Consider the following 72089-nt stretch of genomic DNA (forward strand, 5'->3'; position numbering starts at 1 on the left):
AAACTTTAATTTTACGTAACTCACTCGATTTAAATTATTTTTTCGTAAAAAATATATCAAATTAAAGGTAATTTTATAAGGATTCTAACGAAATCTCAATTGCATATGTTCCGACGACGTTTTTATGATGAAATTTGGTGATTTTTATTGCAGTTTTCGTACATGTTGATAAACATATTTTTTTTATTAACAAATATATCAAAAAATCTCAATGTAATGCATCTAAAATCTCAATAAAACTGTGTTGATATTTTCGTGTATTTGTGTTGAAATAATCAACCCATTGTGTTGATATTTGTAAAACACTATGTTGATATAAAGGAAATACAAAAATTATCATATGATAACAGAATAACAATCTTACCCTTTTGTTGATATTTTGTCTACTATTTATTGAAATTCGTAAGATTTAATCCCATCCACTCATTTTAAAATCGTAGGGTGGAGATTTGATCTTGATTTTGGATTATGATGCTATAAATAATATAAGAAGACCCCGCTTTAAATAATTTATAGTATATAAATAAAAATTGATTAAATCCATATATGCCCTCAAAATAAAGCAAAGATGACTCAACTTTCTAAATATCTATATAGGCAGGACCCATAGCAAAATATCTTTCAATTATACCGATTTTTGGACAATTGTCATTGGCCAATTTTCCATGTGATTTATTTACTATAAAAAAACGTTCCAAAATAATGTTAATACTTCTTCTGTTTATCTTGATCTATCTTCCTTGTTTTATTATTAACTTTTCTTCATTATTAAAGTTCATCTTTCACCTTTGTACAAGAAGGAAAAAACTAAAGAGAAGGAACATGTTCTATAAGTATATCCCTTAGTTGCCATGTGCTCGATGCCCGATGGGCTCACCCACGTATTTTCTTCATTTATAACATCTTTTATGATAATAAAAATGAAATAAAAACAAAAATATAAATACAAATAAATAGGGCTAATAAAAAAATGAAATAAAAAATCAGTGCCGTGTATATATTGATTTTTAATAATCTCTGTCTGATTTTGTGAGCCCAAGTTAGGAACTTATTACTTAGTACTTTTGGGTTAATATAAAGAAAAATGAAAACCTAAAAGTGATGATAAAGAAGAATCGATCAAAACAAAACTCAATCTTAAAATCAAACCATATAACCAAAACACGGAAGGCCAGTTTTAGATAACACAAAGATTATTTATAGATCGTTTTAGTTCATTTAGAGAATTCGAATTTGAAAAATACAGGGTCAATTCTAGATTATTTAGGTTAACTCCATGTTTTTAAAATCTGAATTTTCTAAACGATCTAAAAATGATCTTCGTATTATTTAAAACTAACCTCCATGTTTTATCTTGCCTATTGACATTAAGATTGAATTTTGTATATATCATAACTCTGAAATAAAGATATACAAGTCCATCTCATTAAAATTTAAACCAAATAAACATATACAAGTCTAGGGGTGCGTTATAATGCTAACTTTTCTTAAATTGCTAACTTATCAACATAGTGTATTAAATATTCATGTCAACATAATGTATTAAAATACCAACTTAAGTTTATGTTGACATTTAATTATCTTCGTGTTGATATTTTTAATGCACTACGTTGATGAGTTAGTAAGTTAACAACTTAAGAAAAGTTAGCAACAGATCACACCCTACAGGTCCATTTCTTTAAAATTTAAACCAAATCCGATTTAAACATCATGCGGTAACAATTAAGTGTATAGTTTGGCATTTGTTTCGTTGTCACTTAACTAAATAGTACTCCGTATATTTTATATATTCCATAGAATGCATGTTCATTATATAATTTGTTTTGCGTACGGTTAGTGTAGGGTCTATCAATTTAAAAAAAATTAAGTACTAGGTTGCGTTGGATGCCCTAACATAAGATTTGATAGGGTTGAAAATATGACAAAGTTAGGTCATTTTTTTGTCGGAAATTCAAAGCTGGTTATTGTTAGACTGTGCATCCTCATATCTAACACTCCCCCGCCCACTTTTTAAATGACATAGTTTACTTTTTGAAACAATGTCTCTTTAAATGATCTATATAATATTTCTTAAAATAAAAACAATCACTTTCCCTGCATCACTTTCCCTATTTTTCTTTTTTCTAACTTTATTTTATCTTCACTTATAATACAAAAAAAATTTATGTACTAGCACCGAATAAAAAATACTCTACTTGAGATGGAGAGAGTAATAGTTTGGTGAGAACATCATATATTTTAATGTAAATTGGATAAAAGTATACGAGAAATAGAGAGAAAAAAATTGATTCAAATATTTTAAATAGAGATTAAATTATATCATTAGAGAGTTAAATTTACCATGAACATTAGTGAACTAAATTTTGTGGAATAGCTACTAAAAATAGAAACTAATTTTATCTCTACTTTATTTCATCTCTCTTATTTTATTCTCTCCACCGAACATACAAAATAAAAATGGATAAAAGGAGTCATCATCCTTGGGACGGAGGGAGTATTAAACAATCAAGAATATTTCTTTATCAACTAGTACTCCCTTCGTTCCTTGTTAATAGATGTACTTCGTTTCGGCTGGAGATTAAGAATAGGGTTAGGTGAATAGCGTGTTAAGTGTGTGGTGAATAAAATAAAAAAGATGAAGAGAGAATAAATTAAAGAGAGTGTTACTTTTTACTAAAAATAGAAATGACTCATTATATTGAAACCTTCCAAAATGAAAAAAACAAAATACTCAGTTAACATGAAAAAGAGAAAGTACTACCTAACCCTAGGCTAGGATCATATATAAGAGCATCCATAATTGTAATAGGCCAGCCATAGGCTAGCCACAACTCCTCCTGTCACATCATCAGTACTAAAAACTCCTCCTGTCACATCATCAGGACAAGCAACTGGACAAGCAATAGGCTAGCCACAATAAACAAAATTATAAAATCAAATAATTAACAATCACACAAAATACGGAATTAAATTTACGACTCAGATACGGGAAAATTCAATAATAACAGTAGTAAAATTTTAAAAAGTACATTAATTACAAAAAAAATTACATTAATTTTAAAAAAACCCCTCTTCCACACACGAGCCTCCGCCTCACTCCTCGTGGCCCTCGCAGTCGCTGTCGTCGCCGCCGTTATTCGAGACCCCCACCCCTGCGGCATCTGAGCCCGCGTCTGAGCCGTCCAACAGTGCCGCGGCGGCATCCAAATCGACCCGCATACTCTCGAGCATTGAGTGAAGAAACCTCTTCTCCACGGGGTCAGTTGCCGCCCTCCATTCAGCTAAGATCTTGTGCATCTGAGCCCGCGTTTGTTGACGCGCGAAGAAGGCGAGCTCGGTTGGCGACGAGCCAACAGGGGGGGATGCCGACTGGACCTCCTGGGACCCCTAGGCGACCCCTCTCGCTACCCGTTGCGCTCGCCTTTGCCCAACTGGGCGAGTGCGGCGAGTAAACGATGGAGGGGACGGGAACTCCTGAACATCCTCGGGGAGGTCGTGGGAACCGCCGCTGCTGCCGCTGTAATCACCCGCATAGTTCAGTCGCTGCTTCTTCGGCCAGCCAACATCGACATTTGCCCGAAACTTCTCGGAGTCCATCAGGACCTCATAGCAGTTCCAGTAGGTGAACTCCTTATAAACCCCGGGCACGGGGAAGGCTTTCTCCGCTATCCTCCTGCAGTCCTCGCCAGTTTGGCCACTGGTCTGCATGCGAAGGGTGTTGGTGTACAAGCCTGAAAAATTGGGAGACCGCAGCCCTGATTCGGTCCCACCCCTTCCGGCACTCCTTCCCGCTGTGTGGCCTCCCTTCCGGGCAAAATGCCTTGTAGGTTGTTGATATTTTAGCCCACAAGTTGACGATCCTCTGATTGTTCGAATGGAGGGGATCATCGCAAACACTCACCCAAGCCTTGGACAGCGCGACGTTCTCCGCATCCGTCCACTTCCTCCGTGTCGGGCTGTCGTCATCAACCGGTTGCGACGACTCGCCGACCACCCTTTTGCCCTTCCCCTTTCCCTTCTTCTTCTTTGGTGTGCCCCGACCCCGCCCTACTCTTCCTGTTTGAACGGGAGTGTCCGCATCCTCGGGATCTATCCCCAACTCCTCTAAGGAGAAAGTCTCACACCCAGTTAACTGCGTCCCCGATGGGGTCGATGTGTATGAAGAAGCAGTCAAAAAATCAAAACTTGGGCGGTAGACATTGTCCCCCCCGGTGTCCCCTGCATCCCGGGCTGCATCCCCGGCTGCCACCCCGGCATCATCTGCATCCCGGCTGCCCACCCCGGTACCCCCTGCCCGCGCTGCATCCCTTGCCATCCCGGCATACTACCCCCGGCTGCCATCCCGGACATCATCTGCTGTCAAGGGTACATGTTGTAGTACCCGGCCATCGGACCCCATCCACCTCCCACGGGTACCGTGGGAGTTTGAGACCCGTTCGTCACTGGAAACCCCTCGTTGTTGTTCTCCATTTTGCTTTATTGCTCTTATACAAAAATTAAGTGAGAGATAAAACTCGTTAAAACAAGCGGTGTGAATGAAAATGACGTGCAAATCGCCTATATATAGTGTTTCGAAAAAAAAGTGTTGGTCGATCGCTCGCCGATCGCCCGCCTACAATGGCAGCCAGCCGATAGGGGAGCGCATCGGTGAGCGCCCGAGAATCGGCGTCCGCTGGCCGATTTTTTCACTGATTTGGTGCTAGCCGACTCTAATGGTTCGGCGAGCGAACCGCCTAGCGCCGGGAATCGGCTAGCCGGTCCGCTAGCCGCCATTGGAGATGCTCTAAGAATGTGAAACGATGGAATTCATAACGTTTACAAAAACTACGTAAAATTGGATAGGATGAGTCTTTTCTTCGGCGTGAATTGTTACGATGCCACTTGCACTGCTGGCATTTCCCCAAGTCAAAATGTATAAATACATGTAAATATAATAAAAGATATTCCCTCCGTTCTATAGTAATAGAGATAATAGAGACATTTCTTTCTAGCATGGAAATTAAGAAAATGAGGTGTGATGTATTAAATAAGAAGATAATAAAGTAAGAGAGAGAAAAAAAGTCGAGAAAATAAAGTAAGAAAGAGGGAAAAGTAAGTGAGAAGAAATGTGTTGACTTTTACTAAAAATGAAAATTACTCCATTACTATGGAAAGCAAAATGACTCCACTAGAGCACTACTATGGAACGGAGGGAGTAGGATCGCGCGTACTCAAATTAAGATCAAATCTCTTTTACCTTTTCTGAATTTTTTTACTACGTTTTACTTCCTACCGTTCAATAATAGTGGAATCATTTTGCCTTTTTAGTATGTTCCATAGTAGTTGAGTCATTTCCATTTGTAGTAAAAGTCAACACATTTCTTCTCACTTACTTTATTCTCTCTTCATCTCTCTACCTTTTTCATTTCTTATTTTATTCCTCCTTTACTTAACTCACTTAACACATTTTTTCTTAAATCGCGTGTGAAAATAAACGCCTCATCTAACGCAGAACGGAGGGAGTACATTATACACTGTTGCTATGAGAAATAAGACTGACGAATTGTGTGGATTGTGTCAACTCGATATTTTATCCAACCCAATAAGGTTAAATCCTAAACTAAATCAAAACCATCGGATTCTTATCGAGTTCCAATCTAAAAACTTCGTGCAGGTTATCGTGTCATGCAAAAAAAATGACAGTCCTACTGTTAATAATAGTGAGTAGTATTATACTCCCTATGTCCCATTAAATATGCAACGTTTGCTTTTGCGCACTTATTTTGAAAAAAATTATAATAAATAACTAAAGTGGAGGAAAAATAAAGTAAGAGAGAGAATAATGTAGAGGAGAGTCTCATTTACATTATTCTCTTTTTTTCTTTATTTTTCTCCATTTTAACTATTTATTACTCCCTCCGTCCCATAAAAATATGTGCACTTTCTATTTTCGTCCGTCCTACAAAAATATGTGCATTCCATTTTTAGAAAGTTATATCAATTTAATAATTTAGGTCCCACTGTCCATTAACTCTACTTTAACTATCATTCTCATTCTCATTCTCTCTCTTACTTACATTGTCATTCTCCTCTTCTCTCTTACTTTACCTATATGCCTTAGTTCTCGTGCTATCTCATCCGCCCATATTTTTATGGGACGGAGGGAGTATTAATTTTCCAAAACGTGTGATAAAGCAAATGTTTCATATTTAATGGGACAGAGAGAGTACAATTTAGTTTGACACGACACGATAACGACCACAATATGATATTACATGATTAAAACATGATATTACACAATAAAATATGAAATTACATAACTAAAACCGATTATAATGTGATTAAAATTTTGTCATGATTTAAATGCAAACGTTTATGGGACGAGAAAGTAAGTTTTTTCTAAAATTCAAAACTATTATATTTTATTTTTAAAAGTTCATGATTAACTATTAATGTTGACTATTCGTGCTAATCAATTTGAGCGCTTAATGCTAGGACGAAAACATGACAAAAAAACATGTACTTAGGGATGTCAATGCAGCCCGTAATCCATGGAATGACTCGAATAGCTCGTCAAATTTATAGGGTTATGGATGGAAATTTCTAACTCGATAAAATCAAAACTCGATTAGCCCGCACCCGATTAACTCGCAACCCTTTAGGGCCAGACCTGAAAATCCGATGGGCTGGCCCGAAAACCCGATAAAATTTCTATCATTCTATTTTTTATTCATAATTCGACACTTCATTATTTAATGTTATAATATAGATAAATAAAAAATAACTTTCAATTTTATATTAAATATACAAATTATATATTAAATTTTTATGAATATAATAATTGATAAATAAATTAAAAACTTCAAATTCACTAAAAAAATATTTAAATTTCTAAAACATGCATTAAAATTCCACGAAATATCTCAAATATTAGTATTTGATCATGCTTATGATTGAGTTTAGACATATATCTCAAATATATCATAATTAAATGTTTTGCATTGTATGAATACAACTAATTTTAATCATTATTTATTGGATTGATCCCATGTTAATATTATCGGCAGCAGCCCGATTAACCCGCTGGGCTAGCCCGAAACCCGAGCTTTTAGGGTTAGGGTCGAACTTTTATAACCCGAAAGAAATCACAACTCGATTAGCCCGCACCCGATTGACCCGCAACCCGAGTAGGGTTGGTCCGAAACCCGACGGGCCGGCCCGATTGACATCCCTACATGTACTCCTTTAGTCTCATTTTCTTTATGTCACATCTTTTTTCCCCTCATTTGAGCGCTTAAAATTGAGAGGGAATAAAAGAAGAGAGAACATTATAAAAGATGTTACTTTTTATTTATGTAAAAAGCTCTCCCTCACATGAATATAAATATGATATTTTATCCCTCCACCTAACACATAAAACACCTCCTAAAGTCCTATGTCGTTCCCCAAATATGCCATCAATTATGGGATGGAGGGAGTATCATTTTTCCAAAACGAGTGCAAAAAAGAAGTCTAGTAACGTGGGATGGGTGGAGTACGAATTACAAATAGATTAGTATCAGTGTTTATCGTGTTCGCGTCCTTGTCAGATCAATCGTATTAAGAAACAATTATTTTGGGTTTGAATTAGGCATGCACAAACTTAACCGAACCGGCGGTTAACCACCGATTCGTAAATTAGAACCGGAACCGGGGCGGAGGTTCGAACCGCCAGATGGTTCGGTTCAGGTTCAAGAATTTGAGTAACCGGATACATCTGTTCGTCGGTTGAAACCGGCGATTCAATGGTTCAAGTAGGTTTCCGGCTAGGTCATAGGATTTTCAGGCTTTTCAAGTGTAGTGTTGCAGAAAAGTGGTCAGAAACCATGGACTGAACCTCCGGTTCAGCCTTGAACCACCAGTTCCGGGGATAAACCGGCTGAAATTTCAAATTTCAATTTTGTTTTTTAATATGATTTTTCCCAATTTTTCTCCTATAAATACCCCATTTCTCATCATTTCTACTCACCTCATTCTTGTGTTGACAATGATTTCTCTTCTTAATCTCTATTTTATACTCTCATTCTCATACTTCAATTTCAATATGTATTCTTCTTGTGATGAGGACATGCATCCCCCTCCTCCACTTGTGTCCCAAAGTAGTAAAAAGTCTATGTTATCATCAACTATGTCTATATTTGTTAAACATTACAGGAAGGTCCAAATAATGTCTAGTAGTGTTGATCCGCTATCTCAAGAGATGACATCAGAGTTTAATGTTTGTTGTAACTATTGCAACAAAGTCTACAAATTTAATAAAGGTGGTGGATATTGTACTCTCATCCGTCATATGAAGACAATTCATCTGATCGAATATGGGCATGCCTCTACCACAAACTAGGTAAGTCAGGTAAAAGAACTACGTAGGCTTTGATTCCTCGATGCAATTGAGTATTAAGGATACGTAGGCACCTCAACTTAAATTTTAAATTTAAGTTGAATTCAACTCATTTTTCCTTTATTTCTTTTTTTCATTTGTTTCAACTTTAAAAATAGACAAATTCAATTATATACTCTACAAGACAATTAAAAATAGACTAAATACAAATAATTGTATTTGTAAATACTTTAGTCGGTGAAGGAGACTTCTCTATAAGACTAAATCCGGGAAACTTTAGGCAATTCTACCATGATTGTTGATTGTAGACTAAACTCGACATTTAAGGTTGAATTGCTAAATGTGTCCTTAATTTAGTTATGTAGAAACATCTCCTTCTCCGACCAAGAGTATATACTTATAAATTTATTGTTCAAAACTTCAAGTCTCTTTTGTAATTTGTAAATAGCTTTGTTGTAGTCTGTTGAAATTTATAAGTACATTTAAATTTATTGTTTAAGACATCAAGTCTTTTGTAAATTGTAATTGTTGTAACTTGTAGTCTCGTTTAAATTTATATCAATAAAATTGTAATTTTCATCGTTATTATTTGAATTTTATTTACGCACATTTCATAGATAAATAAAGACTAAAATGCAAAAAAAAAATAAATACACAAAAAATTTAAAGCGTCGAACCGGCCCTGAACCGTCGGTTTTTCTGAACCGTCGCCGGAATTGGTGATTTTTCAAACCGGAACCGGAACCGCCTAAACTCTTGCTGGGCCGATTCAGGTTCAACGATTTTCTAAACCGTGAATTGCCTGTTCCAAACCTGAACCGACAGCTTTTTGAACCGTGTGCATACTTAGTTTGAATTAAGATCCGGTTCATATGTGTGCAAATCATGTTTGGATTTGAATGTAATAGGTCGAGTTCATATTCTAATTTCAGATTTTCTTCAAAGGCCGTGTTTGTATCTGGCTTAATGGATTGGATCGTTAGCAGATCGACCCAATAACAACTCATAACAACTCAAGCCACAGCAAAAGTGAATCCTGCTTGATTCCAACGTGTCTACAGCTCAACAAATGAAAGGCAAAATAACGGTGGAAATTGCAAAACTACAAAAAAAACTGTCTATTTAAAGGAAACACAATCATGTATATCGATACCAATCAAATCACAATAACAAGAAAATGGAGCATCTCCGGCGAATGAGATCGGAAACACACCGGCCCGCCGCCAACACAAGCCTCTACGACGACCGGTTCACCGACGTCTTCGGGGGCGCTCCCCGCAGCATATTCTCCCACCAGCTTTCCGCCGCTGGTTGCTTCTACGACGACATATTTTGGCCGACTGAGAAGCCGGCAGCGGCGGCGGCGCAGCCGGTAGGGAGGAGGGGCCGGAATTTGCCCCTTTTCGATATTCCATCTTTGCAGCAGGTTAGTAATACTGATCGTAGCAGCCGCCAAAGGAGTGGCTTTTTCAGCGATATTTTCGGCTGGGATGCCGCGAAGATGATGGGCTGGAGGTCGAGGTCGAAGACTAATTCCTCGTCGGTGCTGAGCTCCGAGGAGCTCAGCCCAGTCCGCTTTCCCGTATACGACGATGTTTCCTTGTTAGCTTCCAAGCTCAGGTGTGTGCTCTTAAAAAAATACTCCCTTTGTCCGTGATTTAAAATCTCATTTTGCTAATTTGAGATATTTGTGATTTAAAGTTAAATTTGTTTTTTCCCATTTTAGGTAAATGGACTCACCATTCGATTAACTCATTATATTCACATTCTATTATAAAATAAATTGGGACTTGTTTTCTATTAACTCATTTTCTCATTTTTCTTTACAAAGTTAAACAATTTCTTAGAACTTTGCCGAGTCAAAATATGACTATAAATGACGGACGGAATAGTAAAAATTGTACTACGACTCTTTCTATTACATGAAATTAGTCCTTTTTTGAAAAATATTAATCCATTTGTCACAAGTTATTTGAGTAATATTCTGTTCCGGGATATCCGAATTATTTCTTTTTACGTAAAAAAAAACAAATGAACTCCGGAAGCATGTTGGATAATCAGTCTAAATTTTTTACTTTTTGGTCCCAAAAATTGCTTTACATATTTCAATTAGAGACAATTTATTAGAAAACACGTCGAATTAGTATAAACAAGATGTGTACACATATTCTTTTATTCAACCCTACTTTGACTTTATGATATATTTAGATTTAGATAAATGTATGATACTAACTTATGCCCATTTTAGGCCAACAAACATCAAGACTAAGTGGGATTCAGATCACAAAAAACAGCCACTGTTTTCCAATATTGACTGTGAAAATGAATTTCTAGAGAAATTATGGGGATCCAAACAAATCGAAGAAAATCTTGATATTGAGCAAATGAAATTCAGAGTGTCCGAAAACGACGACGTACAGTTCAATTCACCTTCATCTGCAATATCAAACGCAGAGAGCTGCGAAATAATGGATGAAGAAATGGAGATGGAAATAGATGAAGATGAGTTGATGAGCTCGTACGTGATCGAGCTCGATTCTGGCAGCAGAGACACTGCCTACGAATCCACCGATGTCGATGAAGCCATCGCGTGGGCCAAGGATAGGATTCACAAATATTCTTCTCAAGAGAAACCAATTACACAAGGTTTGTTAGTTAGTTAGTTAGTTAATTTACTGATTTTTCATGTTATTTTTTTATATCGGTTTAATTTTTTGGCTCTATATAATCTTGGTTTGAAAATGCAGAAGTGATGGATGAGTCTCACATTTTGTCGAATCGAGTTGAGGATAGCTCTCTATTAGAAGATGACACGAGCATACTCGATGAGAAGATAAGGCTTTGGTTGACTGGCAAGGAATCCGACATCCGGTTGCTATTATCTTCCCTACATCATGTGAGACCACAACAAATATGATCTTTAATTTTTTTTTTTTTACGTTACGATTAAAACCTGATATTACCATGTTGAGATCTTCAGATTCTATGGCCCAATAGCGGTTGGATTGCAATACCTCTAATGAAATTACTGGAGAGCTCACAGGTTAAGAAAGCGTATCAAAAATCCGTTTTGTGCCTGCATCCGGACAAGCTACAACAACGGGGAGCCTCACTCTTACACAAGTACATTGCGGAGAAGGCCTTTGTCGCTCTTCAGGTGAGTTGTTATAATCATTCTCTCTCCAACTTTTTCTATGTATGTCCTAATTATCTAGTTTTAAAGTTATATTGTCCTCTACCAAGGCTATTGTTTAATTATGTACACTGATACATTATTTTATTGCGAATATCTTGAGAATAATCTTCTGATGTTTTTATCTTAGGATGCTTGGACAACGTTCACCTCTATGGATGTCTCGTGCCGTTGAAAATATTTTGATGGCTTGAGTCGAATGTGGAGGCATGAAGAATGACATGTAGTGATCAATCATGAACGTCTGTAATATAGTGGAATGTAGAGTTCAAAATGTGATGGTTGAATTGTTGTAAGAAAATGTTGGTTGTAGTAGAGATGTTGTAATAATTAATGGCTGGTTTATGTATGATGGATTTTTTTATGTAGTGAAAGTCAATTTGTAGTAGATGTTCATATATCTTCATCACATTTTCCTGCACTAATATAGAAAGAGAAATTAAATATAGTAAATTTATTGTGCTGGTGCATTGCAGATCAAAATTTTCTTAAAACGTTCTACATTTTTACTAGAAAATGAACTTAAGCCTTAAAGTTGCCACTAATAATTAACTATTACAAAACGAAAAAAACAATGGCAGCTAAAAGATGAATTTGTCAACGGTGTGTTAAGATATTCAACTTAAATGATTGGAATTAATATGAAAACAATAGTAAAAATGATTGAAAAAACAACTTTATTTCGCGTGCCGAAAGTATATTACGACATAATATTAAGTTTTTTACTAAAGCCGACAAAATTATTAAGGCCACAACTGAAGCACAACCAGATAATTTAAAATAGTTTATTTGAAAATATTAATATGGCTTTTAATGTCGGTCAAAAAGTTCCGGAATAAAGTAACATAACTTTATTCATTATATTTGATATTTTTAAAGTTTGGTATGCTACATTCGGCGCAACAATTAATTATTAGCCATCCTAATTCAGAATAAAATTTACGTTTTATTAATATTTCTTTTCCTCTAAATTTATGTGAGTTCATAAATTTCTTAACAATTTAGATTAATAGTACGAAAATTCAAAATTGATAAGATTATGTCACAATTTCGTATTCACTTAACAAGCTAGTCCACTCTCTTATATTCCCTACGTCCCAAGTTACTTAGTCATATTCCATTTTGGAGTGTTCAAGTTATTTGTATCATTTTTCTTTTTTTAGCTAAAAACAAAACATTTGATATTACCTACTTTATTCTTTTTTTACTTTACTCTCACTTACCTTTTTTCTCTCCTCTACTTTATTTTATCTTTATTTAACTCACTAAACACCACTTTCTTAAATCCCCCACTAAAAAAAATGCCCCAGGTAATATGGGACGGAGGGAGTACTAATATTTGTTGGTCGACGTGTATAGATTATTCTCCAACAGGGCGAATTCAAAATTTTATTTTGATATATAAGCTATCACTTAAAAAAACTTGTTTGTAAAGGACACAAAAAATTGAGAGGCAATTACCTGCGTGAAAATTATAAAAAAAAATAACAACAATATAGGACGCAAACGAAAGCGCTCATAAATAAAGAACAAATTAACTTAATCTTTTGCTTTTATAGTACGCTTCCATTTGCATTATCTAATTTTAGTTAGGACACCAACAATAAAAATATTTTTTAAAGCATCGGTTGTATATTTAATAACATAAATTAACCTCCTTAATTTTAGTTGGGACACCAACCAATTCGTTTCTAAATAACTATAAGTAAAATAAATCAACGGATCTAACGGATAATGTATGAAGTCGGGCTGCTTTGTCACACTTTTGAAGCTTATAAATACCTAACCAATTCAACTTGAAATGGGCCGGGCCATCCATCACACCTCAAATATAACATGGATCAATTGCTTACTATATATGTGAAGGCCATATTATATATCATCTCATTTTTCTAACAAATTCCAGAATGAACACAGTTTATTTTTTTACGTTGGAAAATAGAAGCAATTGACACCTTTGTTTCTTGATTAACACCTGCTGTGTTGCTTGAAAATTGGCATATTTTTTCATTTTTATATTGACCAGCTTTGTATTGTTGTTTGTTCTCCACAATGGTCACAATAATACAATATTTACCTATATTTGTATGGTAAATTTTTACTTTTATGAATTGTTATAACTACAAACACCACTTCTTTTCTTTCAGTTATAAGAATATTAACGTAATCAAGTGAAATTAAATCGGAATTCCGCTGAAAATTGGGCAACAAGTCAATCAACCCAACCCTTATATATATCCCTCTAACGATGTTCAATTTGGATATTTAAAAATAGTTAAAACTTACAACCTACTTTTGTTATTTACAACAATTAATTCACTCTTTTAACGCTTAATTTGAGTACTATGTTGCCACGAAATATATATAGCTTTGGTGGTTGCAAGAGAAGAAACAATAAGAGCAGTCAAATTGTTGAACTATATTCAATTAATTCCATTACAAATACAAACCAAATTTCACATGCTGCAGATTTAAATCCATAATTCAACTTCCCATAGCCGGAAAATAAAGCAGCAACAAGACAAACCGAGTTAGATCCGAAATAAAATAGCCACTTAGCTATGATGCTCAGGCATATATACACATAAAGTGAGCGCGTGTACAAACACGCGCTCACTCATGGAATTGGGACAAAGATTTATGAACATTGTTGAGGAGTTGTTGAGCATGGACAGATGATGCAGAGTGAGAAGACGAGGGCAGAGATAGAGAGAGTTTGATTGTTGCTTCCCTCTCCTCCTCATGTATGGTGTCAAGCATCTTCGACGCCCTATTCCTCATAACGCTCACAAACTGCGGTGGCGCCACCTCAGTTATGAATCTCGCTAGACGGGCATTCGCCATTTTTAGGGTTTTTGAGAGAGAGAGGAAAAAGTTTAGATGATGATTGAATGATGAATAATGGGAAGAGCCTATGGTTGAAATTTATAGCACTTAGATGGATGATCAATAATGTCCACTATTTATTTATTACTAATAATTTTTTTATATGGATATAGATTGAGTCAATATTGTTATCCAATAGATTTTAGCACTTTGTGCCGATCTTGCTTTTGCAATTAAACTTGCGATGTGACCTCAAAGTGATGAGAGGTTGGCATGGTAGATATTGAATGGGAACCACCATAGATCTCATTTTTAACTGTATCGAAGATTTTAAACGCATACTTTTAAAGACCGGGTCGTAGTAGTAGTAGTAGTAGAGTGTGAGTTGAATTTGTATCGAGTTCTACTCGCTAGTGATTTGATTTTCGGATTTAAATGTCTGATTATAAAGAAAATATGAATTGTATCTAGCTAGCTGGTTCCATTTTGTGCAAATAGAAAATCAAGATATTGATCACTACCCAAATTATATCATTCATTTGACTATTATATTTGTTAAAGAAACTAAGTAGTTTTGTTTTGTTTAACCGATTTTACCTAAAAATAAATATAAAATCGCCGAATAAACTGATTAATTAGTTAACTTTAGAGAATTTTAAGACTGTCAAACGTAGGTGTATATGTTTTGTGGTACTAAGTATTAATAATGACAAGTCTACTAGCTCAATGTTAAAAACTGACTTTTAGTTATAAGTGGAATTTACAAAGCTAGAAATAGAATTAAATTGACAAAGACATACCTATTTAGCCTAGCACCAAGGTAGCCTACATGTGACAAGTGGGAGTTCCTTATCCAAGCATGAATTCTACAAATTTATTACAATATGTCTTTTCCATATGCGTACGCTAGCTACTATAAAATTTTCTTTGATTTATTTTGTTTAATTTTAGTAGAAACATCAATAAACAATTTCAGTATCATATAATATCCCATAAATATAAAAAATATCAAAATAAGATAAAGATAAGACACGAATTTTGGGCCATAATATAACTGAAAATATTATAAGTAGTTTCGACTTTCAACTAATTAAATATTAATAGCATCATATGTCTAACTAGATAAGGAATTTTTGGCCTTGGACAACTGAGCTCCAAATCGTACCCTAGCTAGGACGAAGTCTTGACCCTGAGGGCGAAGCTCGAGCACGATAGCTAGACGTGTGTCGCGATCTTTGCCTAAATTCCTTGTGTGCAAGTTACAAGATGAAAATGAAGTTATTAATTTTACGCCGTATGAGGTTGATGATCCTAAAAGAAACATGGAGGAAGGATTTAGTTGCCTACTATCGAGGGAAGAAGAAAATTAAAAAAAATGTCCTTTTAAAAGTCTATTATCTTCTAGAGTCTCAAAGTTTGGAAGAAATTTTAACTTTGAGAGTGAACTTAGTATATGCCCTTTCTAGTTATTTCTAGAAATGGCATATCGAATCGTTCTTCTGATGTCCGGGACCATAACCGTAATTTATATTTATAAATAATATAAGTTCCTTTATTTTCTATTTGGTTCCTTTATATACTTAGTGAACTTAGTATATGCTCAATCTCATTCATCCCCTTACAACTTGTTGTCGTAGCTGGATTATAAAATTGTAAATTGAACTCTATAAATTATGGGAAGAAAACAAAAAAGAACTTTTTGACTTTTTAGATCACCACAGCTAATATTAAGCACAAACATTTATTAGACGGTTTATCAGTCAATTGTATTCTTGCACAAAAAAGGCAATATTTGGAAATTCGATTTAATTATCCAGCTCAAATAAAATTCTTTAAACTATCATCAGCTGCAATTCATATATAAAAACACTACTACAAATTCTTTAAACCATCTTCCTTTTACAATTCCCTTGAAACATTGGGCAACCCAACCCTACTCATCATATTCAAATGAAAACAAATTAAAAATAGCGATTTTTTTCAGATTACAATTTATGAGATATACTAAACTTTATATACCGGTGCTAAAAAATTGGAGCATATAAATTCTTTCACAATTTAATGTTTGTTTTGTGGTGGCATGGTGCAACGCCTCTGAATTATTCTATAATATGTATGTACAATTTGTGTGAAATCACAATCAATTATATTTATTCAAAGAAAAGAGAGATATCGCAATCCCATGTATTCAAGATCACGAGCGCCGTGTAAGGCAGGGAAATTAAATTGAAATTAAGCAGAAAAGGTGATAATTAATATGTTGTGACATCGATCTTTATAAATGAGTATTTTGGAATTTAGCCGGAAAACGACGATACAAAATTGAAAGAGACTGCACAACGCCACCTTTTCCGACCAATTTCCACCGTTTCTTCCTCGAACCTCATCCACTTTCCAGAAATGCCTTTATCCTAAAATATTTATTATTCATATTAGTAAATATATTGTACTCCATATAAAATCAAATATATTTTTTATTCTTTAGGAAAATTTTATATTATTAAATTATTATCCGATTAAACAATGAAATTGACATAATCATTTTTGGAGTATAATCGAGTAATACTAGTAAATATAATCAAGAGTGTATACTAATATTTTCGTCATATCATTTGTGACGATACCTTCGAAAGTCAATAATAATGAACTTCTTGTTGACTCTGGTTTACATTAAATAATGACAAATAAACACTACTAACAAAAAAATTCATTAAGGATAACTTTTAATGCATATAATTTTAATTTGTATTTTTAAATATACCATTAACGCTTTAAAAGACGTCATTATTGTTGGTGTCCCAACTAAATTAGAGAATGCAAATAAAAGCGTCCTAAAAGGACAAAAGATTAAGTTAATTTGTTCCTAATTTAGGAATGCTTTCTTTGCGTACTAAATTATTGTTATTTTTAAAAAATTTCAATGCCAATTTTTATGTCTGTTAATTTTTTTTAGTGAAATCTTTAATATATATTCTTAAGTAACCAATTTAGAGCAAAAAAAGTCCATATTGTTTGCATAAAACTTATTTTAATCAATATATAGCTGCCATTAACAGCCAGGATGGCCTAATGTTTTCTTAGGAACAACCGAACAACAGAAATCACAGCCGTCATCTTGATATGCAGTTTTTGTAATAAAACAAGGGTGTCAAACGTTGTCCTAAGGATTTTTTTCGAACGTAATGTTATAATAATTGAGTGAACAATTACATAAGTATCTCTATGATGATTAACTAAGAACGACGGAGAAAGAGCATAAACTGTAAAGCGGAAACGTACCTTGATCCATCTAGAATAGAACAGTGGGATTGCTTTGCAGCAGCGGCTATCGTTCTTCCAAACGATCAGAGACGTTCTTCACAATAGTCTATAGAGGGAGTACAGAGATATCGAATCTTTCTTCTGACGTCTGGGGAACATAACCGTAATTTATATTTATAAATAATATAAGTTCCTTTATTTTTATTTGGTCCCTCAACAAATAGAAAATCACAAATGGGTATCTGCACTTATTTCCATAACAAAATAGATACACTTTAGCCCAAACTTTAATCTTTATAGGATCACTTTAATTGGGCAATTGAAAGATAGTCATATACATTAAATTAGTCATGTGGAAGCCAAATTTCCAATACTTAATTAAAGTGAAAAAGCCCTTATTTATTGATTTCATTCCCTCCAATATTGATCATGAATCCACCGCAAACTAGAAAGTGCTCCCTCCATCCTAGTTTAAGTGGACGTTTTTATTTTGACACATGAATTTAGATAGTGGTGTTTAGATAATTTCTAATCATACATAAAAATGAGTTTTGGTGTAGAAAACTTCTTCAATCATACACCAAACTCAAATCTATTTTTTGGTTTTTCCATGGAACAATACCAAATATAGTGCTACTGCAAAAATTTTGTGAGTCATATACTTAAAAATAGTGTAAAATTTGAATTTGGTGCAAATGATTGGAGTAAAGCTATTACGTGCCATATATTAATAAATAAATGATCAGTCTATGCCATAAAACACATCCTAAAATACTTGCCACAAATTTCCTACGTGGAAAGAAAAAGAAGATTCAATACTTTAAAGAAATTTAGCAACGCGTTTTCACCACGTTACCTTAATAAAGCCACCACTACACATTACACTTACTATATAAGTAGCATCAACCTTCTTAAAAACTAAACATATAAACTAGCCTTAAAGAAAAAACACATAAACTTGAACAAAAATCATGTCTTCCTCATCAATTCAAACAATCCCTCCCAAATCTCTCCACTCAAAACCACTAGCTCCATTTTCAGCAATTGCGCCACCTCAATATATTCAAGTGACCCGGCTTCGCCTCGACATGACCCTCGATGCCATAATTGAGGAGCCGTTGGTGATGCCGTCCGATGAGCTGCTCGAGGAGACATCCGAGTTGATGTTGGAAATGGCCAAGTGTTGTTACATGATGTGTTATGAAAGAAAAGGCCTTTCCTTCATTCGAATTTAGCTACTTTTTTTTTACTTTTTTTTAGTAGTTGTAAGGGTTAACTTAGTTGGTGTGTTGTTTGGAGAAAGTTTTTTTTGTTGTCTTCTTTGTTTCACTTGTGTTTTGACCTGTAGTTGTGTTAACTTGAGCTCTATTTTCAACACTAATATTATCAGTATCTTTCACGTATATATATTTGCAAAAATGTTGTGTTAGATATAGTGAAGTATTTGAAATTTGTTAGTACGAGCGTTGTCAATGGATCATGGCGACGAGACTTAATTTCTTAATTTTACGTCTCACTATAGTTAAGTCGTATCCGGATTGAGTCATTTTTTTAATAGTAAAAGGTAATACACTTAATTTATCTTATTTTACCCCCTCTAATTTAGTTATTTATGTTATTCTTTCTTCTATTTTATTGTCATTTTATTTAATTAATTAAAATTATTTATTAATTTTGTGTTTAAAGTAAACTCTAAACTACCTATAGAGGGACTGAGGAAGTAGTAATACTAATAAACATTATAATCTCTGAGACAATTCTAGGCATATTTATAATTACAAAAATTAACAAATTTACTAAAATAAACTAGACCACAATCACGACAGTTCTCAATGAGTGGATCTTCCAATTTTTTTGGAGTAATATTAATAATGAATTAATATTTATTAGCGACTTGCCGTGTGATGGATCCGCGAATTTCTGATGTTAGTAAATGCTGGTAGAGAATAAAGACTACGACACAAAGAATTTACGTGGTTCGATTTACTGAAGTAAATCTACGTCCACGGGAAGAAGGGAGGGCAAGATTGTATTGCTTGATCTGGGATTACAGCTTACAACACAGACTTGCTATATGATTTTTTATCTCTAGAGAGCTTAACCTTTTTCTATCTGATCTAAGTTCTATTTATACATTGAACTAAGATCGTGGCTTGCATCACCACTAATGATGGTTGTGGATGTCGTGGAGGTCATGGCCTAAGATCGTGGATGTAGCGTAGGTCATGGCCTACGATCGTGGCCTGAGTTGACACCACGTGGTAGTGGGTGTGTTGGAAGTTGTGGAAATCCTGTATGGGTCCACTAACTCCTTGTTCGGTCGAATACTGAGACCGAACTGCTTTGGTTGCCGATCTGAGAGTAGAGCTTGATGCCGACCTGAGAGCAGAGCTTGATTGGTTGGCTTTTACCGAGCTGTAGGCTGAGGCCGAACTCTTTGTTCGGTCGAATACTGAGACCGAACTGCTTTGGTTGCCGATCTGAGAGTAGAGCTTGATTGGTTGGCTTTTACCGAGCTGTAGGCTGAGGCCGAACTCTTTGGTAATGCCGAACTCATACTCTTCCTTGGGCTTTGGGCTGATGGGCCGTCATTGCTGTTGGGCTTGTTTAGTACGCACCCCATCACTACCCCCCCCGAAGGGCGAAGTGAATCACTTCGGCGAAGTGAGTCACTTCGGCATTCTGGATAAAGGCAAGGGGGAGGCTGATGTCAGGGGACGTGCCTTGCATTAAATGCGACAGTAAAATCCGGCCGTTGAATCCTGAAAAGGTGGGATTCGAAACGGTGCGACGATTTTGAAATCTTCGCCGAATCTGATAAATACCTCCTTTCTTCATCATTGAAGCACTTTTGCGACTGCTTCTTCTGCACACTCTCTTTTTTGCGAAAATTCTCTCTCCGCTTTCAAGAATTTCTTCAGACTTTCTTCACCTTCAAAAAGTAAGAAAAATGTCTTCTTCTTCTTCTTCGGAGTCGGGTAGCGGTAGGAGAGGCGGTAAGGGGTCTTCTGGCCGGAAAGAGTCCGGGGAGAAGACCGTAGAGTATTTCCATAGTATTTTGAGTAAGGATACTGTGATATCCCTACCCGAAAAATACTTTTTTCCTGGGGGGAAGGCGGTGGTACCTGACGGTGATCATAGGGCTGACTCCCCGCCGGAGGGTTACGCCACCGTGTACGAGGCCTGCTTAGAATGCGGGCTTCGTTTCCCCCTCCCTTCTGCCTTTATAGATTTACTAGATTTTTTTCAGCTTCCTTTAGGCCAGGTGACTCCGAACTCTTGGAGGCACTTGTCGGCCTTCGCTGCCGAACTCCGTAAGTTAGGAAGGGATTTGTCTTTGAAGGCGATCCTTAAATTCTTTCAATTTAAGAGGAAGGGGTCTTGGTTTTACTTGATCCCTGTACAGCCCTTTAGGGCCTTTTGTAAAACGAAGTGGCCGAAGTGGCAAAACCGCTTCTTCTACTATGATAGGACCGCGGCTCCTAGTTTTCCCTGGAGAGGGCCGAAGTCCGTTATCCGTCATCCTCGGCCTGAACCGTTGGACGAGCTCGATGGCGAGCTCAACAAGATTCCCATAGTTAGGAAACAATACACGGAGTCTGAGCTCGTCAAGGGCGACGTCGTGTTCGACATCTCGTCTTCGGACGAAGAGGCCGAGGGTGAGGATTTCTCTTTATCTTTATGCTCTACTGCTTTAACGAAGAAAACTAACCTGGCTTTCTTGCTTTTTGGCAGTGTACATGTTGAATAAGGCTATCCGAAAGTCCTCCGAGCTTGTGGAGCCGGAGAGGCAGAGAGCCCCTCGCTCGGCGTCTGAAGCCGAGAAGAATCCGAAGAGGCAAAAAACCTCTTCTTCGGATCCGAAAGAGCCGGAGCCGTGTTCGGCTAAAGGGAAGGGGAAATTTCATGAGTCCCCAAGAGTGCCGGGGAAAGACCTGGTCATCTCCGAGGTGGTTGCAGACATCCCGGAACACGTCCCTGAGCCTTTTCAATGGCCGACGAATTTTGTGGAGGTAAGCTTTCTGACTTGGCTTCTTTTCCACATTTTTTGATGGCCATTCTGTTGAGTTTTTTCCTTGTTCATCTTCAGAGAGCCAAGCTCGTCTCCGTGGAGCTCTCCAAAGCATCCCACGACTACGAGGAGATGCAGAAGAAGTTGCATCTTGCTCGTAGTCTGGCCGAACAGGCTGAGGCCAAATTTGAGAGGGCCCGAGCTGCTAGGATCTCGGCTCAGGATGAAGCCCGGTCAGCCAAAAACCAGCTCATCATCCTGCAAGAGCAGACGAAGCACCGGGAGGCTCAGAAGGAGGCTGCCGCCGTGGCTGCCCAGGGGGAGGCTCTCCGTGTTTACACGGAGAAACTCTTTTTGAGCAGCCAGTTCTCGGCCTTTGTCGGTAGTCTGGTAAGGCTAATTACCGATAAGGGCGAGCAGGGGGCCGACGTCGTGCTGCCTCTGTACAGCCGAGAGATAGCAGCTCGGCTTCAGAATCTGCCGCTCCTTGAGGAGCTCGCTTCATCCTCGGTCCTGCTTTCTGCAGACCGAGTCCGGAGTTGTCGAGCTGATCGGGACGAGAACCTGGAGGCTATCTTTGCCTCCGTGGGACCCGTTTCACCCGCTTCGACTTACAACGGAGAGGGTGAGGCCGAGCCGCTGGAGCGGGAGGCCGAAGTCGAGCGGGCCGGGCATCCGGAGAAGGAAGCCGATCAGGAGGCGGAGGCGAGGCCGGCAGGATGCGAGGCCGAGGCTGAGGTAGCTCAGGAGAAAGAAGCTGAACCAGACCGAGGAGCCGGAGACGAAGCTGGCGGAGTATGATTTCGTCTCCCTTCTCTTAGTCTAGTTTCTTCCTTGTAAAATGGCCTTGAAGCCCTCCTAGTGTAAAAAATTTTCCTTGTGAATGAAAAATTCTCTACACTTGTCTTCGTATAGCTTTTCGTACTCGCCTTTATTCCTGTTGTATTTTACTATCTGCTCGGTACAGCTGCCGAACTAATATAGCTGCTTTGTACTCAAGGAGATGGAGATACTTCACTGGAAACGGCTGTACTCTTCGGCTTTAGACGAAGCTGAGAAAAGAGCTATAGCCGATCAGACGAAGAATGACGAGCTTCTGGCTCGTTTAGTGAAGCTGGAGGCCGATAATAAGGACTTAGAGTCCGATAAGAAGGATCTGGAGGCCGAGCTGAATACGACCATTGCTGAGAGGACTGCGTACGAGGATTACATCCGTGTGCGCGGGGGAGTGACCATATCAGATGTTCAGAGTCGAGTTGACGAACTGTGGGAGGAATATCATGTACTCCGGAGGAACAATGCGCTGGAGAGCTCGGCTTGCCAACAAGTCGTGAAATCATTACGGCGCTGGGCTTCTCGGTACGACATCATTCTTTCCCGGCGTCCCTCAATCGAGAGATTCCTTAGGCATTTCCCGCCAACAGATGCTCGCACTCCAGATCAAGCCTCTGGTTCCCTTGTTCAAAATCCTACTCCAAGTCAACAACGAACTCCGGAACAGCCGGAAACGTCAAGACGAGAACGGGCTCAGGAGCAACCGGAATCGTCAAGACAGGGACGGACTGAAATTCGCCGAGGAGTTGTGACTATGAGCGAGCAAGATCAGCGGATGCTTATTGCAGAGACTCTTCATCGCCGAGGGGTTAGAGCTTCTGGGGCTCGCGGAAGAGGTGTTGGGTCGAGGATAGCATCTCGTCGACCTGCTTATTCTTCATCTGCTCGGAACAACCGAACTCGGCTTCCAGAGGATTTTGCAGATAGGTGGCTTAACTTTAGCAACCGAGGACAGTAGAATAGTCCTTTGTAATGGCGTAATGCCTTCTCGTAGGGGAGCTGAATTGTCTGCCGAACGAGATTTAATAAATGAAATTTTTTCCTTTCGCTTTTATCACTGCTTACTTACAGTTCAGCGAAACAATTTCATCGTGCTCGTCATCGGTCTTATGAAGTGAGCTTCTTTGATCGGACTCGTATTTGGACTTTGAAGTAAGCTTCTTTGACCGGACTCGTCTTTGATCTTATGAAGGAAACTTCTTTGACCGGACTTGGTTTGTGTTCTAATTTGGCGATTTTTGTCGCCGGGATCGAACTTTCCCTTGTCCTAATTCGGCGAGTTTTATCGCGTGGATCGGACTTTCCCAGTTAACCGAAGTGGTCTTATGCAGTAAACCTCTTTGACTAGACATGGTCGTCCTCGGTCTTATGAGGTAAACTTCTTTGACCGAACTTGGTCGTCCTAATTCGGCGAGGTTTATCGCGTGGATCGGACTTTCCCTTATTGCAGTTCGTTTCAGACGAAGTGCTTATTTCTTAAGCCGAATTGTGGTCTTGTATCTTCCTGAGAAGCTTGGACTCACAATCGTTGGCTTAATGCAGTTCGTTTCAGACGAAGTGCTTGTTAAGCTGAATTGTGGTCTTGTATCCTCCTTGGAAGCTTGGACTCACAATCGTTGGCTTATTGCAGTTCGTTTCAGACGGACTGCTTGTTAAGCTGAATTGTGGTCTTATATCCTCCTTAGAAGCTTGGACTCACAATAGTCTTTAATAATCGATCTAAAAAGGGGATCAGTCTTTGAAGAACGATATACCTTGGTACCATTTGTAAGAGACGACAAGCACATAGAGACAAAACACATAGAGAAAAAATGAAAAAGATGAAAGAAAAAAAACTTTAAACTTTTTTTTTTTTTTTTTTTTAAAAAAAGACAAGTAAAAGGTACAAGTAAGAAACAAACAAATAAAAACATATACCCCTATGACCGAACTAGACACGAGACGGACTGACCGGACTTTTGTCTCTTACAAGTGGAACTTCTTGAGGTTGGAGACGTGCCATGTTCGGGGGTACTTGTTCTCCTGACATGTGAGTCAATTTATAAGACCCTTTGCCGAGGACTTCTGACACCCGATATGGACCCTCCCATGTGGGTTCGAGTTTGCCCAGCTTTTCTGCTCGGCTTACTTCGTTGTTTCTCAAGACGAGATCTCCCACTTGAAATTGAAGCTTTTTCACCCTTTGGTTATAATACCGGGCTACTTGCTCCTTATACTTGGCTGCTTTTATGCACGCCAATTCTCTTCTTTCTTCGGCGAGATCTAGTTCTGCTCTCAGTCCGTCGTCATTCATTTCTGAGGAGAAATTTAGAGTTCGGGGACTGGGTACGCCGATCTCCACCGGAATTACGGCTTCAGTGCCGTACACCAGACTATACGGAGTTTCACCGTTGGAGGTTTTGGGTGTAGTTCGGTAGGACCATAGGACTTGAGGGAGATTTTCTACCCATTGTCCTTTGGCTTGTTCTAACCGAGCTTTTAACCCTTTCACCAGAATCCGGTTCGTTACTTCCGTTTGTCCGTTTGCTTGGGGATGGGAGACCGAAGTGAACCGCTGTTGAATGTTCAGCTCTTGGCACCAATTCTTGAACGTCTTGTCGGTGAACTGAGTCCCATTATCCGAGATGAGGATGTGGGGTATGCCAAATCGGCACACTATGTTCTTCCAGACGAAGTCCAATGCCTTTGAGCTCGTTATCGTAGCTAATGGTTCAGCCTCCACCCACTTCGTGAAGTAGTCCACGGCAACGATAAGGAATTTCATTTGCCGAGGAGCTTGAGGAAGTGGTCCCACTATGTCTATGCCCCATTGCATGAAAGGCCAAGGGCTTTGCATAGTGTATAGATCGGTCTGCGGCATCCTTGGGACATTTGCATGAATTTGGCACTTCGTACACTTCTTGACGAGCTGCACTGCCTCTTGTACCATGGTTGGCCAATAATATCCCCATCTCAGAACTTTTTTAGCTAAAGCTCTGGCTCCGATGTGGCTACCGCACGATCCTTCATGAACTTCTCTGAGGATGTAGTCCGTCTCTTCTGGTCCTACGCACCGCAATAACGGCTGGAGGTAAGACTTTCTAAAGAGGACTCCTTCATGAAGTTCGTACCGAAGTGCTCGGCACGTGATCTTCCGAGCTTCTCTCTTATCCTCGGGCAATTGTCCTTGATCCAGATACTGCAAGATCGGCGTCATCCAGTTCGGCGAGCTGGATACTGAATGTACCTCGGCTTCATCAATGCTTCGATGCATTAATTCTTCCGCCTTTGAGCTCGGATCTGAGGCCAACTTACTTAAGGTATCTGCTCGGCTATTTTCCGCTCTGGGAATGCGGATTATCCGAAAATAGGAGAAACTTCGGCTGATGCTTTGCGCTTTGTCCAAATACTTCTTCATTCTCTCGTCACGAGCTTCACTTGTACCCAACATGTGATTTACTATGACTTGTGAATCACAATGGACTTTGAGAGATTTGACGAGCAGACTTTGCGCTAACTGGAGTCCGGCTAGGAGGGCTTCGTACTCGGCTTCATTATTAGTAGTGGGGAATAGGAACCGAAGTGAGTAGGTTACCTCGTGTCCGTCGGGAGCGACAAGTAGAATACCAGCTCCACTTCCCATCTTGTTTGAAGCTCCATCTACGAATCCGCTCCAGCAGTCCGGCGGCTCTACTTCGGATTCCAAGGGCTGTGCTAGTTCGGCATTGGCAGAATTCTTCTGTTCGGCAATAACAGGAATTGCTTGATCGAACTTTGCTTCTGCAAGAAAATCTGCCAAGGCTTGTCCCTTGATGGCTTTCCGAGGTAGATATTCAATTGTGTGCTCTCCCAACTCTATAGCCCACTTGGCGATTCTGCCTGATGCTTCTGGTTTGGTCAACACTTGCCGAAGTGGCAGATCAGTTAAGACGCATACCTTGTGAGCATAGAAGTATGGCCGCAGTCTCCTTGCTGCATTTACTAATGCTAGAGCAATCTTTTCCAGAGGTTGATACCTGGTTTCTGGACCTCTTAATGCTCGGCTTGTAAAATAGATGGGAAGCTGCTTTAGGCCTTCTTCTCGTACAAGCACCGCGCTGATGGTTTGATCCGATGCCGCTAAGTATAAGAATATTACTTCGGCTTCGGTTGGAGCAGAGAGAATAGGAAGCTCGGCTAGATAACTTTTGAGCTCGTCAAAGGCTTTTTTCTGCTCGGCTCCCCACTCGAACTTTGGTGCCTTTTTCAACACCTTGAAGAACGGCAGTTGCTTTTCGGCTGCTTGGGAAAGGAATCGATTCAGTGCGGCTAGACATCCGGTTAGCCTTTGCACGTCATGTATGGACTTCGGCATTGCCATGTTCTGAACGACTTGAACTTTTGAGGGGTTTGCCTTGAGTCCGTCCTTTGAAACCCAACAACCCAGAAACTTTCCCGAATCTACCAAAAAGGTACACTTTTGGGGATTAAGTTTGAGGTTGGCTTTCTTGAGCACGTTGAGAGTGGACTTGAGGTTGTGCTCGTACTCCGAAGTGCTTTTGCTTTTGACGACTATATCGTCAACATACACTTCGACCTCCTTTCCAATCAGGTGCCGAAAAGCTTGTCTACCATCCTTTGATAAGTGGCTCCGGCATTCTTTAAACCGAATGGCATCTTTTTATAAGCGAAAATGCCGAAATCAGTAATGAAGGCCGTTTTTGAAGCGTCAATCTCATCCATTAAAACTTGATGGTATCCTTTGTATAGATCAAGAAAACAAAAAATTTCATAGCCTATCAAAGCTTCTACTTTTTTATCTATGTTCGGAAGGGGATAGCAATCTTTGGGACAGTGCTTATTTAGATCGGTGAAATCTATGCACATCCGCCATCCTCCTTCCTTTTTCTTGATCATGACAGGATTGGCCACCCACGAAGGATACTTCACTTCGAATAACACATCCGCCTTCAATAATTGACGGACTTCGTCATGGATGACTTGACTTCGTTCTGCCGCAAAGAGTCTTTGCTTCTGTTTTATCGGCCGGACCGAAGGATCAATATTTAAACGATGAGTGATTACCTCGGGGGGCACTCCGGTCATGTCCAACGGAGACCATGCAAAGACGTCTTTATACTCCTTGAGGAGCTGGATGGTTTTTTCCCGAAGTAGAGGCGTTCCCGCGAAGCCGATCTTAACCGTTCTGGATGGATCGTCTTCGTACAGCTGAACTGTCATCGAATTCGGCTCCGGTATGACTTCGGTCATTGCCTCTGACTCCGGCTGCTGTGATTGCTATGCTTGGTGGTGCCGATCTGACTGCTCGGCACTTCTAAGCGCAATTTGCAGACATTCCTTTGCTCTCTTTTGGTCACCTCGGATGACCGCTATCCCTCCTTTAGTAGGGATCTTGATGGTGAGGTGATAAGTGGAGCAAATGGCCCGAACTGTGTTGAGCCAGTCTCTTCCCAGGATGACATTGTACGGGGACCGAGCTTTCACCACGAAAAACTCAATCATCGTACTGGAGCTAGTAGGCGCTTTCCCCACCGTGATCGGAAGGCTGATAATACCTTCAGGGCGGGTGTCCTCCTGGGCGAAGCTCTTCAGGGGAAGCGGAGCCGGACTGAGCCGAGCTGGGTCCACTTCTAGTTTGTCGAAGCACTCTTTAAAAAGAATGCTGACTGACGCTCCTGTATCCACAAACACCCTGTGGATCAGTTTGTTTGCCACTCCGGCTTGGATGACAATGGCGTCTTGGTGAGGAGAGATGGCCGGGACGGGATCAGCATCCGAGAACGTAATCACTTCGTCCTGCTTCAGCCTTTTATGCGTTGACTCCTCTCGATTGGAGCCTCTGCGCTCTGACTTCAGGGACGACTTGGTCTTCCCGGCAGGGAGAGCGTCAATAGTCTGGATTACTCCATCATATTGCGGCTCGTCATCGTCTTCGGGATCCGGCTGCCTTTTCGGATCCTGAGGAGCGCAGTTCGCACCTCTCTGCTTCTTATTCTTCTTTGACTGCTTGCTTTGGTATTTTTTCAATGTCCCTGCCCTCACAAGAACATCGATACCTGCAGCCAAGTTTCTGCACTCCTCGGTATCGTGACCGTGGTCTTGATGGTAGGAGCAGTAGTTATCCTGGGGTCGGCGCGCGGCTGATTTCGTCATCCGCTTTGGCTTTTCGAACAGGTCAGAGTGCAGTTCGAAAATTTCCGCTCTCGGCTTGTTCAGCGGTACGAACTGAGCGGGCGGCTTCTCGGGATTGAGACGGGGTCCCAATCTGTCTTGCACCGGAGTCCTTTGAATCCTTTCAAAAGGAGTTCGGCGAGGATGTCCCTGATCGCCAAAAGGAGTTCGGCGAGGATGTCCCTGATCGCTATGATCGGGCTTCCTCCTGTCTCCTCGGGATGAGCTGTCTAAAGACCGTTTGCGACGGTCAGCCTCATCGGCACGGGAGAACTGGTCCGCAATGTCCCACATCTCTTGAGCTGTTTGCGGACTGCATTCCACGAGCTTTCTGTAGAGAGCTCCGGGCAGGATTCCATTTTGGAATGCCGAAATGACAAGTAGATCGTTGAGATCATCTACTTGTAGGCATTCCTTGTGGAATCTCGTCATGAAGTCGCTGATCCTTTCGTCGCGACCTTGACGTATAGAAAGCAGCTGAGCCGAAGTGATCCGGGCTTCCGCTTTCTGAAAGAACCTCCTGTGGAAAGCATCCATTAGATCTCGGTAAGATCTAATGCTGCCTTGGGGGAGGCTATCGAACCACCTTCTCGCGTTCCCGATAAGCAGCTCGGGGAACAGCTTGCACATATGGACCTCATTGAGACCCTGGTTCGCCATGTTATACTGATAGCGTCCCAGGAAGTCATGAGGATCCACCAACCCGTCATAAGTCATCGACGGAGTTCGGTAGTTCTGTGGAAGGGGAGTTCGGGTGATATCGTCCGAGAACGGAGTCTTCAATGCTCCGTACATGGCGAACCCGACATCTCTTCGGTATGGAGGAGATGGAGATCTCCTGTGATTCCGGTACCGAGGAGGAACAGGAACATGTCGGGGTTGAGGATTCTTCTTCCTGGAAGACATGGCACTACTGCGGTAGTGACTTTCATGTCTGGATGAGGAAGGAGAATCCACCGTTTTCGTCTTCGGCTCTTGGCTCTTTTGCAGGAAGGCTAAGAACTCATCCTGCTTCTCAGCCAAGAACAGCTTGACAGCCTCATTCAAATCAGGCTGCTGGGAAGACTCGGTGTGTGGACCTTTTGAGCGGCTTGTTCCTTCATCGTGAAAACTGGAAGTAGATGTCTCCCGAGGCTGTTTTCCGGACCTACGGGCTGGACTAGCTTCCTCATGGTTTTCACGAACGGTATTACGGGTAGTATGTGATCTGGTATGCATTTTTTTGGGGTGGAAAAAGGGTCAAAAATTCGCTTTATCACAAATTTTGTTCTTCGTTTCCCACAGACGGCGCCAGTGATGGATCCGCGAATTTCTGATGTTAGTAAATGCTGGTAGAGAATAAAGACTATGATGGAGTACGTACTAAACAAGCCCATCAGCCTAAAGCCCAAGAAAGAGTATCAGTTCGGCATGACTAAAGAGTATCAGTCCGGCATGACTAAAGAGTTCAGTTCGGCACAACCAAAGAGTTCGGCCCCAGCCTACAGCTCGGTAAAAGCCAACCAATCAAACTCTGCTCTCAGGTCGGCATCAAGCTCTACTCTCAGATCGGCAAAAGCTGCTCGGCAATAATTCAGCAGTTCGGTCTCAGTATTCGACCGAACTAGGAGATAGTGGACTCATGCAGGATTTCCACCTCCACTACACCCACGATCTATTTAGTGGTGTCAAGCAGTCATTAACTCATGCAGGATAGTGGACCCATGCAAGATCGCCACGATCTCCACGACATCCACTACCTAGTAAATGGTGCTGCATGCCACGATCTTTGGTTCAATGTATAAATAGAACCTAGATCAGATAGATAAGGTTAAGTTCTGTTAAGCTCTCTAGAGATAAAAGATCAAATAGCAAGTCTGTATTGTAAGCTGTAGAAAACAGATCAAGCAATACAACTCTGCCCTCTTTTCTTCCCGTGGACGTAGATTTACCTCAGTAAATCGAACCACGTAAATTCTCTGTGTCGTGATCTGCATTTTCCTGCATTCATCACCATCAAAAATTCGCCCATTCATCACTGGCGCCGTCTGTGGGAAGCAGAGAACCAAATTTGTGATAAAGCGAATTTTTGACCCTTTTTCCACCCCAAAAAAATGCATACCAGATCACATACTACCCGTAATACCGTTCGTGATAACCGTGAGGAAGCTAGTCCAGCTCGCAGGTCTGAAAAACGGCCTCGGGAGACATCTACCTCCGGTTCTCACGAAGAAGGAACAAGCCACTCCAGGAGTCATCGCACCGAGTCTTCCCAGCAGCCCGATTTAAATGAAGCTGTCAAGCTGTTCTTGGCCGAGAAGCAGGAGGAGTTCTTAACCTTCCTGCAGAAGAGCCAACAGCCGGAGAAGACAACGGCGGATTCTCCCTCCTCATCCAGACATGAAAGTCACTACCGCAGTAGTGACGTGTCTTCCAGGAGAAAGAATCCTCAACCCCGACATGTTCCTGTTCCTCCTCGGTACCGGAACCACAGGAGAACTCCATCTCCTCCGTACCGAAGAAATATCGGGTTCGCCATGTACGGAGCATTAAAGACTCCGTTCTCGGACGATATCACCCGAACTCCTTTGCCGCGGAACTACCGGACACCGTCAATGATTTATGACGGGCTAGTGGATCCTCATGACTTCTTGGGACGCTATCAATATAATATGGCGAACCAGGGTCTCAATGAGGTCCATATGTGCAAGCTGTTCCCCGAGCTGCTCATTGGGAACGCCAGAAGGTGGTTCGACAGCCTTCCTCAAGGCAGCATTAGATCATACCGAGATCTAATGGATGCTTTCCACAGGAGGTTCTTTCAGAAAGCGGAAGCCCGGATCACTTCGGCTCAGCTGCTTTCTATACGTCAAGGTCGCGACGAAAAGATCAGCGACTTCATGACGAGATTCCACAAGGAATGCCTACAAGTAGATGATCTCAACGATCTACTTGTCATTTCGGCATTCCAAAATGGAATCCTGCCCGGAGCTCTCTACAGAAAGCTCGTGGAGTGCGGTCCGCAAACAGCTCAAGAAATGTGGGACATTGCGGACCAGTTTTCCCGTGCGGATGAGGCAGACCGTCGAAAACGGTCTTTAGACAGCTCATCCCGAGAAGAGAAAAAGAAGCCCGATCAAAGCGGCCAGGTGCTTCCTCGCCGAACTCCTTTTGAAAGAATTCAAAGGGCACCGGTACAAGGCAGATTGGGACCACGTCTCAATCCTGAGAAGCCGCCCGCTCAGTTCGTACCCTTAAACAAGTCAAGAGCGGAAATTTTCGAACTACATTCCGATATGTTCGAAAAACCAAGGCGGATGACGAAATCGGCCGCGCGCCGACCTCAGGATCAATATTGCTCCTTCCATCAAGCCCACGGTCACGATACCGAGGAGTGCCGAAATTTGGCTGCAGGTATTGATGTTCTTGTGAAAACAGGAACGTTAAAAGAATACCAAAGCAAGCAGCCGAAAAAGAACAAAAGGCAGAGAGGTGCGAACTGCAATCCTCAGGATCCGAAAAGGCATGAGGATCCCGAAGACGACGACGAGCCGCAATATGATGGAGTAATCCAGACTATTGATGCTCTCCCTGCCGGGAAGAATAAGTCGTCCCTAAAAGCAGAACGCAGAGGTTCCAATCAAGAGGAGCCAACACATAAAAGGCTGAAGAAAGACGAAGTGATTACATTTTCAGATGCCGATCCCGTCCCAGCCATCTCTCCTCACCAAGACGCTATTGTCATTCAAGCCGGAGTGGCAAACAAACTGATCCACAGAGTATTTGTGGATACAGGAGCGTCAGTCAGCATTCTTTTTAAAGAATGTTTCGATAAAATGGAAGTGGATCCAGCTCAGCTCAGTCCGGCTCCACTTCCTCTGAAAAGTTTCGCCCAGGAGGACACCCGCCCTGAAGGTATTATCAGCCTTCCGATCACGGTGGGAAAAGCGCCTACAAGCTCCAATACGATGATCGAGTTCTTTGTGGTGAAAGCTCGGTCCCCGTACAACATCATCCTGGGGAGAGACTGGCTCAACACAGTTCGGGCCGTTTGCTCTACTTATCACCTCACCATCAAGATCCCCACTAAAGGTGGGATAGCGGTCATCCGAGGTGATCAAAAGAGAGCAAAAGAATGTCTGCAGATTGCGCTTAAAAGTGCCGAGCAATCAGTTCGGCACCATCAAGCATAGCAATCACAGCAACCGGAGTCAGAGGCAAGCGAGATGACCGAAGTCACTTCAGAGCCGAACTCAATGACCGTTCAGTTATACGAAGATGATCCATCCAGAACGGTCAAGATCGGTTTCGCAGGAACGCCTCTACTCCGGGAAAAGACCATTCAGCTCCTCAAGGAGTACAAAGATGTCTTTGCATGGTCTCCGTTGGACATGACCGGAGTGCCCCCCGAGGTAATCACTCATCGGTTAAATATTGATCCTTCAATCCGGCCAGTAAAACAGAAGCAAAGACTCTTTGCGGCAGAAAGAAGCCAAGTCATCCATGACGAAGTCCGCCAATTACTAAAAGCGGATGTACTATTCGAGGTGAAATATCCTTCTTGGGTGGCCAATCCTGTGATGATCAAGAAAAAAGAAGGAGGATGGCGGATGTGCATAGATTTTACCGATCTAAACAAGCACTGTCCTAAAGATTGCTATCCCCTTCCGAATATAGATAAAAAAGTAGAAGCTTTGATCGGCTTCGAAATTTTCTGTTTTCTTGATTTATACAAAGGATATCACCAAGTGTTGATGGATGAGAGTGACGCTCCGAAAACAGCTTTCATTACCGATTTCGGCATTTTCGCTTATAAAAAGATGCCATTCGGTTTAAAGAATGCCGGAGCCACTTATCAAAGGATGGTAGACAAGCTTTTTCGGCACCTAATCGGAAAACAGGTTGAAGTGTATGTCGACGACATAGTTGTCAAAAGCAAAAGCACTTCGGAGTACGAAGACAACCTCAAATCCACTCTCGACGTGCTCCGAAAAGCCAACCTCAAACTCAACCCCCAAAAATGTACCTTTTTGGTAGATTCGGGAAAATTTCTGGGTTGTTGGGTTTCAAAGGACGGACTCAAGGCAAATCCCTCAAAAGTTCAAGTTATTCAGAACATGGCGATGCCGAAGTCCATACACGATGTGCAAAGACTAACTGGATGTCTAGCCGCATTGAATAGATTCCTTTCCCAAGCAGCCGAAAAGCAACTACCGTTCTTCAAAGTGTTAAAAAAGGCACCAAAGTTTGAGTGGGGAGCCTAGCAGAAAAAGGCTTTTGACGAGCTCAAAAGTTATTTAGCCGAGCTTCCAATTCTCTCTGCTCCAACAGATGCCGAAGTGATCTTCTTATACTTAGCGGCATCCGATCAAACCATTAGCGCGGTGCTTGTACGAGAAGAAGGCCTAAAGCAGTTTCCCATCTACTTTACAAGCCGAGCATTAAGGGGTCCAGAAACAAGGTATCAACCTCTGGAAAAAATTGCTCTGGCGTTAGTAAATGCAGCAAGGAGACTGCGGCCATACTTCTATGCTCACAAGGTATGCGTCTTAACCGATCTGCCTCTTCGGCAAGTTTTGACCAAGCCAGAAGCATCAGGCAGAATCGCCAAATGGGCCATAGAGCTGGGAGAACACTCAATCGAGTACCTACCTCGAAAAGCCATCAAGGGACAAGCCTTGGCAGATTTTCTTGCAGAGGCCAAGTTCGATCAAGCAATCCCTGTCATTGCCGAACAGAAAAATTCTGCCAATGCCGAACTAGCACAGCCCTTGGAATCCGAAGAAGAGCCGCCGGACTGCTGGAGCGGATTCGTAGATGGAGCTTCGAATAAAACGGGAAGTGGAGCTGGTATTCTGCTTATCGCTCCCGATGGACACGAGGTAACCTATTCACTTCGGTTCCTATTCCCCACTACTAATAATGAAGCCGAGTACGAAGCCCTCCTGGCCGGACTCCAGTTAGCGCAAAGTCTGCTCGTCAAATCTCTCAAAGTCCATTGTGATTCACAAGTCATAGTAAATCACATGTTGGGTACAAGTGAAGCTCGTGACGAGAGAATGAAGAAGTATTTGGACAAAGCGCAAAGCATCAGCCGAAGTTTCTCCTATTTTCGGATAATCCGCATTCCCAGAGCGGAAAATAGCCGAGCAGATACCTTAAGTAAGTTGGCCTCAGATCCGAGCTCAAAGGCGGAAGAATTAATGCATCGAAGCATTGATGAAGCCGAGGTACACTCAGTATCCAGCTCGCCAAACTGGATGACGCCGATCTTGCAGTATCTGGATCAAGGACAATTGCCCGAGGATAAGAGAGAAGCTCGGAAGATCACGTGCCGAGCACTTCGGTACGAACTTCATGAAGGAGTCCTCTTTAGAAAGTCTTACCTCCAGCCATTATTACGGTGCGTAGGGCCAGAAGAGACGGACTACATCCTCAGAGAAGTTCATGAAGGATCGTGCGGTAGCCACATCGGAGCCAGAGCTTTAGCTAAAAAAGTTCTGAGATGGGGATATTATTGGCCAACCATGGTACAAGAGGCAGTGCAGCTCGTCAAGAAGTGTACGAAGTGCCAAATTCATGCAAATGTCCCAAGGATGCCGCAGACCGATCTATACACTATGCAAAGCCCTTGGCCTTTCATGCAATGGGGCATAGACATAGTGGGACCACTTCCTCAAGCTCCTCGGCAAATGAAATTCCTTATCGTTGCCGTGGACTACTTCACGAAGTGGGTGGAGGCTGAACCATTAGCTACGATAACGAGCTCAAAGGCATTGGACTTCGTCTGGAAGAACATAGTGTGCCGATTTGGCATACCCCACATCCTCATCTCGGATAACGGGACTCAGTTCACCGACAAGACGTTCAAGAATTGGTGCCAAGAGCTGAATATTCAACAGCGGTTCACTTCAGTCTCTCATCCACAAGCAAACGGACAAACGGAGGTAACAAATCGTATCCTGGTGAAAGGGTTAAAAGCTCGGTTAGAACAAGCCAAAGGACAATGGGTAGAAAATCTCCCTCAAGTCCTATGGTCCTACCGAACTACACCCACAACCTCCAACGGTGAAACTCCGTACAGTCTTGTGTACGGCACTGAAGCCGTGATTCCGGTGGAGATCGGCATACCCAGTCCCCGAACTCTAAATTTCTCAGCAGAAATGAATGACGACGGACTGAGAGCCGAGCTAGATCTTGCCGAAGAAAGAAGAGAATTGGCATGCATAAAAGCAGCCAAGTACAAGGAGCAAGTAGCCCGGTATTACAACCAAAGGGTGAAGAAGCTGCAATTTCAAGTGGGAGATCTCGTCTTGAGAAACAACGAAGTAAGCCGAGCAGAAAAGCTGGGCAAGCTCGAACCCACATGGGAAGGTCCGTATCGGGTGTCAGAAGTCCTCGGCAAAGGGTCTTACAAATTGGCTCACATGTCAGGAGAACAGGTACCCCGAACATGGCACATTTCCAACCTCAAGAAGTTCCATTTGTAAGAGACAGTCCAGTCAGTCAGTCTTGAGTCTTGTTCGGTCAATGTGCTTTATTTGGTTTGCTTGGTCTTTGTTTGTCTCTGTGCGTTTTGTCTGTGTGTTTTGTCTGTCTCTGTGCGTGTCGTCTCTTACAAATGTTACTGAGGTATCTTGTTCTTCGAAGGCTGATCCCCTTCTTAGAACATATACAAGCCCACGATTGTGAGTCAAAGCTTCTAAAGAGGATACAAGACCACAATTCAGCTTAAACAAGCAGTTCGTCTAAAACGAGCTGCAATAAGCCAACGATTGTGAGTCAAAGCTTCTAAAGAGGATACAAGACCACAATTCCGCTTAAGAAACAAGCACTTCGTCTGAAACGAACTGCAATAAGCCAACGATTGTGAAGTCCAAGCTTCTAAAGAGGATACAAGACCACAATTCGGCTTAAAAATCAAGCACTTCGTCTGAAACGAACTGCAACAAAAGTCCGATTCACGCGATAAAACTTGCCTGAATTAGGACAAGGGAAAGTCCGATCCACGCGATAAAACTCGCCGAATTAGGACAAGGGAAAGTCCGATCCCCAAATTAGGACAACGGAAAGTCCGATCCGAGCGATAAAACTCGCCAAATTAGGACACAAACCAAGTCCGGTCAAAGAAGAGTTCACTTCACAAGACCGAGGACAAACATCAACTTACCCCGTACCTTTATCCAGAATGCCGAAGTGATTCACTTCGCTTTTCGGGGGGGGTAGTGATGGAGTACGTACTAAACAAGCCCATCAGCCTAAAGCCCAAGAAAGAGTATCAGTTCGGCATGACTAAAGAGTATCAGTCCGGCATGACTAAAGAGTTCAGTTCGGCACAACCAAAGAGTTCGGCCCCAGCCTACAGCTCGGTAAAAGCCAACCAATCAAACTCTGCTCTCAGGTCGGCATCAAGCTCTACTCTCAGATCGGCAAAAGCTGCTCGGCAATAATTCAGCAGTTCGGTCTCAGTATTCGACCGAACTAGGAGATAGTGGACTCATGCAGGATTTCCACCTCCACTACACCCACGATCTATTTAGTGGTGTCAAGCAGTCATTAACTCATGCAGGATAGTGGACCCATGCAAGATCGCCACGATCTCCACGACATCCACTACCTAGTAAATGGTGCTGCATGCCACGATCTTTGGTTCAATGTATAAATAGAACCTAGATCAGATAGATAAGGTTAAGTTCTGTTAAGCTCTCTAGAGATAAAAGATCAAATAGCAAGTCTGTATTGTAAGCTGTAGAAAACAGATCAAGCAATACAACTCTGCCCTCTTTTCTTCCCGTGGACGTAGATTTACCTCAGTAAATCGAACCACGTAAATTCTCTGTGTCGTGATCTGCATTTTCCTGCATTCATCACCATCAAAAATTCGCCCATTCATCAGACTACGACACAAAGAATTTACGTGGTTCGATTTACTGAAGTAAATCTACGTCCACGGGAAGAAGGGAGGGCAAGATTGTATTGCTTGATCTGGGATTACAGCTTACAACACAGACTTGCTATATGATTTTTTATCTCTAGAGAGCTTAACCTTTTTCTATCTGATCTAAGTTCTATTTATACATTGAACTAAGATCGTGGCTTGCATCACCACTAATGATGGTTGTGGATGTCGTGGAGGTCATGGCCTAAGATCGTGGATGTAGCGTAGGTCATGGCCTACGATCGTGGCCTGAGTTGACACCACGTGGTAGTGGGTGTGTTGGAAGTTGTGGAAATCCTGTATGGGTCCACTAACTCCTTGTTCGGTCGAATACTGAGACCGAACTGCTTTGGTTGCCGATCTGAGAGTAGAGCTTGATGCCGACCTGAGAGCAGAGCTTGATTGGTTGGCTTTTACCGAGCTGTAGGCTGAGGCCGAACTCTTTGTTCGGTCGAATACTGAGACCGAACTGCTTTGGTTGCCGATCTGAGAGTAGAGCTTGATTGGTTGGCTTTTACCGAGCTGTAGGCTGAGGCCGAACTCTTTGGTAATGCCGAACTCATACTCTTCCTTGGGCTTTGGGCTGATGGGCCGTCATTGCTGTTGGGCTTGTTTAGTACGCACCCCATCACCGTGCATCCTAAATTATTACTCCATTCTGTCCCCAATAGATATCAATATTTGACCAATGCAAGTTTAAGAAAATTGTTTGATTTTGTGATGGAAAATAGGTTAAAAAAAGTCCAAATAGATATTTAATATTTGACCAATGCAAGTTTAAGAAAATTGTTTGATTTTATGATGGAAAATAGGTAATAAAAAAAAGTTAGTAGAGTGTAGTATTTTTATATACTTAAAATTTAATCATAATTGTAAGTAGAATGAGTAAAGTATAATATAAGGTCCATTTACTAAAAATAATTAATATGAAATAAAACATTTATTGGAATCCATCTAAATAAAGCAATATGAAACAGTGGCGGAGGGAGTACTCCATTAAGATAAAACACGAATGATATTTTGCTGGTAATCTTTTTTAAAAATATATAGAGAGTAAAAAATCAGTAGAATAATTGAACAATTCAAAAGAGATTAATTCCTCAAACAACAATAATCAAGAAAGCCAAACAGCTGGCATTCTATTCCGCCATTAATTTCCACAATTAAAGGTCCTACAATGGTTTTTTTACACCTAAATAAATACAATAAAAACCACTTTATCTTCATATTCCCCTACAAGAATCCATCTGTGTGTGTAGAATTATTTGGTACTGCAAAACAAAGATGAGAAAGCAAATGAGGTATGAGAAGTGGGTTGAGGTTGCACCAGCGCCAGTAATCTTCCCACAGAAGGCTTCAAACGCTCCGAATCTCGAGACGATAGCGGAGGAAGGATTGGAGAATATGGATGCCGCTGGCAATAAGGTGCGCCCAGCGACGCCCAACCATGCTGTCTCTTGCACCAAGCAATCCATGTTGATATGTAGAAACATAATATTTTGAAAGCAGAGTCCATTATAAGTGTTTCCTCTTTGTGTGTTGTACTAATATGTAGGAAATGTTTGGTGAAGCATAATTCCAACTCCCATTTCTCTTTGCCCTTCTCAAAGATTTCCCATAGCCCCACGGGCGCAGAAGCTCCCAGGAGAGACGGCCGGCCAGCAGCAGCAGCAGCAGCAATTTCAACTAGGCAGACAAAGCAAATGACCGATGATGCACGGACAAGGCAATGATTATATGCACAACGCAGTCCGAATAAGAGTAGCAGATAACATAAGCATGGCTTCTCTTTCAGAAATATTTCTGCTATCTTAGGTTACCATGTATTCTTCTATGTAGGTATATAGTTAGTTCATCACTTAAATATGTACTCTTCAAAACACAATTCAAGTATTACTACCTACTTACTCCTGTCTGGAGCTCAGACTCCTCAATCTTAATTTGGATCCTCAACCTATATAATTACTTACTATTTACAAAAATATATATGCGCGCACACACACACACATATATATCTGTTCATGAAGAGAGGTGTGCCAAGATACAACCATATTAATAATGATATTTCATAAACTGTATTAACACCAAAACCATAAACCAACAGCTAAGAAAGAGAAACACATATAAATTGGAGCACCGTTCTCTCAATGACACCGACTCAGCTTCGACTCCAGCTGCCGTGGACCTCATTTACTACAACACAGTTTCACGAATCTATAACAGCATCCGAGCTGAAACTGGTCAAGTAATTTAAACGCCTGCTGACAAGAGATTGACCGGGCAGTTACTCGCACAAAAAAGGCGATGAAAATGCAAGAGAAAATTTGGATGAAGATTACCTGAAAAAGAGATTGAGCCTCTTTTGTTTCGTCATTCACTGTGACTCTCTTACACTAAACATCTCAAAATAGCTTCTAATCTGCGAATATTTAAACAGTGATCGAAAAATAACGGAAGCATGAGAAAGACACTCTTATATGGAGTAACAAACAAGAAAATTACATGTCACAAAAAGAACTAACACCCGCCAATGGCTCTCTCAACTAAGTAGTAGTGAATACAATAAAATTTGTACAAATACTGTAACAAAAAAGTTACAAAATCATCCATTATATAAATACGAGTTACAAAATAAAAGATGGTATACTCAAAATTCATGGATCTCTAAGTTACAACATGCATTTCTAATCCTTGAAATTTAAAAACCTACCAGCTCTGATGACTAGTTCGGTCGCTTGGTCCTCTGATGATTTTTCCAAACATCTGCTCGACTGAGGGTCCCATCTCATGGACTAGCTTGACTGATTCTGACAGCCGATTGAGAAGATTTACTGAAGCAATAACCTCGTTTCTTTGCAGTTGCAGCTGAAAAACGAATATGATATGTTGGTCGGATACAAACAACCAAAATCAGGCATGACCTAAAAAATAAGATGGGAGGTGTCTGTGAACTTACTCGCTGAGCAGATGGTTGGTCGCCATTGACGGAGAACAAAATTTTTAGTCCAGTCCCGAGTCCCAGGACCTGAAGCTTCCCCCAAAGACGGCACTTTTCACACCCAATGCAATCCATCAATGCGCTGCAGGTTCAACAAAACAATCGAGTTGCTACTAGCGAAAAGTAGCGTGTTTGAATGTAATAAAAGAGAGCGCTAAGAAGCAGCTATTCCATAAAAGATAGAGAAACCTTATATTTCGGAACTGTTTCTGTGTCTGCCTCATCAGTTCTGGTCCACTCTGACCTTTCCACAGTTTAGCTTCGTCGAATGGTTTAGGGCAGGCAGATAGCAGTTGATGATCGTTAAGCAGCTTCTTCAACAAGAGCTGTGTATTCATGTCGTCTAATGGATTTCCAGTATCATAGTCAGCTTGCTCCAGATATTCCTTAGCCTATCGCAATTACCCAATAAAGGTAAGGAGTAACATAGAGAATAAAAATAACAAATACTCAAGGTAGACCAACTCACTTTTAACACTGATCCAAGTGCAAAAAGAAAAGTGAAGTACAAGTTTCGGACACGATCAGGATGTTTCAAGACCCGGTCATACATTAATGATAAGTTTTGGTCCCACTGCAACAGGAAATTTATAAAACTTGTTACTCATGGGAATCAAGTGAAGAAATATGACAGAATGAATTTCTCTCCAATACATGTCATTCTTTTATGCTTTTCGACAGCATTGTATCATACTAAGATTCTAGCATACATAGGTATGAGATTAAGACTGTACTGTGTTTGTTTTCTCATCGAGCAGATAATCAGCAGCAATGTGAATCGAGATGGATGAATGAAGACCAGATATCAACTTGTACAATATTCTCTTCTCTTGGCACTCCTCAGATGGATCTACAGAGTATGCCAATGATTTCAGGTCCAATAAGAAAAGGCCGATAGTGCAAAAGAAGATACGAAGTGAACCCCAAGCAGTTAAGAAATCATTAATTTATGTGAGAAATCAGATACTAAAATCAAGTCCTGTTTCCAACAATCTTCATGATTAAATAGACTTACAATTGTAGCAGTTCTCTACATAAGTAGCATCCCATATTCTTCTTGCAGAGGGACCACTGTAGCCTGTGTAACGTTCAGGATTCAGCTGTAGATCCACATATGTCATTTCAGCTGCAAGGAAAATGCATAATTACAATTTCACATTAACAGCCAAATGAAAAACATAACGATCAAACAGATAAGCAGAACAAATTTACTGAGTGAATTATCAGAGATGTGCAGCAAGCAATCAGTATCGACTTAATAAGAATAGGAAGTAGCTACAAAGTTTATATTGCAGGAGGCATCACTCAAAATCAACAATGATTATAAGAAAAAGGAAAAATGCACAAGTAGTGATGGGCACCATTATCTGTCTCATCATCATTTGTCCATGGATTATCCACCTCCATCTAGCCTTTGAAAGCTTTAGCATCTACTGTGCGATCTACAGCAGCCTCAGGCTTTTCCTCTTGACAAACTAGTTTATCTGACAAGAGGCCAGTTCCAGAAGGTTTCCGAAATGATTCAGGAAACTCGTCCTCTGGGCATTCACAGACACTGCAGTCCCTCAAATGGCAAAGACCATCATCCGGCCAGAAAGGGCAATCACACCACAATTTTACCTATTGCAATAATACAGCAATGACGTTGCAAGCATACAGGTGATCAAAGAACCAGAAGCAGATAAGCAACTACACGGTGAAAAGAACATCAAGGATCCTAGAAGAATGTGTAGAAATCCGAATGCTTCGTCAATCGAGCTTAACCAATAACTAGTAATATCACTCCTAGCATCTAAAGAATTCTTCACGCATACATGTAGAATTGGAGAAAAACTTATCCAAATGAAACAATTAAGGTCAATAAATTACGAAATCAAAAAATAACAAAAAGATATGGAGAGAAGTAATCATTTGACATCTCAACAAAGAGTAAACAAGATGGCTCATTTACTAGTCAATCGTATGAGTTTAGATACAAAACTAGAATTTCTGACCTTAAAGTATCGGAAGAATGGATATTTCACAATCTGCTGGAGCAAGGGATATAACACCTCCACATTGATTCAATCCACGGTCTCATACTCGCAACAACAATCCTCCACAAGTCCATGATATTTAAGCCCTTCCTACATATATATACATTTCCATACAGGAAAAAGTTGTAATGAAGGGTAAAAACAAATTTGAACTTAATGTACAACTTCAATAGATATTCAGAACAACATTTCGATAAATCAATCATGTAATCTCTAAATTACATACGGTTCCCACTTTATGGCATGAGAAAGATGGTTTCATTATGCCGCAGAAACCAATTACTGAAAAGAACCACACAATATAAAGAAAGTGTAAATCGGCATAACTCAAACTAGATAGCGAAGAGCTTCTTGCTTCTATTTCATTGATTGATTCAAAACACTCAAAAGTGTTGTTACATATAAGCCGCATGGGAAACATCTAGAACTCTACCATAATCCATCTAGTACAAGTTAAAACAAGATTACAAAGTTAATCATAACAAACTCTGTTAATCTACTTCCTTCTTTAATCCCTTTAGCACCACGTCTCTCCAGGTACATTCGTGGTCCCGCATCTTAGCAGTGAGCGTGGGTACAGTCACAAGCTGAGCTCGTGAGGTGTTGGCTCGTGCGATGACAGCTTGTTGGGCGCTGTCACTTGCTTTTCCTCGTGTACGACTTTCATGCGACAAGGCTTGGTTGATCAAGCTATCTCCTTTAACACGCTTGATGACTTGATCAAGTCATCGGCTTGCTTGATCAAGTTATCGCGCTTGATCACTGATGACTTGATCAAGACATTGCACTTGATCAAGTCATCGGCTTGATTGATCAAGCCAATCTTCTTAACACTTCCAACATCCCCCTCAACCTGCTAGAGAAACTATACCGAGCTTGTTTCTCAGCTTCAAGAAAGGTTGTCGTCCAAGAGGCTTAGTGAATATATCAGCCACTTGATCTTGAGTGGGAACATGCCTTAGTTCAAGATCCTTGTTGAGAACCTTGTCTCTGACAAAGTGAATATCAAGCTCAATGTGTTTAGTACGAGCAAGCAGAACAGGATTTGAGGCTAGTGCAATGGCACTTAGGTTATCTACCCAGATCATAGGTTCTGAGTTGGTTGGAATCCCCAATTCACCACTAAGCCAAGTGATCTCAGCTGCAGCATGAGCCAAGCTCCTATATTCAGCCTCAGTACTAGACCTGGCCACAACAGTTTGCTTCTTCACACACCATGAAATGAGGCTGCTTCCAAAGTAAGTGCAGAAACCAGTGGTTGACTGTTACGGACGTTCTCCGTAACGAGGCCGGATGGCTAACTTCTCGGAGAGATAAGGTGATCAAACCTTCGACGTGCTCGAAGGAAAGCTCACGAATTGCTGATTTTCGGACGTTCTCCGATGAACAACAATTTGGAAACGAAATATGATATTCTTGTTACTCAAGACAAGTTTGTGGAAAATAATATATATTCATTGAATTTATAAAGTGATAACAATAACTCCTATTTATAATGCTACTGACTTAATGAACAAGAAAATAAAGATATAGTAATAGATATGCAAATCCCTAATATATCTAAACCAAATAATAATAATAGAAAAAAGATCTAAATAAAATCTGAAAAAGAGGCTCGTATCAACTCCCCCGCGGTTAAAATCCACCTTGTCCTCAAGGTGGGAACCACAAAGCAACGGCGAGAGCTGAAAGCAAAAGCTTTGGCGAGGCGTCTCCTCCCGGATCAAACACATACCGAACAACTGAATATCTCCATTTATCATCTCCAAGAAGGCTCAAATATGGCGTGTCGTTGCGCGGAGGGATGAATCGTGCATCGACGTCGAGTGATGTCGAACGATGAACAATACTTGGAACATCGCCATCAAAGAAATCCACATGGATATAAGCAATTATCCTTACACCAGTGTCAGCACCTCCTCTCTTAAACCAACAATTCTCCACATCCTTCGATGTTATTTGAGCAACATTGAACGATGCCATTATCTTCTCCACTTCACCAATAGAATCATCCTCCTCTTTATCTTCTAACAATGTCTCTTCCTCATTCCTTTTACTTGAATCATGAAGACCATCATCGTCATCAATTTTATCCACCTCTATAGCTCGTACTTCATCATCTACTAATTTCTTCTCATTGAGCCGCAAGTCAACTTGATTCAACACTTTTGCATCACCCTCAATTCCCAAGTATTTATATTCACAAGAAACAAGCTTCGTAGCGGAGTGGAGGCTCGGGGAACGCAGGCAGGAGGGCGGGCGTTGGAGCAGGGGCTGCTTCACAGTCGTGGGCAATTCGAGGCAGGCCTCAGCTTGACGGAGGTGAGTCGTAGGATGGCCGCAGGATGGCGATCGTTGCTGATCCATGTGTAGCGGCGGGGGAGGCGCAGCAGCAGGGGCCGGTGGCGCTGCGCGGCGGTGACTTGGCTGTGGTTGTTGGTCGAGCACGTGCTGTGGATGTGCGGGGGTACGGGGGCTTGGGAACGTGGGGTGCAGGTGCCGGTTCCGGGTTTGGGGCTGCTCTCGCTGCTGGCCAGTATACGCGCTAGGTGGGAATCGTGACGGCACGTCTGAATCAGCGTGAAGAAAGCCCCGGGGGCCGAAAGAGGGGCACGTCGTGTGTTTTGATGCGTGAGTGTCCGATGTCCCACGATGCGTCGGGCCATAGAACAGTTCTGGCTCTGGTATCGGCTGTGGCGGTGGTTTCGGCAGCGGAGGAGCGCGAATCTCTCCCACACGACAACTAGATGTTCGGGAGGGCTGATCCCAGGAAGTCCGGCAACGCCTCGATCCGGAATAGAAGTCCACATAGTGTTGTTGTTCGGACTCGTCCATCCACAGGTATCGGTCCTGCGGCCTGTCCCAGCACGTGCGGTGCCGAGGCTCGGGGCGATTGCGGTACGGCGCCCGATGAACGTTCTGCTGCGGAAGACGGTCGTCGTGCCAATGTAATGCGCGGGCAGCGTCTCGTCGACGACGGATATCCCCACCACGGTCTCGTCGTCCGTGGATGAAAGGCCAGTGGACATCGTCTTCTGCCGCCCAAGCGTCGCGTGGGGAGTGATACCCTTCGTCATCAAGTTCATCCGAGAAATAGTGTGGATCATGTTCGGGCGCTTCCAACTTCTCCAGCCTGAGTTCCATTCTGTCAAATCGTGCCAAGATCTTCTCCAACCCGGTGGAGGAAATCGCGGCTGTTCCTGCCACATCGTGCGGCGCCTCGGTGGCCGCCTGGAAATCGCGCCGCGGATATCGCGGCTGATCGTCGCCGCGTGAAACGCTTGTGGACGTGCGGCGCGAAGAGTCTCCGATGAGGACATGTGCATTGCCTCCGGTGCGGAGCCCCGTCGGCGGTATACGTTCATCCGATCCAGCCATGGCGAGTACGCAATGGCTGCCGGCGGAGGGATGCTGAGCTCTGGATGAAAGCACCAGTTGTTACGGACGTTCTCCGTAACGAGGCCGGATGGCTAACTTCTCGGAGAGATAAGGTGATCAAACCTTCGACGTGCTCGAAGGAAAGCTCACGAATTGCTGATTTTCGGACGTTCTCCGATGAACAACAATTTGGAAACGAAATATGATATTCTTGTTACTCAAGACAAGTTTGTGGAAAATAATATATATTCATTGAATTTATAAAGTGATAACAATAACTCCTATTTATAATGCTACTGACTTAATGAACAAGAAAATAAAGATATAGTAATAGATATGCAAATCCCTAATATATCTAAACCAAATAATAATAATAGAAAAAGGATCTAAATAAAATCTGAAAAAGAGGCTCGTATCATTGACCTTCTATCATCCGAGTCTGCTGCCCAGTCAGAATCAGAAAAAGCAGACAAAATGCCATTGGACTTATGAATTTGAATTCCAAAAGCAGACAAAATGCCATTGGACTTATGAATTTGAATTCCAAAATCTAGAGTGCCAGACAAATATTTCAAGATAAGTTTGACAGCACTCAAATGAGTATCAAGAGGTGAGGCCATGTATTGACTCACCTTGTTAACAACATAGTTGATATCTGGCCTAGTAATGACTGCATATTAAAGAGCTCCTACAATGCTTCTGTATAGTTTAGCATCTGAAATAGGTTCACCAACATTCTTGCTGAGCTCACAACTAGAGACCATGGGGGTAGGACAGTCTTTCGCACCAGTCATGTTGGTCTTCTTTAACAAATCCTTGATATATGCAGATTGACATAAATGGAGACCATGCTGAGTTTTAACAATCTCAACTCCAAGAAAGAGATTAACTTCACCAAGATTCTTAAGAGAGAAATGAGCATTTAACTGATCAATTACTCTCTCAATAGCAGAAGGACAGTTTCCAGTAACTAGCATTTCATCAACATAGATTAAGAGATAGATAGACTTAGAACCTGATCTCCTGATGAACATTGAGGCATCAGCTTTAGACTGAAGGAAGCCAAGGGCAATTAGTACTGAGCGGATGGTGAAGAACCAAGCTCTAGAAGCTTGTTTGAGGCCATAGATAGCCTTATTCAACTTGCAAACCAGATGAGAACCTCCTTGCTCAAAACCAAAAGGCTTGTTTCATGTAGATGTCTTCTTTCAACCCCGGGTCGTGGAACAAGCAGGGACTTCGACTTCGCGTCCTCGGCCGTCACCATTGAGGAAGGCATTATTGACATCTAAATGTGTGATATCCCAACCAAAGGTCACAGCAATTGTAAGAATTAACCTGATGGTGGCTGGCTTAACCACTGGACTAAAAGTCTCAGTGAAGTCAAAGCCAGGCTGCTGTGAAAAGCCCTGAGCTACAAGTTTGGCCTTGTGCCTAGCAATCTCACCAGAAAGATGTAGTTCCAGCTTGAATATCCATGTGCATCCTACAAGGTTCTTCCCAGGAGGTAGAGTAGTCAAGATCCAAGTTTTATTCTTGAGAAAAGCAATGAACTCAGCATGCATAGCAGCTTTCCAAGCAAGCAAGAGCAAGGCTTCTTGAGCTGACCTGGGAGTGTAGTGTGGAGAAAAGAGTATAGTATATACTTTAGGCTTGAAGATTCTAGACTTGGATCTTGTAGTCATGTGATGTTTGATAGGAACTGGATCAGCAACAGGATGATCAGTTGAAACATCAGGAGAGTCCTGAGTGTCAGAGACTGAGTGCAATCCAGAGAGAGAATGATGAGAGCTAGTGTGATGAGGTGAATTTGAAAAATGATGAAGTGGAGATGGCAGAGAATCATCACTGTGAGAACCAGCATGAGGTGATGGAGGTGGAGTAGGAAAAGAGATAATAGGAGTGGCAATATCAGCTGGCAGTGAAGAGCTCACTGGTGAAGATAAAGTGTGAGAATCTGAATCACCAGAAATTGAGGGATAGGGGAATATTTGCTCATCAAAAACAACATCTCTGGAAATGATCACCCTTCCATCTGGGAGAAGAACTTTATATCCTTTGTGAGAACCACTGTATCCCAGAAATACAGCATTCACTGATCTGCTATTGAGCTTGTGCTTATTGTAAGGTTTGAGAAGAGGATAACATAGGCAACCAAATACTCTTAAAGCAGAATAGTTAGGCTCCCTTGAATACAATTTCTGAAACGGAGAGACATTCCCAATGATCTTGGATGACATTCTATTTATCAGAAAAACAGCAAAAATGAAGGCATCATCCCAGAATTTAATTGGAAGTGAAGACTGAGCCAAAAGAGTGAGACCAGTCTCTACAATGTGTCTACGCTTCCTTTCAGCTAATCCATTTTGTTGGGTAGTGTATGGGCAAGAAATCCTGTGAGATATCCCATTTTCCTTAAGAAATGAAGTTAAGCTTTGAAACTCTCCACCCCAATCAGATTGAAAACTCTTGATTTTCATTTGAAAGAGATTTTCAGTTAATGACTTGAACAACTTGAACACACAAGAGACATCGCTCTTGTTTTTTAAAAGATAAATCCAAGTGAATCTTGAAAAATGATCCACAAATGAGACATAATATCTATAGCCATTCCTTGAGGTTACTGGGGATGGACCCCAAAGATCACTGTGGATGAACACAAGAGAAGATGAAGCTACTGATTCAGAAGGACTGTAAGGAAGTCTATGTGCTTTAGAAATGCAACAAGAGTGACACAACTGAGTATCATTCATTGAATCAAAAGAGACATTACATTTTCTGAGAACATTTTTGACAATATCTAGAGTAGGGTGTCCTAGTCTATTGTGTCACAAAGCTAAAACAGGATCAGCAACTCGATTTGAAGTAGCACTAGGTGCTGGAATGGTGGAGCTGACACTGTGTATGGCTGGACTGCCTTGATTGAATGGAGTGGACAGGGAAGTGGTGGAGCTAGAGCTTCTCTTGATTGGTGAATGGTCTACTAGGAAATGGTACAACCCCTTGTCAAAAGTTCCCTTGAGCATTTCCTCTGAACTGAGGTTGCTGTGGCTTTGGAGGAGCATAATTGTGCTCAAATCTGTGCCATCACTTTGCTACAGTGTGCCCAAGTTTGTCACAAAGTTAACACACCACCTTGTTGTTTCCTCTGCCATAGCCTCTTCCACCTCTTCTTCCTCTCTGATTTCTTGCTCCTCCTCTGCCACTTCCAGAATCAAACCTAGTGTTGTATGAAGTGAAGTCTTTCCTTTGATTTGATGGTTGCATCAGATTCAGAAGAGGTTGTGACCCCTCTGTGCTGGAGAAATGAGACCTCATAGTCTACATTCTTGACTCGAATGTGAGTAGAAAGGAAGTGGCATCTCCTAAACTCCATGAGTCTGACCTTGAGCAGATTGCACACACAGTTGGATCATATTCTTGTCCTAGGCCTCCAAGAATGTGCATCACTTGCTCATCTAGATACTCTGCAGCCTACTGATCCAAGAAGGTCAAAGTAGTTTCTCATCTTTCCAATGTAGTCACTCATGGTCAGGGAGTCTTTCTTCAGATTTTGCATTTGTTTCCGGTATTGCATTATTTTGGCAGTAGATCTGCTTGCAAAGTTGGTCTCAAGGGCACTCCAGATATCCCTTGCAGACCTCAGGCCAACCACCAAGCCTAGAGCCCCTTCTGAGAGTGAAGAAAGCAGCCATGCTGCAACCCTCCTATCTTGCCTTTGCCATGAAACAAATTCTTCATTTATGATAGATCCCCCTTCTCCTTCTGCAATAACAACTGTTTGGGGTAAGGAAATTAGCATTAGTCAGCTTCACCGATATGGGGGGTAGCTGTTGTACATAGAGAGACTGATTGTTTTGACACTGTGCAATGCCTCCAGATGAAAAGCTGGAGCTTGCCATTTGTGGAAATAAAACAAAAACGTAGAGAAAAGGGGTATAGAGACAAGATCAAGAGGATCATGCTCTGATACCATGAAAAGAACCACACAATATAAAGAAAGTGTAAATCGGCATAACTCAAACTAGATAGCGAAGAGCTTCTTGCTTCTATTTCATTGATTGATTCAAAACACTCAAAGTGTTGTTACATATATGCCGCATGGGAAACATCTAGAATTCTACCATAATCCATCTAGTAATTCTACCATAATCCATCTAGTACAAGTTAAAACAAGATTACAAAGTTAATCATAACAAACTCTGCTAATCTACTTCCTTCTTTAATCCCTTTAGCACCACGTCTCTCCAGGTACATTCGTGGTCCCGCATCTTAGCTGTGAGCGTGGGTACAGTCACGAGCTGAGCTCGTGAGGTGTTGGCTCATGCGATGACAGCTTGTTGGGAGCTGTCACTTGCTTTTCCTCATGTACGACTTTCATGCGACAAGGCTTGGTTGATCAAGCTATCTCCTTCAACACGCTTGATCAAGTCATCGCGCTTGAGCACTGATTACTTGATCAAGTCATCGCGCTTGATCAAGTTATCGCGCTTGATCACTGATGACTTGATCAAGACATTGCACTTGATCAAGCCAATCTTCTTAACACTTCCAACCATTACTATAAAAATTTAGCCTGAAAAAAACATTATCAACTAGTTTATGATATTAAATGATAGAGAAAGATGAGCTTCGGTGAATAAGCCATAATTTTCATTATTTTGCAATAACTATGATGCATAAACAACAATCTTCCAATGTCACTCTCCTTTTCCAGTTTTTCCTCACACTTTCCACTTCATTTTCTCTTCGTTTTAACAATTAAAATTACAATACATTTAGAATTCATCACTAATACAGCACGCACTTAGTGATCCGAGCTTAATCATCCAAAAATTAAATTGTTCAATACACAATAAAACCCTAACAAGCTAAAATTGAACACATTGCACAGAGAAACAGCGAAGCAAAAGCTAAAAATCCACAAATTAAAGTACGAAATCCGAAAAACAAAAACCATACCTGAGAGCAATAGCAGCTTTTGATGCGATCAATCAAGGCGACCGGAGAGTTCCTCGGAACAAACGAAATAGCAAGGACGAGAGCGACGGCAGCGCCGATGAGAATCAGATACCACTGATTCACGCGTGATTTATTTGCGTCTTCAGATTTCACCATTTCAGGTAACAACGAAGAGAATTAGGATTGAAATCTCGATTGTTTGCCACTTTCGGATTGAAGGCGGGATGTTTATAGAAATCCGAGAGCGAGTCAGTAAATTGGTGGGAAGAAAAAGGCGCAGTGGAAATACGAAATGTTGCGGGCGGTTTGTTGATGTTATTTTTCATTAAGTTTAAAACAAATGACGGTTTGCAGAAACTACTAGAGTGAAAAGTGATTTACATACACTCACAGTATTATCTTCAAATCCCAAATAGTCAAAATTACTCTGGTTTGTGCATAAATTTAAATGTGTATTTACCAAATCTGGAAATTATAAAAATGTATATATTCTCTTCCTCTCATAAAAATATAGCAATTGATATGGCACAAAAATTAAAATAAAATCGGTAAGTACTCCCTCCGTCTCATTTTAGAAGTCTCATTTGAGTTCGGCGTGGATCTTAACAAACATAGAGGAAAGTTGGTGAAAAAAATAATGAAATCTGAGTCTTACTTTTATATATATTAGTTTTATAATAAAATGTGAGGCTTATTATCATTTATGGAATATTTCAAACGGAACTCTTAAAGTAGGACACCCAAATAGTGAACCGGGACTGATAAAGTGGGACGGAGGGAGTAAGAGAGTGGAAGAGAATGATAATTAAAATAGTGTCAATAGATAGTGTGACTCATATTATTAGTTTGAGTATCAATTGATGTATAGGGATAATAAATTAGAATAACTTAAAAAAAATAGAATGCATATATTTTTATGGGACATGCGAAAATAAAATGTTCACATATTTTTATGTGACGGGAGGGCTATAAATTCCCTATATTCATCTAAAGAAATATTTTCAAGTTTGATTTAGTATGAGGAATATACTTCAAAATTGATTTTACCCATATTTATTTGTGGTGTTAAAGTATTAATGCTGGTTGCATGTTTATATCAGCCACGCAGCCCAGGCCCATTTCATTTTTAACAGGCTAGTAAGCCGAGTACTGCCCAAATTAGTGAGGCCATGAAATCTCGGTAATGGGCCAGATTCAAATGATACTAGGAATTGGGCATATTTCAATAACTAATAAAAGAGAGAACAATCGTCAGAGAAAAGTCTTCTCCATATTATTTTCTTTCTTACTTATTTTTTATTTTACTTTAATTATTTATTAATATTATTTTTCAAAATAAATGTGAAAAAGAAATGTGGCAATATTAATGAAATAAAGAGTACTAATTTTATTTTTAGTACTATAATTTTTAATTAACTAACTTTTGGTATTTAAATTAAGTACTTCATTCGTTCCATAGTAGTGGAGACATTTTTTGGCACGGAGATTAAGAAAAATGTAGGTAATGTATTAAATAAAAAGATATTACCTCCGTCCCACATTAAGTGTCACATTTTGTCATTTCGGTCCGTCCCACAATAAGAGTCATATTTCACTTTTACCATAAATGGTAAGTATACCCCACATTCCACCAACCAATTTTGCTCATATTATATATATATAAATATATATATATATATATATATATAGAGAGAGAGAGAGAGAGAGAGAGTCCACACTAAATGTGACACTTAATGTGGGACGGAAGTAATAATAAAGTATGAGAGAGGAAAAAGTAGAGAGAAGAAAGTAAGAGATGAGAAGAAATATGTTGATTTTTACTAAAAGGGGAAATGACTTAACTACTATGGGACATACCAAAATGGCAAAATGATTTTATTACTATAGAACGGAGGGAGTAATTGAAATGAAATATTTTTTATTTAATTATATATAAAAATTGAAAAAATAAAATAATGATATCCACAAATAGTGAAGGAAGGGAATGGTAATTTATGGATGCTATTTCTTGAGTGTAGGATGAGATAAAAAGTCAATGTGAGGTCATGATTAGAATAGTGAAGGAATGAGTTTAAAGGATATGAAATGTGGATGACATAAGTCACTTATAAATCAATTCCCTTCCAAAAATTAACATTTAAATATTTTATCTACCTAGCTTTAAATCTACTTTTATTTATGCATGACCAACAATTTCAACAACTTATCTTATTTAAGACCTCAGACAATCGGACCTAAATAAAGGCAAAAATACTAATTTTGTAGAATTATAGCATGTGTCCCACTCTTGATGAAGCATAAGTCTCAGCAGATTCAACTAATCTAAAGATTTGGACGTGTGCAATTTGATTTTCCATAATATAGGTCTAGCAAATTAATGTCAGTTCTATATCACTTAAATTTAGAAATAGACATTTAAACAAACAAATTTGAAATAGTATTTGTTTTATAATTCTATAAAAGAGGGAACTGTTGCTTTCGTTGTGTTTGGTTCATTCAATTTTTATGTATTCCCTCGAGGGAAATTGTCAAAATATGTATAATTGCTCGTTACGACACATACTTAGAGAGAAATTAATGAATCAAAGTTACGGTACTCTATATCATGAAAAAACATAAATAACTCCTCCCTCGAGGATATTTTAATTTGGTCTCAAAAATACAAAAGCCGTTCTAGTGATATTATTTCAATATCTAGAGCCATATAATGATATTTTTAAAGAATATGGATGATATTAGTGCATTGTACATTGATTAAAAGTGTAGTTCTTTCTAATAAAATTTATGAGTTTGAGATATCTAATGGATTACCATTTTTAGGATCGATATTATTCATAATAATATTAACTCTCCATCTACTTACAAGAATCTAAAAGCCTCACTTTAGGGATGACTAAAACTTGGACAAGAATCTATTGAATTTAGTTCATCTCCAAATTCTGTCGATTCATTACAGCTTGAAGCCTAATCTGCCTATTAAATCGTCGAATAAATTCCTCAACTCTTGTATTCAATTCTTCATTCGACATTCTTGAAAACTCATCAATTCTCTCCTCTTCCAATAATCCATGATCTTCGCAATCATGTTGTTTCTGCGACAATGTTCTATGCAAAGCCGTCGCTTTTCCCTCTTTGGAGTTGTGCCACGTCGCCCTCTCCTCGAACGGGATGATTGCGGCGTCTTTTGGCGACGTGGCACTAGTGTCTTGGACAATCATTTGCTTCATGTTGGTTTTTGGTGATGTGTAATTGACCACGTGTCTTTCGTCTAGTAAATCGTGTCGTTTTGCTGACGAAAAGGCGGCGAAATCAACGGTGGCGATGAGGATGAGGGTGTTTGATATGAAAAACCAGAATTTGGTGGTGTAGATTAGGGTTGATGGTGAGAGGTTGAAGGTGTAGAACACACAAATGTATATGGCTACGGATGACAAAAATGCCCAAATTGATTTTAGATTGGGATTGGTCTTTTTTACTTTTTCCAAGCTTTGGTTTTTGGGATTTTTGTGGAATTTTTTAAAATTCAAGGGGTTTTCTGGGAATTCTGCAAATGGGATGGCCATTTTTGGAGGAATTTGGGTGGTTTGATTTTGTGAAAAATAATGGAAATGGAGAGGGGAATTTATAGGAGTTGGAAGTGGGCGCTCTAATAGATTGATATCTAAGTAATACGTAAAGAAGTTAGCTTATTAATGATTGATTAGTTTAATATGACTTTATTGCTCATTACTTATCAACATTAGCATCACCATAAATTTACAAAATCAAGATATGTTATGTATGTTATTATCTTTATCTATGGTTGTTTTTTATTAAGTGTTACATGCCGTCAAAACTATGCACTAACAAATTAAATGGATAAAATTTTTATATTCATTTTACCTTTGAAAAATCGATCAATTTAAAAATTGCGTTGAGGATATTGATAAATGTGAAGTATAATATTCTTTTTTTTTATAAAATTATGAAATAGTATGACACTTTAATTAAGTGTAGGATAAGACCGAAAAATATTTTAGGGTACAAGTTTTATTTCCGGATTCCAAAGAGAATTTTCGGATATGGTACGTATAAATAGGATGAAACACTATCGATGTGTGTGAGAGTTGGTGAAACGGTAGAGAGGTAAATGTCTGAGGCCAAATATTTCAAATTTGAATGCTCTGTAACGCACACTACCTTTAAATTTAAATTCATATACCAATAAAAAAAGATGAAACACTCCCAAAACACACAAAAATATAGTAATAGTAGCAATCATGCAATGACGCAACCAATTATGTAGTACTCATAATAAATGACATAGTTGGAAAATGGCACGAGATTTTAGGAGATATTGTTTTGTGTGTTAGATGAAGAGAGAAAATATTATATTTATAATAATGTGAGAGGGGGCTTTTTCTAAAAAAAAATGTGACATCTTTTATGGGACAAACTAAAAAGGAAAGTGTGACATCCATTATGGGATGGAGGGAGTACTATTTACTATACAAATACAATAGTATTCCATCCTTGCAATACCTTAATTAATATCCTTTCTTGCTTCCCCACTTTTAGGGATGGAAAAAAATACTGAAATACCGTACTTACCGTTTCGAAATAATACCGAAAATGCCGATTTTATTATATACGAGCCATTAATTCTTTAAGTTGCTCAAGATATATCATTATATGAATAAGGTAAAATAGGATTACGATTGTTTAGAACAGTCTGCACATTTTTATCCTCATCTTGAGCATCTCAAATTGTCAACCATGACCAAAACATTTAATAATTTTAGTTTTCTTGTTTTACACAGACAAAATCATTTTCTTAGTACAAAATTGTCTTATGACGAGGATATCTAATCAACTTAAACCATTAAATTACTGCCATGTGTAATAGACGACACAATTGTCACGATCATAGGCATTTATATATGCATGATTGTTGTGCTTAGGAAATGGAGTATAAATCTTGAATGAATTTAATTAAAAAATTACTAACGTATATAATTTCCTAACCTTGTGTAATTTTATGGACATTTTTACGCAATTCATAATAGCTTGGGTTTTTGGGTCAATATCTCGGTCTCATATTAGATGTGTTTCTCCAACTCTCTTTAATTTTAAAATGAATCAACGTCATTAACGAATCAAAATATACTCATTGTAACAATCTAAGTAATGAGTATTCTCTTCTTCTCTTTGCAATTGAGTCCTATTTTTTTAGGTCATTCTACTGTAATTGAGTTATTTCTTTATTTTTTTGGCAAAATGTATTTTATTCTCTTTTTTCATCCTTTTACCTTTTTCAATTCCACTATATTCTCCTTTTTCTTAACTCATTTAAAATAATTTTTCTTGAATCCCATGTTGAAATTAGTTAAAATAATTTTTCTTGAAACCCATGCTGAAAAAATGCCTTTATGTACTACATAGGGACAGATTGAGTATATTTAAGCATAACAAATTCGCACAATAATGAATCATATTTAAGCACAAATAAAACATGATATATAATTATACTGGGTTGTGATCAATTGAGATTTTTTAGCCTAATTGAGAATTGAGATGCATTATCAGTCACTCATTTTTATTAAATGAGTGGTCCAGAATTTGCTATATGGAAAATATTTTTAGATTAATTAATTATGAAAGGACAGAATGGTAATTTCATGGTACATTTTATTCAATAAATATTTTTTTATTTTTTTAAAATTTTTTTAAATTTTTAATTTTTTTTTTGTCAACTACATATACAATTCATGTCAACTACACACATATAATGTCAACTACATATACAATTCATATCAACTATACACATATAATGTCAACTATAAGTTGTTGACATTTGATGTGCAGGCTATCGACGATAATACCCCCGAGTTGACATAATCTACTTGCAGTTGACATTTCAAAAATGTTGTGGATGAGTGGCTGAAAATCATCTCAATTCTCAATTAAGCTAACAAAATCTCAACCTAATAGGACCCTAATTATACTGAACTATCACTTTTGCATGCTGAAAGTAGAATGAGACATTTAAATATTTCATTTTTCTCATGCAATTTTCGTTGTAAGAATATATACAATTAGAATATCATTTGAATTCAATAAAATTACTTTCAACATGACATATTTGTGGAAAATATTTTAAATTGATAGAACAATATTTATCTGAGGTCATAAAATAATTTATGGAAGAGGAAATGTGTACACTCAATTTTTAGTTGTCTTAAGAAATTAATCGTCGTCCTCAATAATTCAAAAAATACTTAAGCACAATAATGAATCTTACTTGACACAATAACGAATCATAATTCGGCGCAACATAAATCCATGAACGTCAACATTTTTTCCGATAAAATAGGCAGCATCCTCATATATCACAATTAAGACCGTCTAAAATTTAGATCCAAAAATCAATATTCAATCTCGATTACGATATAGGAAGTAATTCTAAATACAACTCTTATAAGTGCATGTTACATGGTTTGTGATTTTTTTTCTTTACCTAATCCATCATGGCAGTATAATATAATTCATCACTGGTAAGATTGGTTTGTGATTTTTTTCTTTACCTAATCATCATATATTAATACAAGAGGACCACTTCTGTAATCACCGCTGGCAAAATTTCATATATGCGTGTACATTGAACGTGTATTACGATAATACAACATAAATTCTACGTTGTCGTAATTAGACATTTAGACATAAGTTTTAATAATAATAAAATCTTTACTTTTCTTATTATGAGTTTAGAGGTGAAATTTAATATTGAAACTTCAATTAATACTGGACTCTTCAAACCTAATTAAGTAGTACTTATTATTTCCCCGTATTTAACAAAGTATAAACTTCAATTAATATTGGACTCTTGTAAACTGGATTTTGACGAATATAATTTTGAATTTCAATTATTTACTCTAAATAAAACAAGTAATTTAAAACTACGTATCAGGAAGTATGACAAGCAAGACAATGCATTATCATTGATTCATAGCATCAATGAACACGAGGATATTTTGATAGATTTGTGGTTCGTTTTAAGATTTTTTTAACTTGGTGTATTTGAAAAATATTATATAATGTTGTATGACTGGAATAAGGTAATTTAAAATCATACAAATAATTAGTGTTTAATTAGAAGTACCCAACTTATATGACATCACATCTCAGTGCGGGAATTCTTCCTAAAAATTTAGTTATACTTTCTCCGTCTACAAAGAATATGCACTTTTAGTTTGACACAAGTTTTAATGTAAAATTGGTAAAGTATGAGATATGTAGAGAGAAAAAGTAATTAAAGTATTATTGGTGGAGAATGAGTACCACCTCATTAGGAGCAAAAATGTAGTGGTCAAGGCATACCACATGGCAATGTGATGTGGTATGTCCCACTAATAATACTTTGACAAATGGATTTATAGAAGTCCAACTAAATACTTTCATCTTTTTCTAAAAATGGACATTATTATAAAATTCGGAAACTATCCAAAAATTAAGAGTACTTATATTTAATATAATGAATGCATTTATATTTGACCAAAATACTTCCACTATGAACTAGTAAAATTTATTTCGTCCTTTTATATTTCTAATTCTAAAAATAATTTAATAAACAAAATATATGTAGTAATTAACTTATTATATTTTGATTTTTAGAGTTTTTTATGGTATGTCAATGATAATTTAATATAATAAAATTAACTTTTATGTCATTTTCTTATTATTAGCTACTTATATATTTAATATAATTATTCATATAGTCTTTAACAATGGTAAAATAAGTATAAAAATGAAACTATATAATCAATCATAGTTACATACGTTTAATATAATGCTAACAAATTTTGTTTATGATTTAGTTTAAGGTTATGGTAATCATTTGTAATTTTTTGCATACATATAAAACAAGAAATAAAGTAAACAATAAATTTAAGTTATCATTACACTAACTGTGCGAAAAATCACCAATAAAAAATGTAACTATAAATTAAATTATAAATAAAATTCAGTGGCATTACATTAACTATGTGAAATTAGGAATAATTATATAGTTTCATTTTTATATTATTTTACCATTGCACATATATGAATAATTATACTATTAAACATAAAGGTGGCAAATGACCTTAATTTTGTTATATTAAATACTCGTCTGCATCCTTATTGACAACTAATTTGGTAACAAAATATATAAGTGTGTTATACATGTATTCATTATATAGGTGGTATTAATTTTTGGACTTTCCAAATTTTATAATAATGTCCATTTTTAGAAAAGGATGAAAGTATTTAGTTGGATTTCTATAAATCCATTTGTCAAAGTATTATTAGTGGGACATACCATATCACATTGCCATGTGGTATGCTTTGACCACTAAATTTTTGCTCCCTCATTAGAGTGAAAAGACTTTTCAAAATTAAAAAGTTCATATTCTTGTGGGACAGACTAAAAATGAAAGAGTGCATATTCTTGTGGGACGGATGAAGTATATCCTAAAATTTTTTACACACACATGCGTTTTGGAAAATCACAAACAACACATAAAAATACAATACTTACTCTGATTAACACTTTTTTCAATTGACTTTTATTTCAGAAAATAAAGTCAATAATTATTGTAAGATTAGACCCTCTGCTTATAATTACTTAAATGACCTTGGCCCAATTTGGTAGCGGCCCACTGGATACACGTACAAAGACCCCGTCAAATTGAAATTCATTTTAATTTCGGAATTCAAAATTAATAAATTTTAAACTGAAAAAAATATGTTTCTTTAAGAAAAACTAAAAAAATTGTTTCGAGGAAAATGAGTAGTTAAAATAATGTTAGAAGATAGTGCGACCCACATTATTATTAGTATTTAGTCGTAGATCTTAGTGATATAAGTTGTATATAAATTGATGTATATGAGTAATGAGTTCGAGAACTTTCCATAAATGAAAATGAGCTATTTGGACTTACGGAAAAGAAAAGTGTCCTTGACAAATGGATAATATTTTGAATAGTGGGGTAAATTTTGAAATTAAATACTCCCACCGTCTCATGCTAGTTGCACTTTTCATTTTCTGACGTTCCCAACCTATTTGCACTATTTTTATATTAAGTAAAAATTAGGATATTTAATTAAGATATTAGAGTTAGTTAAGTATTCCTTTATTAAGTGTTCTATTATTATACTATTTACTTATGCTTATGTTTATGCTGTAAATATGAAAAGTGCGAGTAGCATGGGCCAAAGGGAGTATTATTTTATCGATAAAAAAAACAATAAAAGCGAAGCTCACTCGCAGTCCCATGAGTACGCTCTGCAACGGCTTCTCAGTGGTTGAGGAGGGGCGCGTACTGAAACACCTCCCCCCACAACTCTCAACTCTCGGACACTGAAAAGACGGGGAACAAGGCTACCTACAATGCGTTCTGTCCCTCGGGACAGAACGAAAGCTTGCCAGTTGCCACGATCTTAATTTGAGTAAATTGGCGCCGATAAATTTGTTGGCATAACTTTTCGGGCATAACATAATGACATCATTAACTCCATTAGACCAAGTTTATCGGTCCATGAGGTCGACCGCCACATCATTAAAGTATTTAAAATAAATAAATATATCAATCCATGGGTCTCTCTCCTTGAAATAGGTCGATTAATTGATTAAAACCGACCGAAAGGTCTCTCCTCCCATTTCATCACTCAGCAAATGAGATTGTGCCAAATGACACAATTTCATTGCCTGATATTATTTTTTTTAATAATTTATATATCTTTAACATATTATATTAAAAAATTATAAAAATTATACCAAAATTCATAATTTTTCTTCCTCTATAAATAGAGACCACATTTGCTATAGTTTTGCATACAAAAAAAATATCATCTTTTCTCTTCCTATAATCCTTATTGTTAATAGAATTTCATATTTTTTAGTTTCCTTTGTTGCTAACTATGGAGGATGATGAGAATAATATATTCTCCAATTCTCCAAATTTCTATCATTCCCAAAACTTCAACCTTCCCAAAATTTTAATCCTTCACAAGATTATTTCCCTAGCTTTGATAATTTTCCGAATTCTGAACAATTTCAAAATTTCATTTAAATGATTGCAATTTATGTTTTTTATTTGTTTGTTTTTATACTTTTTAGTTTGTCATTTATTACGTTTTTCGATAAATTTACAATAATAAGTATTTCATCTAATAGTAATAGTATTGAAAAATAATATAAAAATAAATATATAATAGTGTGGTTGGGTGATTATTGATAAACCATGAAAAGATAATGTGGGGGAGATATAAGGCCATCCACAATAGAAATAGTCCAGCAATAGCCTAGCCACTGCCACATCATCAGCACTAAAAATCCTCCTGCCACATCATCAAAACAAGCAAATAGCCCAGCAATAGCCCAGCCATAGCCTAGCCACATACTATCCACATCACTATTAACAAATATATACAAAATGCAATAATTAACAATAACGCAATATACGAAATTTAATTTACGAGACATATACGGGAAAATTCACTAATATTAATAAAATTTAAAAAGTACATAATTAAAAAAAATTACATTAATTAAATTTACAAATGAAAATTTTAAATAACATTACAACTTAAAGTTAAAAAATAAAAAAAAGACATAATTAAAATCTTAAAAAAATAAAAATGACATAATTTAAAATACAATTTTATAGAAAATCCTTGAATGAGATTGTCCCACATCGAAAGTGGAACATAAAACATTCAAGGATATCTCTCTATAAAAGAGAAACATCCTTGAATGAGATTGTCCCACATCGAAAGTGGAACATAAAACATTCAAGGATATCTCTTTATAAAAGAGAAACATCCTTGAATGAGTTTGTCCCACATCGAAAGTGGAACATAAAACATTCAAGGATATCTCTCTATAAAAGAGAAACATCCTTGAATGAGTTTGTCCCACATCGAAAGTGGAACATAAAACATTCAAGGATATCTCTCTATAAAAGAGAAACATCCTTGAATGAGATTGTCCCACATCGAAAGTGGAACATAAAACATTCATGGATATCTCTATAAAATAGAGGCAACCAAGAATGAGTTTGTCCCACATCGAAAGTGGAGCATAAAACATTCAAGGATATCTCTCTATAAAAGAGAAACATCATTGAATGAGTTTGTCCCACATCGAAAGTGGAACATAAAACATTCAAGGATATCTTTCTATAAAAGAGAAACATCCTTGAATGAGATTGTCCCACATCGAAAGTGGAACATAAAACATTCAAGGATATCTCTCTATAAAAGAGAAACATCCTTGAATGAGTTTGTCCCACATCGAAAGTGGAACATAAAACATTCATGGATATCTCTATAAAATAGAGGCAACCAAGAATGAGTTTGTCCCACATCGAAAGTGGAGCATAAAACATTCAAGGATGTCTCTATAAAAGAGAGACAACCAAGAATGAGTTTCATAAATTCGCAAGCCCATTAAATATATATGGGCTATTACGAATTTCTAGTATAAATTTATTTATAAAAATTGTTTTTTATATATAGAAAACAATTTTTATAAATAAATAATATTTTTTTATATTTGATTTTTTTTTAAAAATTCGAATTTCAAAAATTCGAATTTAAAAAAAAATCGCGCTGGGCGATCCGGGCGCTGCAATAGCGCCGAGCGGATCGCCCAGCGCACCGCCCAGCGCCACGAAACCGCCCAGCGCTGCGCGGTTTCTCTCTCCAATCGTCCGCTGGGCGATTGCAATAGACCGCCCAGCGAACCGCCCAGCGCCGGCGCTCGGCTGGGCGGTATTGTGGATGGTCTAAATGAATTAAATATTGAAAAAGTGAATGATTGGGTTGGGTTGAGGGTTGCTGATAAATATGGTCTTAGGTAGGAGAGACAGGTACATGTGAGCATGGAAAAATGTACAGTACTACACTATTTAAAAGTATAATTATACAAAATAAAGTTCAAATTATGACAAAGTACAAATAATTAAAAGTAAGTACATGAATCTAAATACATGCGTTAATCAAATGCAGACTGCTATAGTGGCACTTTCCCTAGCACACCAACGAGTTACGATAATGAATCTCGTGTAGTTAAAATAATTTTTTTTAAAAAAACACTCAATTAATTAATTAATCATTAAATCTAACTAGTTGGAATTCCTAGCAATGGGGTATGGGGAAGTTGCTTGAACCCTAGTCTTTCTTGTTTGAAGAAACCTCATCAACGATCTCTTCAAGCCAGTGTTTGGACTATAAAGTGGAGAAGCTAGCAACGGAGACGGCGGATCGGATCGGGGCGTGTCGTATGGTTCCACTTCACGACCCGCAAGCCATATGATTGCTCGAGCCTACACATTTAAGAGTTTTTTCGCTTCAATAATGTACTACAAATGTGTTTCGTCTCATATTTTTGATGATTATAAAAAAATGATTATATACATATACTGAAGTAATCAATTGCTATCTATTTGATAATTGCTAGCTACTAACTATGTCAACAGCCTATGTTATAGACGTCAGCACAAAGACATTTGTATGTCAACTAAAATTTATTGACGTACAAACGTCTTCATGTTGACGTGTAAATTTAAGATAGTTAGCAACCTAACAGGACCCTATACATACCTGTAGTTCAGTAGCATCGGAAACAACACTTTTTCCATTATAGAATATTGTGAGCTGCTGCTTCCCTCCTTCATCCTTATCCACCCTAATCATTCACCAATTCACAACAATTATTACATAATGTAGCTATAACTGAAAAAGAAGACTAAAAATTTTAATCTCATTCACCAAAAATGGAAGGATGACATGGAGTGAATTTTGAAAATAAAAAAAATTACTTTAATAACGTTTTGGTTCATTCTAAAATATAGAATTCATTTTCAGATCGTTTTATTTCATATGAGAGAGAGTTACATTTCAGGGTGGCCGGGTTGGTGATGGGCGGGTCGGAGAAAGAGAGGAGGGCGTTCAAGGCGGAGCTCCAAGTTGTAGTTTCTTTTCATCTTCAATTTTTAAAGAGAGGCAATTGAAGAGTTGAAGCATAAGCGGTGGCTAATATATATATCAGGGAATCTATGAAACGAGATAAAACCAACGTTTTTTAATACAACAGTTCTATACTATAAATGAAATGAAAGGAAATAAAACTTAACACGAAAAGCGGCAAAAGTCTGAGAAAATTTAGTATAAAAACGTGTAACATGAGGTCTTCTCACTTATAATTGTTAGTACTATGATTTTTATTGATATTTTACACAGTCGCCCACGTGGACCGGACTTGGACTGGACCTTTTATTACAGGCCATGTTTTTAGTAAACATTTTTATTAGTATTAATAATATACATTTTTAGTAAACATTTTTACACAGTCGGCTTCCTCGTCTTCTTCTTCTTCTACTTCTCCTTCTTCTCCTCCCTCGCTGCTGCCGGCCGCGGTTTTCCCAGGAGCGTCATCAGCCAACCCTAGCCGACGCTCATACCGAGTGATGAGCTTCTTGTAGATGTTCCTAACGTACGGGTCATCGGTGGCTACGTATTTGCTGCATACTTCCTGCAGTTGGAGCATCAACTACACATCTATGTTATCCCTCAAGACCTCGTGGGGACCTTGCACCATGTGCTGTGGGATTGGGGTGGGGTGGGGGATGCAAGATCCAGACGCGGCCGACGGCTGACGGGAGGCACTTCTAGCCCCTCTGGCGCTGCGGATAGAGGCCTGTTGTCCCGGGGGCCGTCCTCGCCTAGAGTGTGTAGCGGCTGACTCTTCGACTTACTCGTCGGGCTGCTCGAACGAGTGCGAGCCACTTCCGCTGCTGTAGTCCCCGGTAAGGTTATGCCTTGTACGCTTCGGACCAGGTGTTGTATTGACCTCTTGCGCGCAGATGGCCTTGAATATCAGATAATCCGCGAGGATTTGATACTCCTCCCACATTGTGAACTTCGGCTAGCCATCCGTGTGGTATTGGCCCATCGACAGGGCCATCACGTCTGTCCCGCTTCGGCCACTCTCAGTGTGGAGAAGGTTATTCTGGTTTATGCACGTGAATCGATTGGTAGCCAGCTGAATCTTACCCCACTTTTTGCGGATCTGTTCTGGGTCGCGCTTATCGGCGCCGACGGGTTTGAACTTGTTGTATGCTATCATGACGCGCCTCCAAAAGCTCCCCTCAGTCTGATCGGTGCCCACTATGGGGTCCGATGTGATGGCATCCCACGCCCTCGCCACGGCAATTGACTCCTCTTTGGTGTAGAGCTTGCCCCGTTTGGAGCCAGAGCCACCGCTACCGCCGACGCCACCGCCACCGCCGATGCCGCTGCCCGAGCCACGGCTGCCAGCCATACCGCTGACGCCGCCGCCGCCAGAGCCTTGGGTCGGAACAGGCGTTGCCACCCTTGCTGCCGGCGTATCCGGGACGCTGGAACTGAGCAGAACCATCATAGTATCCAGTGTGTCTTGATCTGCTTCAGTGAAAGACGATTGGCTGGATTGGAAAGGGGACTCCGGACGCGGCTGGTTAAGCGCGTCGAGGTTGGGTCTGTAATCTCCAAATGCGGAGCGACTCAGATTCCGCTGAAAAGGTGGGGGCGTTGGAGAAGACCTCCACGACTGAGATGGAGGAAGGTTTGGACTCGATGCCCACGGCGGGGGAGATTGACTCCAAATCCACGGCTGGGACGGAGCCCCGCCATATCCCGACGGCTGAGAAGGATAGTCGTCATATCCCGATGGGTGTGAAGGATTGCCGCCGTAGCCCGATTCCTGCGAGTCGGGTGATTCGTCATCTCCACCGTGCATTTTTTAAGAGTGAAAGTGTAGATAGTGAATGGAGGGATTGTGTGAAAATGGTGAAAAAATAGGTGGTGGAGAGTGGTATTTATAGAGGTAAATAAAAAAAATTAAAAATTCGACCGAGGACTGCCGGCGCGCCTATAGGCGCGGCGAAAGGACGCCCTGCGCGTCCTCGCCCTCGTTTCGCCTATCCGTCGTCCGCCGCCTACCGCCCCCATTTCCTCGTCCGCCCCGGGGGCGGACATCTCCTTCACTATAAACCGCTCCGGGACCGCTCCCGCCGGGGCTATAGGTGCGGCGATCCCATAGTGGATGCTCTAAGTACTCCTTTTTTACCATCAAAATTCGTGCATTGCAAAATTTACATAAATGATACTAATATATTCCCTCTTTTAGCCCATAAACCCGGTCTCCATAGTAAGAGTCTCTTCTCATTTTTCCAACTTGGGACAATCTTCTTGAAAATAATTTTGTTCCTAAACCACCAGATGGACCACGATGTCACGTAGAAGAGGGACCACCATAGCTTTTTATCAAATTTGATAAAAGGAACGTGCATCCAGCTGAGGAGCACGAGACCAAATCTTTGGAAAAACAAAAAGATAAATTCCAACGGCCACAGGAGAAATATCACAACCTACTGTAACATCTGCGTATGAAAATAACATGATCAATAGTCTCTTGCTGTTCTGTGCAAAAGACACGTAAGTCATATGCCTCTACATGTTTTCAAATTTGGTTTGTATGTTTCTCTTTCTAATTAGTGACCACTTTAATATCAGTCGACATAAGATATCTGAATAAGGATCCGCGTAGTCATGATTTTTTTTTATAAAAACGTTTTGTACACTATTTCTTCTCTTATAACAATTTGCAAATTCAGACATAGTATCTCAGTTTATACTATGTTGAACTTAACGTATGTGAACACGTTTAGTGCAATACTAATCATACATATCAAAAAATATATATATATTGAACACGTTTAGTGCAATAGTAATCATACATATCAAAATATATATATATATATATAGGTAGTGATCAAGATATAACTAATCTTAAGTGTATAACTAGAGAACAAATCTCAGCCACACATCTTAATGGAACAAATAATATTTATTTTAATATTAAAAAATATGCTGAGGGTATTTATGGAAATTACTTTATGAAATTCAAAATCACATTTCCTTCCAGATTTTCAAATTTCCTTCCAAATCTTCCTCGTAATCTTAGGTCTCGAAATTCTCCAATAGTTCGAAACCACAACGCCACCTTTCTCGGCCTTCTCCTCCGGCGACTCGCTGTTCTTCACCGATGAAGGCGGCGACGATGTAGGCTCCGCCGCCGAACTCATCATCCGCCTCCACCCTACCAACACCGCGCTCAAACCTTCAACCTGTGCAGCGGGCGCCGAACTCATCATCTGAAGCGTGATTCGGAGTTCTCGCTCTTCGACACGTGCTTCGATCTATCCGGAAAGACGGAGGTGAAGGAGCCGACGGTGGTGCTGCATTTCAGGGCGCGGATGTGTCGCTGCCGGCGTCGAATATTGTCACTACACAGCAGTTACGTTGAATATTGCTCATGGCTATGCTTTTATAATATATACAAAAAGTAGGGAATGAATATTGGTGTGTAAATGTAGATGAAGGGAATGAATGTTGTAAATGCACATTGATCGAGAAATGAGAGTTGGTATTTTTTATTATCCGTAAATTTTGTTATTGTTTTTTTTTTGTTTCCTATAAATCTTTCGGTTAGATTCATTGTAAGATAAAGAAGAATAGATGTATATTAATATGAGCACAGTATGTGTTTGATGAAATGTCACAGTGAGTTCATTATTTGATGGAATTTGGGGGTTTTAATTTTACAAAACACATCACTCTTAGCATGATTTTACTTCACTCTTGTTTACAAAATACATCACTCTCATTACGATTTTACTTCACTGTTGTTTACAAAACACATTATGATTTTACTTCATTGTTGTTTACAAAACACATCACTCTTATTATGATTTTACTTCACTCTTGTTTACAAAACACATCACTCTTATTCTGATTTTACTTCACTCTTGTTCACAAAACACATCACTCTTACTCTGATTTTACTTCACTCTTGTTCACAAAACACATCACTCTTACTGTGATTTTACTTCACTCTTGTTCACAAAACACATCACTCTTACTGTGATTTTACTTCACTCTTAGCATGATCTTACTTCACTCTTGTTTACAAAACACATCACTCTTATTATGATTTTACTTCACTCTTGTTTACAAAACACATCACTCTTGGCATGATTTTACTTCACTCTTGTTTACAAAACACATCACTCTTAGCATGATTTTACTTCACTCTTGCTTACAAAACACATCACTCTTAGCATGATTTTACTACACTCTTGTTTACAAAACACATCACTCTTAGCATGATTTTACTTCACTCTTGTTTACAAAACACACCACTCTTAGCATTATTAAGGTAGTGATGCATGAGATTTCTGTACATTCAATGAAAACTTCTATTATCTTCGATAAGATCAAAGCAAGCATTATTAATTCATATAGATGGAGCTTAGTGTATTATTACAGTGGATGCACATAAACTCATAAAATTACAATTTCTGAAAAATAAATCTCATAAAAATTGTCTTCCATTCTCTTATTTGTACAAACACTGAATGTACATGGTCAATTGTAGTATTTCGTGATAATCTGTATCCGAGATGCCAATGTATCGATCATTCATGCCTCATCTGAAATAAAGGAGTTATACAAAGGCATGTCAGCAGGGACCGAAAAATCATGTTAATCGAAAAAAAATTGGCCGACTGCTCTGATCTTCACATTGTATGTATCTCCTCTTATAAACCGGGAACTCTTCCCCTTCCCCGTCCCCTTCCCTATGGCTGGATGCAGTGAATCTGATCTCCATGCTGTTCAGATTAACTGACGCCGATTGTTGGAACTCTTCCTATATATGCTCATAAACTTTGCCACAAATTCTGCAACACCAAAATAAACCATTTGATTAATTGCTGAGCAATCCCTTCAATTGAGCTCCCTGCCACCACCTCTTGCCCGTAGTGGACCACCACCTTCCCGTCAACCTCATCGCAGCTGCACGGCAGCGGAATGGTCAGATTCTGGCCCACTTCGGTTAAATCGGCATTAGGTATCCCGTTGGCAGCCTGAATTTCGACTGCGGTGACGATGTTGGAGAAGACCTCGGCGGCGATGTGCCAGAGACCACGGTGTAGACGGGGCGGCCGTTGGAGACGCCGGTGCCGTTGCGGAAGATGCAGAGCAAGGGGATTCGAAGCTTTTGCTGGGCGACCTAACCTCATTTTGGTATCAATCTTTTACAAAATTACCATAATACCTCCGCCTTGTTATTATGGAGTAAATTTGTGATGGAGGGAACTAATTTCTCCTTAAATTAGAAAATTAATACTAGCCCTTGATTTTTTTGATCTTGTGGCTATTATTTGTTCTCTAGTTATATGGTTAAGAGGTGTTTGCCATAGATCATGACCCTATATATATATATATATATATATATATATATATATATATATATATATGGTTTTGATCTATGCAAAACCATTCTTAATACAAAAATGCAGAACCAAGCATACAAAAGTCATTTTTTAGTCATTGTAAGCTTATTTTTACGTCATTATAGTAAGGATGACATGAAATGATCTTAACATGACCTCAAACCCAAAATTTATAATATGACCTAAAACTGCTTTACAATGACCCTCCGTGTTTTTATTTAATTATTGACAATTGGATTGTCAAATCTCATGGTCAGGATTTGGTCTGGATTTTGTATTGAGATCAAGTTTTGTATTGATCATTTTCCTATATATATATATATATATATATATATATATATATATATATAGAGTTGTGATCATATGATAACCCCTAAATCACGTAATAACCCTATAACCAAATCTGAACCACACATATTTTCTAATCTTGTGGTTGAGATTCAAACTTAGATTTACTTCATAAAAAATGATAAAATGATATATGTAAAATGATATATGTTAGGTTTATTGCATAGAATGATAGTTTTGCCGGATAGAATGATACTCTGAATGGATAAAATGATAATATGTCATTTCCCTCATTTAATTTCTGAATATCGCCAAATATCATGTAAAATGATAAAATGATATATGTTAGGTTTATTGCATAGAATGATAGTTTTGCCGGATAGAATGATACTCTGAGTTGATAAAATGATACTTCTTGACTGACTGATAAAATGATAAAATGATATATGTTAGGTTTATTGCATAGAATGATAGTTTTTCCGGATTGAATGATACTCTGAGTTGATAAAATGATACTTTTAGCTTATAAATGTTAGGTTTAGTGCATAAAATGATAGTTTTGCCGGATAGAATGATACTTTCAGCCGATAGAATGATAGTTTTGCCGGGTAGAATGATACTTTCAGCCGATAGAATGATAAATATTTTTGGTGTATAAAATGACATTTTTGTTTAATAAAATGATACTTTTACCTGATAAAATGATAATCTAAGCGGATAAAATGACAGTAACCTTATAAAAATGATACTCTGAGTTGATAAAATGATACGTTTACTGCTTTGTGATAAAATGATAGTTTTATTTCATAGAATGATAGTTTTGCCGGATAGAATGATACTCTGATTTGACTGACTGATAAAATGATAAAATGATATATGTTAGGTTTATTGCATAGAATGATAGTTTTTCCGGATAGAATGATACTCTGAGTTGATAAAATGATACTTTTAGCTTTTAAATGTTAGGTTTACTGCATAAAATGATAGTTTTGCCGGATAGAATGATACTTTCAGCCGATAGAATGATAGTTTTGCCGGGTAGAATGATACTTTCAGCCGATAGAATGATAGGTATTTTTGGTGTATAAAATGACATTTTTGTTTAATAAAATGATACTTTTACCTGATAAAATGATAATCTAAGCGAATAAAATGACAGTAACCTTATAAAAATGATACTCTGAGTTGATAAAATGATACGTTTACTGCTTTGTGATAAAATGATAGGTTTATTTCATAAAATGATAGTTTTGCCGGATAGAATGATACTCTGAGTTGATAAAATGATACTTTTGACTGACTGATAAAATGATAAAATGATATATGTTAGGTTTATTGCATAGAATGATAGTTTTTCCGGATAGAATGATACTCTGAGTTGATAAAATGATACTTTTGACTGACTGATAAAATGATAAAATGAGCGAAATTCAGAAATTAAATGAGCGAAATTTGGATACGTAAATTTTATCATGAGCGAAATGACATATTTACCCCCGCGCTTTTTTTATAATGTAAATCTAATAATAGTTTTGGTTGTAATGGGAAGTTGTTGTGCAAATCAACACCATTGGATTAAAAGATCTAACGACCTCCGTTTGGCATTTGTTCTACGTTTAAGAATAGTTCTACGTTTAAGAATGGTTCTATCTTGATCACAATCCTTATATATATATATATATATATATATATATATATATATATAGGGTCATGTTAAAGTCCTTTTCGTGCATTAGATTTAAGTTGCTTCTCGATTTGGAGCGTCCGATCTGGAGGATGGACGATCCAGATTACAATCCTTCTTAACCATCCCGTACTTCATTATTTAGTGATTTTCGTTCATTATGAGGGTTAATTAGTAATTTTATGTTCTAAAAAAACGCAAACGTGTTGGGTGAGATTTAAGCGGGATTCACACACTACTTTCCATCTACGCAACGCCGAATCAAATTCCGCTGCTCTCTCCCGCTCCGTTCTCAATTTCCCACCGATAGTAAAACCCTAGCCGCCACCACTCAAGGGCTCGCCGTTCATTCTGAAATTCAACGAGTGCTCTGTTGCTGTTCTCAAAAAGATATCACCGCGTTTGCTTCTGGAGGTAGGGTTTTTCGATTATTATTGGACTGATTCAATCTACGAGTTGTTACAAGTGTGTCCGTGTTTTTGACCGTAATACACCACCCACACCACGATTCAACCGATTACCCCCATTGGCGCGCATTTGTTAACACAGTCGATTTTCAACAAGCGCCGGCCGAAATAAATCGCCCACACCAAGATTCAACCGATTACCATCAAATCCTAGACTATTTGTTGTTAAAATCTTGTAGTTTTTTGATTGTTTGCTGTTACTCGCAGATTTAATTATGTCTAAAAGAGGTAGACCTACCAACTCACAACAAACACATAAGAAGGGTGAGTTTCTGTTCGATTAGTTGCTCTGTTTTTCTGCTTCACATATTTTAATTTTGATCCTAGATGATTTTGTCGATTTTGTACATTATTTTAATGATTGTGTGCAT

General features: G+C 39.1%; 3 protein-coding genes and 1 pseudogene across 3 annotated transcripts; 1 reads left to right on the forward strand and 3 right to left on the reverse strand.

Annotated features, from left to right (window-relative positions):
* Window positions 1–9426: 9426 nt before the first annotated feature.
* Window positions 9427–11937, forward strand: LOC121785971. The gene is made up of 5 exons (XM_042184467.1): window positions 9427–9976; window positions 10605–11002; window positions 11104–11252; window positions 11337–11513; window positions 11680–11937. Exons 1-5 carry the CDS (start codon window positions 9534–9536, stop codon window positions 11722–11724), a joined length of 1212 nt encoding a protein of 403 aa, XP_042040401.1. The 5' UTR covers window positions 9427–9533; the 3' UTR covers window positions 11725–11937.
* A 27797-nt stretch (window positions 11938–39734) lies between these two features.
* On the reverse strand, window positions 39735–51158 carry LOC121786437 (annotated as a pseudogene).
* A 2511-nt stretch (window positions 51159–53669) lies between these two features.
* On the reverse strand, window positions 53670–54486 carry LOC121787082. Its single transcript, XM_042185700.1, has one exon. It carries the CDS (start codon window positions 54484–54486, stop codon window positions 53845–53847), a length of 642 nt encoding a protein of 213 aa, XP_042041634.1. The 3' UTR covers window positions 53670–53844.
* An 8471-nt stretch (window positions 54487–62957) lies between these two features.
* LOC121787028 (protein TIFY 5A-like) lies at window positions 62958–63922 on the reverse strand. Its single transcript, XM_042185623.1, has 3 exons — window positions 63839–63922; window positions 63545–63629; window positions 62958–63267 (listed from the first exon to the last, which is right to left on the reverse strand). Coding segments are annotated over exons 1-3 (288 nt in total). The 5' UTR covers window positions 63841–63922; the 3' UTR covers window positions 62958–63066.
* Between the last annotated feature and the right edge of the window lie 8167 nt (window positions 63923–72089).

Source organism: Salvia splendens, chromosome 22, assembly GCF_004379255.2.
Source record: "Salvia splendens isolate huo1 chromosome 22, SspV2, whole genome shotgun sequence".
Lineage (NCBI taxonomy): Eukaryota > Viridiplantae > Streptophyta > Magnoliopsida > Lamiales > Lamiaceae > Salvia > Salvia splendens.

Excerpts from the sequence above, each read along its gene's own strand:
- LOC121785971 (XM_042184467.1), top strand. The coding sequence starts at position 9,534 with ATGGAGCATCTCCGGCGAATGAGATCGGAAACACACCGGCCCGCCGCC. Across the intron at positions 9,977-10,604 it reads TTGTTAGCTTCCAAGCTCAG|GCCAACAAACATCAAGACTA; the intron begins GTGTGTGCTCTT and ends TGCCCATTTTAG. Across the intron at positions 11,253-11,336 it reads TATTATCTTCCCTACATCAT|ATTCTATGGCCCAATAGCGG; the intron begins GTGAGACCACAA and ends TGAGATCTTCAG.
- LOC121787082 (XM_042185700.1), bottom strand. The coding sequence starts at position 54,486 with ATGGCCATCCCATTTGCAGAATTCCCAGAAAACCCCTTGAATTTTAAA.
- LOC121787028 (XM_042185623.1), bottom strand. Across the intron at positions 63,268-63,544 it reads CCGATGCTACTGAACTACAG|GCTCGAGCAATCATATGGCT; the intron begins GTATGTATAGGG and ends TTAAATGTGTAG.